Source organism: Adiantum capillus-veneris, chromosome 20 (genome assembly GCF_014529385.1).
Source record: "Adiantum capillus-veneris isolate H3 chromosome 20, ASM1452938v2, whole genome shotgun sequence".
Taxonomy (NCBI): domain Eukaryota; kingdom Viridiplantae; phylum Streptophyta; class Polypodiopsida; order Polypodiales; family Pteridaceae; genus Adiantum; species Adiantum capillus-veneris.
Window position 1 is genome coordinate 123,515,972 of NC_140950.1, and position 68,087 is coordinate 123,584,058.

Consider the following 68,087-nt stretch of genomic DNA (forward strand, 5'->3'; position numbering starts at 1 on the left):
CTCCGTGGGGATTAGTATAAACCTTTTTGAACAACTTGCAGCACCAAGTAAGAATGCCCTTATTGTCTATACAATCAAAGAATGAGTGAGCCACTTTTTCCACTTCTCTTTGACATCTTCAGCTACCTCTAGGCAACCTGTGGATGGAGAGAGAGAGAGAGAGAGAGAGAGAGAGAGAGAGAGAGAGAGAGAGAGAGAATATTTTCCTTGCAATGGGACCCTTAGAAAGCGTTTAGTTGTGTACACATCTTTCAAATAGCAATTATTCGATGCAAAAGCTGCAAGCATCCTTGCGTATTAAAGAACGCCCAGTGCAATATAGTTGTTCAACTATGCCAAAATCAACATAGTTGCAAACGCTTTCGCTCCGTTCTACTGTGCCGCCTTGTTTTTTTGCGTGTCACCATGGCACATGCTTAGTTATGTGTTAGAATATCCGATAACTATGCCTCTTGTGACCATTGCCTTACAATTGTGGAGCAATTGTGCCGCTTTGCAATTCAAACATGCTAGTTGAGAGTAAGAGGAAAATGAAAAATCTCACCTAGATTTTTGAGGAAAATAGAATTTTTTTTGTACTAAAAATTACCTCCAAATTTTCTCTTGGAAAATCCATAAAAAGGAATTGTGTCTGGTTGCAAAAATAATTTTTCCCCAACACTGGTGCTAAAAGCCTTGTTATGTACTGATCTCTCATTTTCTCAAAACTGGAAGCGTAGGTCGTACTTCACCAATTGTAACTGGCGTGGCATAAAAGGCTTGTTGAAAGTCGTTGAGACATGACTCATCCGTATCTGAAAAGTTCTATCCAGATTGCAGAGACATCGCACTGGCCATCACAGGTGACAGGACCCAGGCCCAGGTGGGGTGTTTGCCGCCCTTTTTGCCAGCGTGCTTGTGGGTCCTAGAAAATCAGAGCGTCGAATGGAAGTGGAGCTTCACATGCTACAGCAGCAATTGCTTGTTTGGACGTTGTGCCATGGACGGCGTCGCACGTGCAATCAGCATTGCCTTTTCGGTTCTTTGATATGAACGGCAACGACGAGTTTGTCGCCAAGGCGACGTGGAAAATGGAATGGCAGCAGCCACTTGCGCTGCAGAACTCACCCTCCCTAAGGCCTCGGCCCCCTCCTCACTATCTCACACGGGCATTGTAGGAGGCGATCAATGGCTCACGTTTATTAGGGGGATTGGGTGCAATCTAAGCCATCCGATCTACTTCTTGTAAATTTGGGAAAAGAGGTAAATTCGAGTGCACCAAAACTTGTAAGTTCGGGTGGCGCTTATAAATTCGGGTGGCACATCAAAACTAAACCTGGACACAAACGAAACTTCCTAAACCTTGGCAGAACATGTTGGGTTACAATAAAAGATCTTAAAAACAGGGATATATACATCATGTGCGTGCGAGGTGTTTAGCCCATGTGACCCAAAGCCTGGGGGGTGAGGTTGTGGATTCAAAACAGGGTGGTAGAGTCCCCTCGTTTCCTCGGTTTTTGCGTTGCCCAGGTTTCATACGCTTCAATTTTTGCACTGGCCAGGTTTAGTCCACCTCGAGATCCTGCCGTGTACTTCTGAGTCGTCGATCCCCTTACCCCTCCTCATTGAATGCATTGTGTTACTTAGTCTCTGGCGGGCTAGGTCAGGGCTCGAAAAAACTTGTCTCCAAAAGGAGTTAGGTTTTTGGCCGATTTGTTTTTTAATAGAACATGAAATTGAATTAAAAGAGAAAAAGGAAAATACAAGTTTGCCTCACAAGAAGGGCGAGAGGCATCCAAAAAAGAAAATAGTCAGAGGCTCAGCCATTCTATAGCCATACAAAGATGCTCTTTGTAGTAAAAAGAGAGCATGAAATCTCTCCATCCTTGCCATCTGAGACATTTTGAAGGCATGAAATCTCTCCATCCTTGCCATCTGAGACATTTTTGAAGGCATGAGAGAGGATAGGGGGCTACATCTTTCATTTGTTTAAGGAAGAGAGATGAGATCCTTTTAAGAAGAGAGATGAGATCCTTTTAAGAATGGAATAGAGTTATCTGTTTAAGGAAGAGAGATGAGATCCTTTTAAGAATGGAATAGAGTTATCTGTACATTTGGGTTGAAAAATGGCCTCATTTTTCTGTGTCCAGCAAGACCATAAGTAAGACATCCTCCACACATTCCACAGAGGGATGCCCAATCTTAGACATTCACCCATTAACAGCTCTATGACAGTAAACTGCTAGGATGTATTACTTTACAACATGCATCTAAATTTCTAGCTTTCTAAAATTGTTGGGACGTCCCATAAAAATATGTTTCAGGTCTTCCTTTTCACTACATCTTTTACAATTGGCTTCCCCAATCTTGGTCTGTAGGACTTTAGCACCAATCCAGCCACCTTTAACTCAATAGATCTATAGCTTGGAGCTCCTATTAACATACCATTTTTTGTTGAGGTTCTTCCTGAGATTGTCATAAAAAATAGGGATTTTGCAAAAGTTTGAGTAAGATTTCTTTGCCCAGTCATGAAGCTGCATTTGTTTGCTGTGTTCAACCCCTTGCTTCTGTTGAAAAGTCTTTAACTCCTCCAACCTACAGATTGGTTCAACAAGGCAACTAGAAGACAAGTTAAATTGTTCAGTTATTTGCCTTGGAGACATCCAGTCACAATTCAGGTGTAGGTCCCCCCAAGTTCTGAACCCAACTTTAAATCACTTTTGTGCTTTTATGGACAAAGCCCTTCTACTCTTTTTTGGGATGTAGCCTATCTAGATGGAGTCCTACATCAGAAAGTGAGAGGAAACATCATGATTAAGAGAAAAGTGAAGCCCATTTTTAATTCAAATCAAGTGCTCCATATAGCAACAATTAGTTGACTACCTACAAGTTTAATTTTAAACCTAGAGATGACAGTGTCCCACAATGTCATCTAAGTCCAAGCCTTGTATTCCTGCAAGCAAAAATTATTTATCTGTCTTTTGAATAGACAAGCTTAGAAAATATCACTGGAGATAGCTTTGACAATCCATTTTCCACCAAGCTCGACTACCATACATTCAATATCCAATATTCCTAGACCCCCTCTAGTCTTATGCATACAATAGTTTTTCCAAGCAACTTTGGGAATTTTTTGAGTACCTTCTAAGCCACCCCAAAGAATTCTCCTTGCTAGAGAAATAGGCTAGTTAAGCTAGGTTTTTGAAGGTTTCCAGCAAGAGATCATCAAATAAATTAAAGATGGAATTAGGTCATGGTTAAGAACAAAGGTTCTAGCTGATAAATTAGGTTGCAAGGAGTGCCACTGAAAGTTTTCTTTATGAACTTGTCCAAGACTCAATCCCATTTTTGTGACATGGAGACCTTGAAGCCCATGGGAGTTCCGAACAATCTAAAAAGTCGTCCATGTAGTATTTCTTGGCAGCCAATTGTAATAATTAAGAGGGGGATTTTACCATTAGAAGCTTTGAATCTTGTTTTGTGGTGATTATCATTAGCAAACATTTTCACGCATAGATCTACATCTAAACCAACTATTTTGATTCCTTTGACCTTTCCAAGTTGCATTTACTTTCTAACCAGCCATCCCATAGCATCTGACCCAATTGAAAAATGTAGGGGAGCAAGGGGGTAACCCTATCTTATAGACCTTCTAAGGTTAGTGTAGTATGTTAGTTTCCCATTTATGGATTTGAGCATATGCATTGCCAACCAATACATGCACAAATCTGATGAATCTTCTACCAAAACCCATGTAAATCCCATTCTATTCTATCATAAGCCTTGTAAACATTAACTTTGAAGAACAAGAATTCTTTGATCTATTTCAGCTACATAGTCCACACCTTCCCATAAAGGTATGATGGCATCAAGAATAAACATGCCTTTTATAAAACCTATTTTCTCTTTTGATATAATACTATCCATTAAGGGATTAAGTCTCCTAGCTAAGGAAAGAGAAAATATTTTATAAATGGGACATGTTATGGGTCTGCACAGTTTACTGAGCTCCTCTTTATTATCTCTTTTGTGGATTTGACTACCCCGAAGTTAACACATGCAAGTAGAGCTCCCCTTTTAATAGCTTCTTGCCGGAGGTATGGTGCTAGGAAATCCTTGTAAAGCATGTAAATTCATTAGGTATATCCAATCCAGGGGATTTACGAGCCTTGAGGTTACCGATAGATTCTCTCATATCCCCTTTTGAGATAGGTTGATCAAGGGTTTGTGCGACTTTGGGGTTTAAAATTTTTGCTTTGATTAGAGCTATTTGTGCCCTTGCTTCTTGAATTTTACTCTCTCCTTTGGGAGCCCCAAATAATATATTGATGAAGAAATCTCTAGCTATGGTAAAATTATCCTTTTGAGACTTAGCTAGGTTACCTGCTTTATCTTCAGACGAGGGATAAAGTCTTTGGCCTTGTTTTTTAATTTTAAAAGCTGAAACATAAAGTTTGTTGGTTTGTCTATTTTGCTAGACCAAAAGTCTCTAGTGAAAGCAAGGGCATTGTTTGCTTCAAGGAGCTCTTGTGATTGCCTAAGTGAAATCCTGAACTCAGTGAGCGTGGCAGGGGGGTGGTCAACACTAGTCAGAGTTTTTTCTAATAGAGAAATATTTTACCATATATTGTGGTAGTGATGGTGTGAATGCAGTTATCATTGCGGGGCATTTTTTCCTTTACTAGGAGGTTTTTTCCCTTCGTGCATTGTATATATGCCCATCACTCTAGGGCTAACTCATCTTTTCCATTGCACACTAAGTAATACTACTCTATTTTGTGTGCCTTGAGATTCTTCATCTTCTCCAAGATGTGTGTGTTTCCCTCCAATCCTAATTCCAACAATTGGTATCAGAGAAGGTTACATCCTCCCGAGCATAGTTGCCAAAATTGCCAACACAAGCATGCTCACTTTCTTCAATTTGGGTGAGCTTTGGTGAGCGTCCAATAGGTCAACAAATATTGCGCATACAATTTTTTCCTTTTGTGCAAAACTTCTTTGAGTGCCATTTTTTGTATAGTCTTCTTCGGGTTGTGCTATATAACATGTATTGGTCCTGCTTTGTTTCTCCTCTTTTCAGACAATTTTCACATCATGTGCAGGCACTCGCCATTGCTGACAACAACACAAATGTGTTCAAGATATTTGCTGTTGAGAATAAATTGTATGGGCCGGACAATTACCAATGTGGGCTTACATAATGCAACATGTTCTTGTGTCAAAAGGACGTTTTGATTGTTGTGCAGGGCATTGATATATGTCTTGGTCTATGGATATAGGCAACGTTGAAGGTTTTGGCAACAGGGTTGCTGCTGCTAGAGCTATTGTTCCTATGGATGAGCACGCTCATTGGGATGTGAGAGATGCACAAGCTCATGCATTGATTGCATTATTTGTGAAGCGCACTATTACTCCTCACATTTAGTCAGCTAAATTAGCTAAACATGTGGATCTTGTGATGTGGAGAGTGCAAGGGAAGGAGAGAAAGGGAAAGGGATGGACAATACACAGCTTGTGGGTTTCAAGGTGCTGCTTCCATCCCAAGCCTGACATAGAGCATCCCATAAATCTTTGGCATTGGTCTTATCCATTATGGTAAAGTAAATGGATTCACCAAGGTGTAGGTGAATGGTCAACATAGCACGCTCAATCAAGTCATCCCACTCATCATTAGTGTACACATTCTCTCTTCTTGCACGCAAGGGTGCTATTAAGCCTTTGTTGATCAAAACATTTTGCATATGCTGGTGCCAAATGACAAAGTTTGAGCCATCAAAATTTTTGATGTAGTACTTTTCTATTTTGGAAGCACTACTCGTAACCATGATTAAAAGAATGTGTGGGGGAGCAGGAGAGAGAGCCCACTTGCTATCCTATGCAATGAGAGTGAAGGAGAAGAGGAGAGTGGCGTAGAAGAAGCACACGCAGAGAAGAACGTGAGAGAGAGAGAGAACGCTCGTAGAAATCTGGGAAAGTCACGATTTTTTTTATTTGGGCTTGACCTTTGAGTATATGAGTAAGTGACTAGGGGGCCATTCACACTTGGGCCCCCTCACTTATAAGTCTTTTAACTTATAAGTTAATAAGTACAAGGCACTTAGGCCTTTATTCCCTAACAACCTCCCACCTAAAGGCAATGTACCTTGGGAGATCAAAGAATCAACTAACTATAATACATCAGCTGATCATGCACTTACTCCTCCAACACCCATCATCTGACGGCAATATGCAAACCGCTCTGCTGGAAGACTCTTGGTCAAAAGATCTGCAGGATTGTCATCTGTGTGCACCTTGACAAGTGTAATGCTCTTGTCATCAAGCACACTCCTGATAAAATGATACTTCACCTCTATGTGCTTTGTCTTGGCATGAAAAACAGGATTCCTTGCAAGCATAATAGCACTCTGACTATCACAGTGTAGCACAGGAACCGGTGACTTAATGCCAAGCTCTTCTACCAAACGCATGAGCCACAAAGCTTCTTTGCATGCCTCAGTGGCAGCCACATACTCAGCCTCAGTGGTAGACACAACAACACATTTTTGCAGTCTAGAAATCCAAGAAACTGCACCTCCTGTGAATGTAAACACATATCCAGAGGTAGACTTCCTGCAATCTGGATGTCCAGCAAAATCTGCATTTGTAAAGCCATGCACAGATGTCTCACTCTTCCCAAAACAAATGCACAAGTCTTTAGTGCCTTTCAAGTATCTCAAGATACACTTCACTGCTTCCCAATGCTTTTTGCCAGGATTGCTCATGTACCTGCTTACCACTCCCACCGCAAATGCAATGTCCGGACGTGTAGCAACCATAGCATACATCAAACTGCCAACGGCTGATGCATAAGGAATCTTGGCCATTTCAGCCAGCATATCATCTGTGTTTGGGCAGTCATGTGCAGTCAGTTTTACATATGGAGGCAGCGGAGTACCAAGTGCCTTTCCCCCATCCATATAAAAACGATGTAGCACCTTATTAACATAATCTCGTTGAGATAGATACAGCCTGTTAGGTCTATCTCGAGAGATTCGCATGCCCAAAATATGATTAGCATCACCAAGATCCTTCATGTCAAAGCGATTCTTTAAGCTTTGCTGTAATGCATCCAATTCCGTGACATTTTTACCCGCAATAAGCATGTCATCAACATACAAAATCAGCAATAGACGAGATCCATCACTTGCCGTTTTGATATACAAACAGTGATCAGAATTACTTCTTTTGTATCCTTGAGACCTCATAAATGTATCAAACTTGTGATACCATGCACGGGGAGACTGTTTCAAACCATACAAGCTCTTCAAGAGTCTACATACTTTCTTCTCTTGCCCCTTTGACACAAAACCTTCTGGCTGCATCATATAGATCATCTTAAGCAAATCGCCATGCAAAAACGCTGTTTTGACATCCATTTGCTTTAACTCCATATCTTCAGAAGCAACCAGGCCTAAAACAAGACGTAATGTGGCAAGCTTTACAACAGGAGAAAAAATCTCATCAAAATCAACACCATGCTTTTGCTTGTACCCTTTAGCAACCAAACGTGCCTTGTACTTAAAAGAAGCATCAGATGTGACCTTGGTCTTGTAAACCCATTTACATGGCAGAGCCTTATGCCCTTTAGGCAAATCAACCAAGTCCCATGTATGGTTTTTCTCCAAAGACTGCATTTCCGAAACCATTGCTTTGAACCATTTCTTACTGTCTGCCCGTTGCATAGCCTCTTTATAGCAAGACGGCTCACCACAATCAGTAAGCATGACATAGTCCAAAGACGGTTCATATCTATCGGGGGGCCTTGTCACCCGAGTAGACCTACGCACCCAATGATCCATAACAGGTGGATTTTCAGCCTGTAAACCATCAAAAATAGCAGGCTGTTCAGCCGGTTGCATCACAACAACGAGCGGTCTAGGAGCATCAACCTGTTCCCCTACCTGTGGTGCATCAATGGCAACTTGTTGGGGCTGATTTTCAGCAGCTAATGGCTGATTTTCAGCACCATTTTCAGCATGTAAAGGCTGCTGAACATTGGGCCTTCTTGGCTGTTCATATGTAACATCTTCACGAAAAACAACCCGGCGCACTTCCTTGACCTTTGTGGGCTGTTTGTGCATGCAATTCTCATTGAAGATGACATCATTGCTGCGTATGATTTTCCGTAATGCGGGATCCCATAATCTATACCCCATTTCACCATCTTCACCATATCCTAGGAAAATGCATTTATGAGACTTTGGTTCTAGTTTGGTGCGCAGTTCACTCCGGATGTGAACATAGGCCTCACAACCAAACACTCTTAAATGTGCATATGAGGGTGGCTTGCCAGACCACACCTCCTCAGGCACCTTTCCACCCAAAGCCTTGCTAGGTGAGCGATTAATCAAGTGAATAGCTGTTTGCACAGCTTCTGCCCAAAAACCATGAGGTAATGCAGCATGTGACAGCATACTCCGAACTTTCTCTTGGATAGTCCGGTTCAACCTCTCTGCAACTCCATTCTGAGAGGGATTAAAAGGAGCCGTGAGCTCTCTTTTAATACCTTTAGTAGCACAAAAGTCAATAAATGCTTTTGATACATACTCCCCCCCATTGTCTGAGCGCAAAGACCTAAGCTTCTTGTCAGTTTGATTCTCAACAAACGCAAGAAACTTCTTGAAAGTATCCAAAACATCGCTTTTAGCACGTATTGGATACACCCACACCTTACGTGTAGCATCATCGATAAACGAGACAAAATATTTCTTTCCCCCTAAGGACAACTGTGGCATTTCACATACATCGGAATGCACTAAGTCTAACCTGTCAGACTTCAAAGAAAGAGACCTTTTGTGCGGTGTTTGACTGTGCTTACCATAAATACAGTGCTCACAATGAGAAAAATCAGCATACCTCAAACACGGCAAATAACCACAACAAGACAGAGTTCCCATTCCTCTTTTACTCATGTGTCCCAACCGGCCATGCCACAAAGAAACACTTGGCTGCTCGGTTACGGCGACAACATGGTCACGCACACTAGATACATGCAAAGGATACAAAGTGTCCGATTTACAACCCTTGGCTACAATCCGGGCCCCTTTACAAATTTTCCACTTGCTATCACCAAAAGTGGTGTGATAGCCTGCATCATCTAGCTGCCTTGTACTAATCAAACTCTTCTTGAGTTGTGGCACATGGCGCACTTTGTGCAAAACAAAAGTCATACCATCAGCAAAGGAAAACTGGACACTGCCAATACCTGCAATGTCACATGCATAGTTATCTCCCAAATAAACAGTGCCCTGCACCTCACCTGAGTACTGTGTAAACCAATCCCTATGAGGTGTTACATGAAAGGAGGCACCTGAATCAAGAATCCAAGTATGCATGTCCACATCAGAACCCATAGCAAGGGTATGTGCATCCACAGAAGAGGCATTGAGTACATCAGTGCTGCTGTCACTGTCACAACTACTAGCAACATTGATTTCCTCAATCAACACAGTGCTCTTCTTGGCATTTCCCTTGTCCTTTGCATTAGTTTCAGCGCCCTTGTTCTTCTCTTTCTTCCACTCATAGCATTCCCGTTTATAATGCCCTTTCTTTCCACAATGATGACACACAACATCTTTCCTACGAGATTTGCTGCGTGCCCTGTCCTTACTGTCAGATTTCTCCCTCTGTTGAGACCTGCCTCTCAAGTGCAATGCATTAGAAGACCCACCTGTGGTGTTCTTCCTGTTCATCTCTTCCATCAAGAGAGAACTCTCTACATCTGCATACTTAAGTGACGCACTTGAGTTACTAAGAGCTTTCCGGAATACATCCCAACTCTCACGCAATGTGCATAGCAGAAAAGTAGCTTTGAACCCCTCATCAATCGTGAATTTCAGCTCTGTCAGTTGGCTGAAAATAGAATTGAATTCATTGAGGTGCACTGACATGTGCGTGCCCTCCTTCATGCGGAGATCCATAAGCTTCTTAAGCCAATACACTTTACTGGCAGCACTCTGCTGTGCATACAACTCGTCTAAACGCTTCCACATGCCCCATGCTGTCTGCTCATTCTCTACATTGAAGAGTAAATTGTCAGACACCGAAAGCATGATCATGGAGCGAGCCAACTCGTCCACTTCTTCCCATTCTTCAACCTCCATATCAATCGGTTTCACACCCGGTAACTTAATAGGTTTCGCTTGTTTCTTCTGCAACATCACATTATAACATTGCTTCTTCCATATAGCAAAGTTATGGGCACCTTCAAGCTTGCGAATGTGCAACAAATTGCCACTTTCACTGCTAGAAGCCATTCTGAGTGATTGCAAACACTGAAACCCTGTTTTGCCGACCTAAACACGCCCAAATGTGCGCAATCGGGCAAAAAACAGCTTGCTGTTACAGAAAAACAGCGAGCAAATTTCACGCGAAATCACCCAAAAATAGCGTACATTCACTGCCAAACCCTTACCAAAGGTTTCCACAAGGTGTATACATCATTTGCTTGCTGAAATTCCCTATTTTAGGGCAAAAATCAGACCTGTAAACACCTGTTTTGCTGAATTTTCAGAACCTCGTTGGTGGAAACACCTGTAAGATTGACCTGTGAGACTTGCCTAAATGAAATTGCATCAAATTGACCCCGAAATTGGTCAATTTCAGCAGAAATAGGCTGCTGTTTGCCAGTTTCTGAAACCCTAATTTTGGGAAAACTGTCACCGGAGGTCGATTCTACACGGTGAGAGGATCCCTTCACGACAGAGTTGATCGAAAACGGTTGAATATCCTTCCCGCAGCGAGCAAGAACAGAATTCTGATCTGTGTTGCGAAAATGGCTCTCTTGGAAACCCTAAAGCTCTGATACCATGTGTGGGGGAGCAGGAGAGAGAGCCCACTTGCTATCCTATGCAATGAGAGTGAAGGAGAAGAGGAGAGTGGCGCAGAAGATGCACACGCAGAGAAGAACGTGAGAGAGAGAGAGAGAACGCTCATAGAAATCTGGGAAAGTCACGATTTTTTTTATTTGGGCTTGACCTTTGAGTATATGAGTAAGTGACTAGGGGGCCATTCACACTTGGGCCCCCTCACTTATAAGTCTTTTAACTTATAAGTTAATAAGTACAAGGCACTTAGGCCTTTATTCCCTAACAGAATGTAGCTGAAAACTTTATGGCAAACTGCCTGGGATAATTTTGACAGAGTCTCTACTAAAATAGGAGCAAAAAACTCAAACCAGAATATAGTAATATAGTAAAATCAATATGTAAGAACAGCTAGAAGTGCCAAGAACGCATAAAACGGACTCACGAGAAAAATTCGGAAGAGTCTCCTTTGCATGAGGAGTCAAAACTCAACTCAAAAAATGCATAAACTGCTCAAAAGAACCATTGGGCATCAACTGCAAAACCATTGCTACGCCAGCTCGGCGTCAAAAGCACAAAAAACTGTCCAGATACATGTCCTACGCCGAGGGTACCATAAGAGGCGAACTCCAGCTACCTGCATTATTGAAAGTATCTCAACACTCGAGAATACCTGAGATCAAAGAAAACCTCACGCTGTTGACCCTCCAAAGGCTAATGCAAACACAAAAGGACTAGCCACAGTCTCAGAAAGGGCTCTTCTGGTACAAGTCTCAGAAGCGACTGAGAAAATTTCCAAAATAGCCAAAAAATATCTCCACATGTAGTACAATGGGTAGTGTCCGCATATCAACATATGTGAGTGACCATGCTCAATTAGGCACCAAGAACTGCTGCATGCAGTAAAAGTGATCCATGCGGGGATATCTGCTCTTAAAAGAGCTCAATAACACTATGGTGTGCTAAAGTAAACATGCATCTGTCTGTAAAGAAACTGCTATCAAAATGATTTCCAATGTCGCCTGAAAAGCGCTGTCTGTGAGTGTCCAATAACTTAGAGAATCTGTGTGTAAATGGGCTTAAAAGCCCCCTATAATCTGTGTACCGATGTAGGCCGATGTCCGCCACCGGGCAGAAATGCGATAGTTGAATAGCCGCCAAAGGTGCTCGGAGTCAAAACGGTGCCGTAGAGCGCAATCGGTGTGCTCAGTGCCGATGCCGGGTGTCACTCCTCTGTGGTAGAGGCACCTCAGCCAAGCATGTGGCAAGCACAACCTTCCACGGGAAGATGATCATCCGCAAAAACGCTAGCGTCGAGGTCAGAAGTTGGAAATCCGCCGCCCGCATAAAGAGTGTCACTGATGTCGATGTCAAAGAATCATCAAGAGTTGGTGTCGAGATGCAAACACGGTGTTGAAACCGATGCGATGTCAAGGACTAGCCGAGAGCTAGTCAATCCGCTCTCCCTGATGTCAATGTCGATGTAGAGCAGCCAATCATCGATCTTCGGTGTCGAGGCCGCCTCTCGCCGTCAGATGGGAGTCTCCAATGTCCGATGCGGTAAATCCTGCTCTCTCTCTCTCTTGTCCTTTCACTCACTCTCTTTCTCTCTCTCTCAGCTCTCTATCTCTCAAATCTCTCTCAAGGTCTCTCACACTCGGGTATGTGTGAGCGGGGGACCGAATGTTCAAGAGCGGTGTCGAGTTTTTGAGAGCTTGTGGAAACAATCCGTTGCACACATAAGTGTATAAGGCTCAATTTTTTTTAAAAATCGATTTTAACTTCTCACTGACAAAAACCTGCAGAAGAACTGACGAGCTTGACAAGCCAAGATTGGTGTGTGTGTGTGTGTGTGTGTGCGCACTCTCGGCTTGCTTCGACTCAGTGTTGTAGGTCTTGCTCTTGCTCTCTCTCTCTCTCTCTCTCTCTCTCTCTCTCTCTCTCTCTCTCTCTTCATTGCAAACCAATTTTCTAAGAGTGTGTGTGTGTGTGTGACCAATTCTGCTCACGGGTCTTGGAATTCACCAACTTGAGGCCTCTGTCAGCTTCAATTCGGCCATAGTGATGCTCATTGCGCTCATTTTGACGCTCTGTGATACCACTTGTGGATCTTGTGATGTGGAGAGTGCAAGGGAAGGAGACAAGGGGGAAGGGGATGGACAATACACAACTTGTGGGTGGAGCTCTAGAGAGTGAAAACTCTCTATCTCCTTATTGTCAGTATAAGAAAATAATATAATAAGTTGGCGGTGCTCGACCACAGGGCCTGAAACCCAACCAAACAGGCTTGAGATATTCTAGCTGGTCTTTATGCAAATCACAATGAGGCTAAAACATTCTGAAATCAAAGATTATGCATGAGGAAGATGGCATGGACACTTTCCTTGTTAGTACCAAGGATATTAATGAGCAACTCATTCTGTAGGGGAAGCCATTTTAGACAGTTCCCCTTGTGCAGACTATTCTTGATGGTTTGCCAGATTCCTATCAGACTTTTTCTAATACTTGGAGACTTATGACTCAAGGAAATCCAGAAGTTGTCAAGTTTGATGCATTATGCACATTGCTGTTGTAGGAGTCATTTTCAACAAGAAAAATAGGGCTAAACAACATGCAATTGAACATGCTTTTATTGTTGCTCAAAGAAAAGGTGATAACAACAATGTAGTCAATTCTCATGGTTCTTTTGTGAGTGGAAAATCACATGTTCCTAATGATTTTGCTGGCAACACTTCATCTGGGAATTTTGGTGAAAAGGGAAAAAAGAAGATGCGTTGCCATTATTGCAAGGCTCATGATCACTTGATTAAGTAGTGTCCTAAATTGAAGGCAAAGGAGGCCAAGAAGAAAGAGGCTGATTCCACTACAAGTGCAACTATCGTAGAGTCTTCTGTGAAAGGATATTGTGATGTTGATGTGGATGCAAAGTGGACATTTAATGTAGAGTGCACTTATGATCCTTTTGTCCATGATGCATGTATGTCAATTACTGTAGATTCTCATGTGCGGTATCTGACAGTGGTGCTACAAATCACATTACCTCTCATCGTGATTTATTTACCTCTCTCGAGGATATCCCTCATTAATACTGTCACTTGTGCCAACAGTGCCTTTTATCAGATCAAGGGAGTAGAAAAGATTGTGCTAGCTGCTGCAAATGGTAGTTCTTTCACACTTATTGATGCACTTTATGTACCTGGGACCAAAAATAATCTTTTGTCCATATCTGCACTTGCTAGACTTGGTCTTGTTGTGAAATTTATGGATGACAGATGTACAATTCATGATCTTAGTTTTGGTGATGAAATTGTTTCATTTGGCATTTTATACCGTGGCCTCTGTAAGCTCACTTTGTAGGACAAGTGTGGGAAGAATTGAAAATGCAGTTGTGGATTCAAAGGCTGTTTCAGATGCAAAACTTTGGCATGCATGTTTAAGGTATTTGAATTTTGCTACTTTCTGCGCTTGTAGCAATCTGTTATGGTTGCTTGTTCCGTTAGGGCCACATGCAGATTGCAACTTGTGCATAGTGATGTTTGTGGGGGGCCAATGCAAACTCCACCCTTAGGCAACTAACTTTACTTCGTAACTTCCATTGATGATTGTTCTAGGTATGCATGGGTGTATCTGCTTAAAACTAAGTCCAAATTGTTTATGTGCTTCAAGTAATTTTTGGATATGGCTGAAAATGTCTCAAAAATGTACTATGGCACCCTCTCTTTAGATCGAGGGACAAAGTATATGTCTCATGAGTCTAATTCATTTCGGGCTAGTCATGGGATAAAACACCAAGTTACAATGCCGTATACACCTCAACAAAATGGTGTTTTTAAGAGGAAAAATATGTCACCTAAGAAAATGGCATGATGTATGGTCAAAAGTCAAGCTTTGCCACATTTGTTGTGGCTTGAGGCTATCATGTATGCCACTTATGTAGTAAATTGGTGACCTACTAAAGATTTGCAATCTATGACTCCTTATGAAGCATGGCATGATTGATCACATCACTACAAGAGATCAAATCAATATCGATGCCAAATTATTGATGTCGTTGGTGGACGTCGATATATGCATTGCTAAATTTGGGGGGAGCCCAATCTATTTTTTTTTTCTAATTTTTAACTTTCGATGCCTATTTCGATGGTTATTCCCACATTGATAGTGACGGCTATACTGACGCCTACATCGATGGTTATAGCAATGCTGATACTAAAAACCATACCGATGCCACCTACAAAAATAGAACCCGTGGGTTGTCTTCTCCATTTTTGCCCCATTTTTTGACTTCTCTGTTGCTCTCCTCCTTCTCACTTTCTTCAAATTTGCTGCTAACTACGCCGAACTTGGGATATGCACTCACACTCTACCCTGCATCAACAAGGTAAGATTCTTTTTAAAATTTATGGTAGATTTCTTCATTTTTGTGTGTGTGATATAGTGTGCGTGTGTGTGTATGTGTGTTTTGCAGATTTGTGGCATTCCCTTAAGTGTTTTGTGCTCACATAGGTTGCATGTGAGTGCCCTATCCTTTTCTTCTCTTGCTGCACACGTGCGCGCACGCACGCACATACACACACACACACACACACACACACACACACAATAGTACTTTAATACCTCCAGCTTATTAAGTCACAAACTTTCTAAGCTTCACTCTGTTGAGTCTTCACCATGGGACTTAGCCTTTGCGAAATACATGGGATATGCCCTTTCATTGAAGGATGGTAGGGTTTTTTTGCCGTGGTTAATAGTCTCTCTCTCTCTCTCTCTCTCTCTCTCTCACACACACACACACACACACACACACACACACACACACACACACACACACACACACACACACACACACACACACACACACACACACACACACACACACACACACAGATTAATCCCTAGTTTACTTGGAACTTGGGATTCTACTACCTCCTATGGTCTCCACCTCGGGGCGTGGCCCTTCTAAAAAACATAATTATTACATCGTGGTACTGCTTGGGTTAACCTGGTCGTGAAAGCTTTTGGGGATTTTCTTCATTACACCTTGCAGGCGGCCGCACCATCTCTGTTGGGGATCTCTCCACTCATGGCTACCTGCGTGCTATGCAGTAATGGCGACGTCCCTCCCTCCTCTATTTAAAAGATGAGGGTGCAACTCTGCCCCTCACTTAGCTTTGGTTATGCTCCATTTTTTTTTGCATAAAATAGGATTGCGTGTATGTGTCTCTACTGCACCGAAGTATGGAGCTCACAACACAAGTAACTCAGGTCGGCTACTCTTACCTATGAGTTTTTTTTGCACCTCTATCTGGTAGTATTACTGAGCTGATGTAAAAAGCATGGCACCTAGAATTGATTTCGCACAAAATAGTAAGGTACATATTGTGGGTTTTTTCAACGCATAATCCCATTACTGTGATTCTGGTTGCTACGAGTTTGCATTATTTCCGTTCTGACGGTTGAGGTTTTAAGGTTTTTTTTGGTATGCTTACTACCTACTGCCGCTTATAACCAAGACCTTGGTTTGTACCTACTAGCTAATGTTCGGTTAACTAACCACTTGGGTTGGTTGCAGCTTTGCCCAATTAACGAGTACGAAGTGACATTGTTCTAGGGCTTACTAACATGATTGGAGGATTGGCCGGTTATTGTTGCTTTTTGCATGGGTAAACCTTGTGTTTTGATATGTGATAGGAGCTTGAAAGTGGGTGGTGTTGACCCACCCTCTACACAGTGGTATTGAATAAATTGATGGATCGTTGTGCCCGGTGGCACGCTATTTCTATACCTGTATATTTCTTTATGGTCAAGGGTAAAGGGTAATACACTGCAACATTTTTCTTGCTCACTGGAGGATGTTGTTCCCTTTAAATGCTTGGAAAATGTTTTGGTTTACTACCTACCACTACTTTGGTTGGATATGTAAGTAAGTATGGATTGAACCATTGCGCAATGATACTTGACATCATTTTTTGGTATGAGAAGCTGCCTTGACTGCATTCCATAATTCTACTGGTTTTTGTGGAATTGCCTCTTATTGATATTTACACGGGTTGTAGTGTTTTTATGGAGAAACAGTGCGTAGCCCTGCTACATACGGATGATAGGGTTTTTTCTGGCCCAACACTGCACATGCACATACAAATTATATGACGTTCGTACGACCGAGTTAACGACTTGAACGCCACATTCATGCAAAAACAGATGCTTCTAACAAACGACACTCTATTAGCCGCGTTATCGACCGAGTGCTGCCTGAATCTCAGGAAAAACAATGGTTTGGATACGAACATCACATAGCCGCATTACCAATCGATGCCCATATGTTTTTTGGGAAACGGGAAGGGAAGTTGACTTACCATCAGGATACTAGATTCGCCGCGTTATCGATGTAGTACCCAGATAGTAAGCCAATACTTACCACAAAGACACCATCTTCCCCGCGTCACCGACGTGATGCCCCCGTGATAAGCACTATTCCGTAGAACAACTTATATCCACACTCCCATTGTGTGGTAAGGTACCTTATTACTGCCGTGCAATACGACAAAAGACATACACACAACACATACCCGGATCGTGTGGTCATGTACTCTACTGTTGCCGTGCACTGTGACGTAGAGTATGCTCCCACACGACCCGCTCTCTCCTCTCTCCTCTCGACGTACCTGCAAAGGTGATCGACGAGCTCTCTCTCTCTCTCTCTCTCTCTCTCTCTCTCTCTCTCTCAGAATATGAAAGCAAGAAATAACACTTCTGCGAGCCTGCCGAGCTTTTCAGTATTCCCGACGAGCCTGTAGGGAAAATAAAAAATCCCGGCGGGCCCGTTGGGAAAACTGAAAAACCCGATGGGAATATAGTGGGTTTGCATGTCACTTTTAACTCGATTCTGTGTGATTATGTTTAGTGTAATCATGTAAATGTGTCAATAACACCTTGTGATCACACAAAATTTGTCGTAATTACGTAAATATTAAATCTTTAGAAGAGGGAGATAACGTTTGATCAATATGGGGGTGGAGGCTTAACAAGAGAGTGCAAGGGAGGAGGGAGTGCTACCGGGCTCAAAGAGGGATTGCAAGAGAGAGAAGCTTTGAGAGTGGGAGACCTAAAGGCTGGTCCCTCAAGACGAAGCCTTGCCAGCGTGTCAGAAAGGGATTGCATTTCCATCTGTGTGTGTGTGACTCCCCATGTAGGCGGGTGGAAAGGGTAGAGAGAGATTGAGAGAGGCTTTTTGTGGGAGCAAGGGATGCTAGGCGGTTGATGTCGAGCTGAGCCAAAGATCTGGGGAAGTAGAAGGCCATGTTGGATACGTAACGGGTCTGGAGCTCCAATCGAACATTGTGGAAGAGGGTAGCTCTAGGAGGCTCAGGGGAGAGCAGGCAGGAGGATCAAGAGGCTCAATATGATTTGAGAAAGCTCTTGGGAGAAGCTACAATGAAAGAGAGCGGGGTCGAGTGTGTGTCCCCCGCTATCGACGTATGCATGCAAGCTAGTGTGTCCGTGCTCAAGGATCCTAGGTGATTATGCTTGAGCTCTTGCAGGTCAATTAGGTGGGCTTGTTCATTGCTTGGGGTAGGTGTGACCTTTTTCTCGGTAGTCTTGTTGTCTATCTTGGTTGAGGATATCCTCGTGAGAGGTGCTCAAGGTGGTGTCAGGTGTGGACTGCAGAGTGTGTTTGTCTGGCCATCACCTGCTTCCATGCTGCCTGATGTGGAATCACTCGCCTGAAGCACTTGAGAAAACACTTCCTAAACCTTTCCAAGTCATCTCTTTCATCTTGCGGCGGGTTTTGAAACCAGTCTCGAGCATCGCCTAAAACAACAAAATTGACACAGGCAAGCTTCTGCACATTAGTCGGTGCTCCTTGACATAAGGATATCAACTCCCATTCGTATCGTATGATGTAAGCCAATCCTCTCCATCCTTGAACCTATGAAATTGATGGTTGGAATAGCGCCACCATCATGAACCTCTCTTTAATATCCAACATTTGAATACATACCTGCTCAAACTTCAATTTTTGAGTGCATAATAAAAAATTCTTTTCCTAACGAGATCGCCAAAGGATGATGGGGAGAAGTGGATGACGCTTGGAGAAGTTGGAGGATTCATTGCTGCATGTTGATGCCGTGTTAAGAGAGGAGTTTTATACGCCTTACACAAACAGCCAGCGCATCCATGTGTTTATGAGCTTACTGTTGCCCATTCTCAAGGCCAAGGTGGAAGAAGAGGAGCGGAAGTCCATGAGCGGAGTTTTGAAGCCGGCATTGCGAAAAGGGAGGAAGCTATGCATTGGAGCAAGTGTCCTCCATCCATACTAGGTCTTGAAAGAGTAGATGACCTCTAAATGCATAAGTATATGGGTTCAAATGTTCTTGTTAGCAAAGGCATTTCTGTCGAGACCTGTGCAGGGAGCCGTATGCTCAATGTTCATATGGTCAGGATGCTTGAAGCTGTCATGGAAAGGCAGAAGTGAATATGGGGCTGATTACGGAAGAGTTCTCTTTGGGAGAAGGTAGGATATGTATGGTGGATGTAGTGAGTGGCACCAATGGTGGCATACATGAGGATTTCCAAGCAGTATGTGATGAGGAAGAGAAAGGCCAAGGTGAAAAGGAATTGCTACTAGTCGCGAGTTGTTATTGCAGTGATGCTAAGCCGAGTGATTACAATGCAAGCATGTTTTTGGTAGACGAGTCTATTGAATGTATTTTTCTTAATGGGATATTTGCTGATGAGGAAACTTCTTGTGATGAGTCGGGGGTGTTTGACCTCTCTCCATTTATGAGAGATATCATTTCGTTGAAACCCAGATGGCTAGCTAAGTCTCCAAATGCCGTGAGAGAGAAGCAAAGTACTAGAGTTAGCTGATGGTAGTAGGGAGGTATGCATAGGAAAGGATGCAAAGAGTGAAGCATCCCCCTTGTTATGTGATGCACGTCAATGTACATGTTCCTTGTCTCTAGTTGATGTTCTTCATCATATGCCATGCAATGGTGGTCGTGACACCAATGCTGATGATTATGAAATTGAGCCTCTAGATGAGGTATTCTCATCTCATGATAAGGTATTTATTGCATCAAGTTTCTTTTGACATGGCCATTCATGCAAGCTTGTTGATATGGAAAGGGCCGATTGATTTAGGAGATTGTGCATGGATACATCTATTGCTGATGATGAGGAAGATTGGGGCTTTGAAGTACCCAATGTGGAAATGAATGCGATTATGGTCAATCGTGTTCAGAAGTCTCGCAATAGACTACAAGTTCTAAAACCTCAAAGAGACAATAATGGAAATTGTATTCATACTCATTTGAGTGAATCAAATGCGCAAGAACGTAAGGCCATTGAAACCTTAAATAATCTATGTGCTAAAGGTTGGTTTTCCCAAACTGGAGAGTGGTGGTAGTCATAATTTAGATTTAAATAGACCCTTGGACATGGAAGAGCTTGAGACTCTTGGTCGGGGAGAGGTCCTGCTTATAGGTATGATCAACAAGTATAGTATGCATAATTCAAATGACCAGATGTACCCCCTAAGCACGCTTCACTTTGGTGAGCTTTACCCGTTTGACCCCCGTGGATGCACGCATGTGAGTAGCATGGAGAGGAGGGATCATGGCTTTCCCTTTGATCGAGGCAAGGCTCTCATTTGAATACCTAGCAAGCAAGGCAATATATATTGGATCAAGGTGGGTGCAAGAGAGTGGCATTCATGGTGTGTGTGTGTGTACACACACACACACACACACACACACACACACACACACACACAAAGAGAGAGAGAGAGAGAGAGAGAGAGAGAGAGAGAGAGAGAGAGAGAGAGAGAGAGAGAGAAGACTCAATGAGAACTCAAAATGATAACTAGATTATGCTTGAACCTGAAACTTACAATGAGTGTGTAAAATGCCTCATATATAGGCATACAAAAGATGACTTCATGGGTGACTTCATCAAATAATACATCATCCACCGTGTCAGCAGTTGTAGGTGGAAAGTGGCCACATGCTACCACTTGGGATACACATGCCCAATACCATGTAGGCATCCTAGTCGGCTAGAGAAGATTCACACAAAGAAGCATAAGCGTAGGACAAAGCCCATAAATCCCAACAATCCTCCCCTTGGGGTTTGGGCTACGATAGATGGCACAATACAACTCGTAACACTCCAATCCAAGAGCACAATAATCTCACATCCCCAATCCAAGAGATATGATCCAATTGAGGAGCTAAAGAATCTCTCCAATCTATGAGACCACTGCAAGTCTCTAATCCAAGAGCCTACTACACGCCTCTAATCCAAGAGACAAAATAGAAAACACCTTCCCTTGAACCAATGTCTACAATTTTGAGACCAAGCTGAGCCGTCTGGTCCAAGCTATCTTCAACATGTATTAACTACAAGAGATGAAGGCAAAATGACCTGCCACTGTCATGGTCCTCGAGAAATTTTTGCTACTTTGACCTTTGCTCTTCCTTCTCTTCCTTCATCCGGTTTTGTTGCATGGTGCCGCTTTCCTCCCCTTGACGAGAATGATCTTTGTATTCTTATTGCATGCAAATGCAATCCCTAAAATGCCAAAAAATGAAAATATGCTTAAATTGCCTCCCCTTGATGATACCCTTTTCTTGATATAATGGCTTTGAAGTGCTTGAAATTTTACTCCTTGATAGCCTACAATGATTATGCTCGTGAGAAGGGCCCTTACAAGATCTTGATGCTTCTTCTCTTTGTTGACATGAGACTTCACCCCTTTTTATTCTCTCCTTTGTGTGCTCGAATGCTTGGCAGTGCAAGAATCTCCCCCTGGAAGGATGAGGACCAAGAAAGTTCCTTGGTGATACTACCCCATGGGACTAGGGCCCCTCTAAGGGCGGAGCTGAAAAAAAAACTTCAGAGTGGCATTTAAGTGAAAGGCCCAAGTACGGACAATGAGCATCATGTGTAAAGCCACTAGCGGTCGAATTGTTTTTGAATTGGAGCTCACCACTGACATTCATGTCCAAAACTACCGTTTGTGTGTGTGGGATTCAATACTTGCATCTTCAAAACCAAATTTAATCCGAGATTTGCATTTGATGGGGTTGCCCAATTTAGATATACCCAATTTAAGCTTATGACCTCACACGACTCCCAAAGTAAAGGCCAATGCACTACCCACCAAGCCACTTGGCTTGTGTGTCAAAGCTCCCATGAATAAAATAAAAAGGCCTATTTTGACAGAGCCACACAGACACAAAAGGTGTTCGCGCGCGCGCGCGCGCACACACACACACACACACAAAAGGTGTTCACACACACCTAATTACAGTGAATTTTGGGAGCTTAATTAGTGGGGTTAGGGGAGTCGGATTGGTGAGTTTGAGGGCTCTAATGAGATCTAGAGTGGAGGAGAATCACACTAAGAAAGATCAACTATGAAAACGAAACTTCTAATGCTAATGCTAATGCTAATATTCTTTCATTAGCTTAACAATGTGGGTAGTGGCACATCCTCAATGAGGGTACATATCCCATTGTTATTAAACCTCCAAAAGAGATTAGTGCAACTTAATATGCAATGCAAGGAATTTTAATTAACGATCACGATTAGCAAGAGAGGAAGTGCTAATGTGACATAGCATATCAAGATGATTAAGAGATGCTAATTACTACCAATAGCTCTGATACAACTTGTTGGATCAAGGTGGGTGCAAGAGAGTGGGATTCATGGCGCGTGTGTGTGTATAATTAAAGAGAGAGAGAGACTTAATGGGAGCTCAAAATGATAAATAGATTATGCTTGAACCTGAACCTTACAATGACTTTGTAAAATTCCTCTTATATAGGCATACAACAAATGACCTCACGTGTGACTTCATCAGGTAATACATCATCCATTGTGTCAGGATTCCTAGGTGGAAAGTGGCCACATGCTACCCCATAGGATACACATGCCCAATGCCATATATGCATCCAAGTAGACTAGAGAAGATTCACACGAAGAAGCATAAGCATAGGCCAAAGCCCTAAGTCCCAACCGTTATAGAAGAGGTTGCTTTTTGAAGTACTTTCATTTTGTGGCCTTATTTAAGGTCTGCAACAATTTTGTACATATTGTACATGCCTTCACCGTATGTGTGAATATCACTTCAATAGAACTTGCTTTTAGACATTAGTGAATGAAACACGAGCCCTTGATGAGATGCCTCTAGGGATAGAGTTTCTTGGTCCTCACTTATAGTTGGTTATGTCAAGCATGATCAGATATAGATGCCCTAAACTATTCCAAGAATTTGTAGCAAGAAGGGCACCCTCCAGATATAGTAACCTATATTAGCATCGAATTGATTTTGTTGATATTGATCCGAAGTATGAGTGCTAGAAAAATGAGGGCAGATGCATAAAGAGTTTTAGATTCTCAATGTTGTCTCTTGAAATGCATTGATGGCAGGTTTTCTCAAGCACGGCATAAGGGAGAAGGCACTAACTTGCTTCAAAGAGATGCTGTACCATGGCCTCACTCCACATGAGGTAACCTTCTCCACCATCGTGAAAGCCAATAGCAGTGTAGGAGATGGTGTCAAAAGAGTAAATTTACAATCACTTTTTTCAAGATGGGATTTTTGTGAGTGATGCTATGTTTGACCTTGATCTGTTGCACATGTATGCAAAATGTGGTGCACTTGCTGAAGCACAAAAATTGACGGAGGAGCTTCCTACTAGAATTTTTATCTCATGGTCTGCCATAAATGCTGAATTTTCCCAACAAGGGCATTGGGAAAGTGTCAATGTTTCCAGTACGTGAAAGTCAAGGGCCTTATTCTAGATAAAGTAACATATTCTTCCATGCTCAATTGCATACAATCACTTCGGTCTGATAGACGAGAGCCACCGATGCACTTTATGTGTGTATGTTTGACATATATGTTGCGGCTAGTAGCTGATAGGTTTTGGGTGTTCTTTGGATGCTATAGTTGAGCATGAATGCTCAACTAGCTCACTACTAGCACGCTTTGGCGCTAGGGATGCTTTGTTGCGTCGCTTAAGCGATTAAAATCACATCACAACCAACATCGCTATAGAACTGTCACTTAAGAAATACTTAGAGCGATGCCAAAGTGATGTATAAGCGGAAAAAAAAGTGTCGATTATGCGATGCCCGCCATTGCTTACACAATGTAAATAACAACCATTTAATTGCGTCCTGTAAGTGACGTACTGTAAAATATGTTTCTTAAGCGATGCTATTCCAAGTTTTATTTAGCACAAATCTATTGGGCTCTTGAGAGCCCGACCGACCATTAATGTGTTTAAGTCTCTCTCTCTCTCTCTCTCTCACACACACACACACACACACACACACACACGCGCGCGCACACACACACACACACACACACACACACACACACACACACACACACACACACACACACACACACACACACACACGCGCGCGCGCGCACACACACACACACAAGGATCTTGCCGGTGGATAGATCTTTAAGGTCTATTGGGATAGTTTCCTATGATGTTAAAATTCTATTCTTCTTCTTATTCTCTTCTCTCTCTCTCTCTCTCTCTCTCTCTCTCTCTCTCTCTCTCTCGCGCGCACGCACACACACACGGCAATGTTTAAGCATGTTGCTATTTCCTTGGTATTATTTGCTGGGGACTCCTAGCTTGGGGAACCTTGGGTGAATTACCGGTGATAGCCGTTTTTTCGGCTCTCATAAAATATTTTAAGAAGCCACTTCACCCCACAAAAACACCCTAGCACAATGACTACGCTCGCTTTTTCATTGTAAATAGCGTGTGTGCGATTAGGGTTTTTATCACATTTTTTAATTAAATCATTGAACTAGTCATTGGGTTAGGAGACATAATGAATCTATAATATTACGGTCCTCTTTACATGTAAATATTATCCATCAAATAAAGGACCTAAGTAGAAAGGGTTTTTTCCAAATTTTTTGTATTTATGTAAATATATATTCCTAGGTGTGCATTATCAGGCCTAAGTATGCTAGCTTCCATTGCGTGCCATTCCTTATACATGTTTTACTATCATTCTATCCCTTAAGCTCTACTCACACAAGCCTTGAAAAAACTTTGCGTGACTTCACCGTAAAAATTCACCAAATACCTTATCGGCTCCATCATATTTTTTCCATTCCTCCCAGATAAATATTCACAAGTACATAGGTTTCATCTTCAAATAAATTCCATAAATCATTCAAACTAGAGAATAATTGAGGGTCCCTTCCCTCATGATTTTCCTCCTTTTATTTTTTCACATATATATTTTTAGTTGCACCATGTATCCCATGTGTCCATTTCTTCATAAGATCCATGACTAGCTAACCTATCTTCTTGACCCACAAATATATATCATATTAATACTTATCCTATACCATACACGTTGTGACGTGTTTTTACGGAATGATGCAAGCCACCCCAAAGACTTTGGAAAGGGTTTTTTAATTCTTTTGGGTTCCTTATATGTAAATAAAGCATGCTTGTACAAAGTGTACAAAGGCGGTGTGTGCCAGCTATCTCTACGCATGCGGGCCAGTTGTGCGGGATGCATAGTTTTGCTGTTTTTGTACATAGACGTGTCGAGACTTGAAAGAGTCACTTAGTACTTGAAAAATATGAACAAAACTGAGTTTTATCAACTTGAGGTCGTGACTGAGTGGGGGATTTGACAGAGGAAGATCTAGCAGCAAGAAGCCCTGATTGCCGCGAGGGATACAGGCGTTTGGGAGTAGAGCAGCTTGTCTTGCTAGTCGAGGGCCCGATGTGGTGAGTTGAGAGTGTGCCTCTCCTCAATGGGCTGATGAAAGTGGGTGCTTAGCTCTGCATATTGACCTCTCTTCATCTTGTTTTGAGGTATGGTGGCTATGGTGTGTGCACTCCTTGTGGTGCAGGTAGTCGAGGGTAAACTATGTGCTGCAATGCCTTGCTTGTACATATATCAAAGGGCAAGATTTCCCCCAAGTTTTCCATCACCTTTTTTGATTTTGTTTGCTGAACTTTGTGGATTTTCAAATTAAGCTTGATTTGAGTGGGTTTTGGTCAAGCTATGTGTATATATGGGAGCGCTTATGGAAGCCCTACTAGCACATGGAAGGGCGTTTGAAAAGAAGTGAAGTTCTTTGAGTTATGGTCAAAAGTGCAGAGATTTCCATTGTTTTTTTCTCACTTTTTTCCTTGATTTTATTGCTTCCTTGGTGTCTTTGAGTGCAATGGAGTGTAGTGGAAGTTGTAGCGGTGTAGAGGGAAGCTAGTCGGAGCTAGTCGAGGCTAGTCGAGGTTGAGTGTGTGTGAAATTGAGAAAATTAGTGAGAGAAGATCAGCCCATATTATCTCGAGAGAGCTATACTCTTCATCCTCTTTTCTTGGTGTTGGTTTGAGGTGTTGTAGAGGCCAGTCCCCCAATCCTTCACATAAACTGGTGCCCCCACTGAGGAGAAGAGAATCCTTCTAACAGGGTTTTGATCTACAGATTGGCATCCATTTGAAGATCAACTCAAGGCCTATGGCGGGAGATGGGTATAAAGTCTTCAAGGGTGGGAAAAGAGAAGATGTGGACAAGTTCATCCGAAGGATCGAATTGATTGCATTGAAGAGCAATAGGGACGATGGTGCATTCAAGGTACGTTTGGTGAGTTTGCTACTTGAAGGTGAAGCACGTGAATGGTATGAAGATAGGCTTGAAGGTGGTGTAAAGGGAGATTGGAATCTTTTTTCTCATGCCTTGAAAGAGGAGTTTGAGAAGGAGGATGATCCTGAGTATTTGTGGAGAGAGCTAAGCAAGCTGCAACAAGGAGAACATGAAGACATCAATGTGCACATAAACATGTTTGAAGCTTGTTGGAGAAAGATCATAAAGGGACTTGAAGAGAATCAAATGCCCCCTGATTTCTTGAAGAAAGATAGGTTTGTGGTTGTCTTACATCAAAGCATTAGAGACAAGGTGGAGCTCAAGGACCCAGGGACCTACAATGAGGCAGTAAAGGTTGCTAGAGAGCAATGGAGAAAGAAGGTGAGAAGGCATGAAATGGCAAATAGGGAAAGAGAAGAAAATGTACATCAAAGGGATGGTTATGTATCAACAAATAATGTGGTCGAGCCTTTTCCTTTGGATATGCATGTTGAAAGGGAAATCCATGTAGAAGCTCCAAGAGTGGACAATAGAGGACAGGAATCCTTTCACCAAGACATTCAAAGATTGACAGAGCAAATAGGAAACCTCAACCTTGCTATGCAAGCTATCCAACAACAAGTAAGAAGACCTCAAGGAGAACAGCCTCAAAGGAATAGAGGTGATAATGTGATGTGTTACAATTGTGGGGAGAGAGGGCATATATCGCCCAATTGCAATCAACCAAGGAGAGAGCCAGGAGGTATATATCCTATCATACAAAGACAAATAGGTAATGAAGGCAATGTAAATGGAAATGTGCAACCTCTCCAAGGTCAAGGACTTGCACAACAACAGGGACAAAATCAAGCTCAAGCACCTCCGCAATTTAACGTAGGAATTTTGGAGGCAGTTGAGGAGGGAGATGAAGATGATGAGGTTGATGTCTTTGCAAATAAGAGAACAAGGGCACAAAAATCAGGGAGTGAAGGCCTTTTCAAAGAGGAAAGAGCAAGGACAAAGCCAAGGAGAGATGTAGATAAAGGCAAGGCACCTATGGAAGAGGCTGAAAGTAGTAAGCAGGCAAAGGTAAGGGCAAGAAGAAGGAAGATAGGCATGGATGATTTTCAGATTGGGAAGGGTTAATCAGCATACAATCTCTTAGAAGACTTGAAGAACAAGAGGGCCGACATATCATATGGGCAACTCTTGCATTTGAGCTCAAGTATGAGAAGGCACTGGCATAAACTAGCTAGTGTTAGAAGGGTGAAGGTAAAGACACGCAATGCACATGTAGTGCAACTTCATAAAGTTACTGATGTTTTGCCTGTGGTTGATGCTTGGATACATGGAAGGAGGGTGAATAAGGCGTACATGGATGGTGGAGCCCAAGTGTGCGTTATGACAGAGGAAACAATGCAGCAATTGGGATTGCAGCTCACAGGCAAATCCTTGTTCAGTGTGAAGATGGCAAATAGTAGTAGAGTGAAATGCTTGGGAGTTATTCATGAATTGGAGCTTAATGTTTTGGGTCAAAGGGCTATCATGGACATTCATGTGATGCCTGCATAGCTTGGGGCATATCCAGTTATATTGGGTAGACCTTGGTTGATTGCTATGAGGTCACGGCAGGACTGGTACAGGGGATGTATTGACCTCTTTGTGGACATGCCTAAAGAGAAGAGGATTAGATATGATATGAAAAAATGTAAGGTGCTGGAAATTGATGATGAACCAGCTATGCATCAAGATTTATCATCGACATGTGTGACAGTTCTTCTAGTGCATCCTCTACATGTTCTGACGATGAGGTTTATGATCAAAGTCTTCTTGATCTTGATGTAGATCTTTGTGGGATACATGTATATGATGAAAATTGTGATAAATGGGATGCTATGAGATCAGAAAATGACCATGGGGCTGATCATGAGCCGAATGTACCAAAAGCTGAATTAATGGATATGCTTGCAGGTGACCTGACTAGTCGTGAGAGAGAAGCATATGACGCATTGTTTGATAAGTATCCCAAGTTGTTTGCCAAATATTATGCTCAAATGAGGGGAAAAAAGAGTGTTGTTCATGAAATAAAGCTTAAAGAAGGTGCAAAGCCTGTTGCTCAAAAGCTAAGGAGATTGGGCACCATTCAACGAAAGGTGTTGGAGATAGAGGTGAGTAAGCTTTTGCAAGCTGGTTTTATCTACCTTGTGGATGATACAGAATGGGTTTCCCCTGTGGTTATAGTCCCAAAAAAGGGAAATAAATGGAGAATATGTGTGGACTATAAGCCATTGAATGCGGCAACAAAGCGGAATCACTATCCCCTTCCCTTTCAGGATGAGATTTTGGACACTGTTGCAGGTCATGAGAGATATTCGGCATGTGATGGGTTCAGTGGGTATTTTCAAATTGGGATTGCATATGAAGATCAAAAGAAGACCAGATTTTTGACCCCATGGGGAGTGTTTTGCTATAGGGTGATGCCCTTTGGCTTGATGAATTCTTATGCGAGCTTCCAAAGTTGGATGGACAAAGTATTGGGGCCTTACCTTGGAATCTTTGTAAAAGTCTTTATGGATGATTTTTGTGTTTACAGTGATAGAATGCTTCATGTGAAAAATCTTGATATGGTGTTTAAAAGGATTGATGATGATGGGGGTCAACTCAATCCTTTGAAATGTAAAATTGCAAGAGCTAGAGTGATACTTCTTGGCCATGAGGTAAGTGAGAATGGGATAGCTCCAGATCCTGCAAAAGTGGAATGTTTGCTGATGATGGAGAGTCCTAAAAGTACAAAGGAATTGATGAGTTTTGTACAAAAGCTAAGGTACTTGTCAAGGTCTTTTTGTATGCTTGCTGAATATGTACACCCTTTGCAAGAAGCAACACAAAAAGACCCTTTCCTTTGGACGGAGCATGAGAAAACAGCTTTTGAGGACGTCAAGGAAAAGCTATCTACATTACCTTTGATGATGCCTCCTTGTTGGGATGAAATGTTTTATTTGAGCTTGAGCGTGGGTGAGCATGCTATTGGTGCAGTATTGATGCAAAAAGGAAAAAAGCAATCTTATATGAGGCCGGTTTACTACATAAGCAAAGTGAAGAATGATGCACAAAAATCTTGGCATGAGATCGAGCAATTGGTTTGGGCATTGGTATATGCAACAAAAAGGCTGAAATCTTATCTTATTTGTAAGCCTTTTGTGGTGTTAACATCATGTAGTTTATTGCCTCATGCACTAAGTTATCTTGGGGATAGTCCTAAATTGCAAAAGTGGATACTTAGCTTGCAACAATTTGACATGAGCTTTACTAAGGAGGATAGTGTGAGAGCAAATATGGCGGATATGCTCACTTTTAAAGAGATTCATGCAAGGAGTGAGTTGAAGAAAGATTTGGAAAAGAAGATAGCACCAAGCCCAACTATGCATGCGGAGCTTCAGGATGTAGAGGGTACCTTATACTTTGACGGGGCTTTCAAAAGGAGCATCAATAAGGGCACTATTGGTTATATATTTGTGGATAAAAATGGCATTGAGTGCTGGTTTGGAAGCCAAGAAGTGGATGTAAAGAGTAATAATGAGGCTGAGTATGCAAGCCTCTATTTGGGCCTGGAAGAATGTGTCAAAAGACATGTAAGGAGGCTTTTAATCAAAGGTGATTCTATGTTGATTGTGCGGCAAGTTCAAGGTACCTGGAAGGTAAATCAAGAAGGCATGAAGGGCTGGTTTTTCAAAGTGAGGAAGTTGTTAAAGTCTTTTACTTCCTTTCAAATATGGCATGTACCACGAAATATGAATGTAAGGGCTCATGAGTTGGCGGAACATGTGTTCACAAAGGATGTGCATGAGGTGATAATTAGAGAGCCAAGGTATCTTGGAAGGGAATCCCTCCATGAGGAAGAACATGTGTTGCAAATGGGTTTTGCAAGAAAGGGATTGGCTTCTCAACAAAGGCATGCAATCACACGAAGAGCTATGAGGTATGTCTTGATTGGAGAGAAAATGTATCACAAGGGGACTGATGGTGTCATGAGAAGAGTTCTCTACCTTGATGAAGTTTTTGATTGCTTAAAAGCATGTCATGAGGAAGGATGTGGAGGCCATTTTGGAGTGGAAATTACAAGAAGGAAAGTATTGAATACTCAACTTATGTGGCCAAGTATGAATAGGGATGTTGTGGATTGGTGTAGAAGCTGCCACGAGTGCCAAATATATCAAAAGAGAAAGCTGATGCCTGAGCCTTTGAGACACATTGTAAGCTATGGACCTTTTGAGAAGTGGGGTGTGGATGTAATTGGTTCTCTTCCAGGCACTAGAAATGGGAAGCACTACATACTTAGTGCAGTGGATTATATGACAAGATGGCCAGAAGCAAAGGCTAGTAGAGGGGCTACAAGCAAAGATGTATGCAGCTTTATTTTTGATTCCATATGTTGTAGATTTGGAGTGCCATTGGAGCTTGTAAGTGATCAAGGGAAAGAGTTTAGGAATGATCTTATCACTGAATTAGTGGAGAAATTGGAGATCAAACATAGGTATGCTACTCCTTATCATCCACAATGCAACGGGTTGGTGGAGGCATTCAATGGAGTTTTACAGAAGATATTGTTCAAGCTTGTGGAAGAACATCCAAAAGATTGGGATATGTATTTGGAGAGGGCATTGTGGGTATGTAGAGTGACTCAAAAATCATCCATGGGCTTCACTCCATTTCATTTGGTATATGGAGAAGAGTGTGTTATGCCGATTAATGTGATGCTTCCTTCATTGTAGTTCATTTTGAAGCATAGTTTGGTTGAGGAGGAGCATGTAAAAGAGAGACTGGCATCTATGCATAGCCTCTTGTTGGATAGAGAAAGTGCCATTAGATACTATGAAGACTTGGGAAGAAGAAGGGCTGATGTATTCAATGAAAAGATAAAGGAAAAAGGGCTATGTGAAGGCATGTTGGTTATGAGGTATAATAGTGCTTTGGACAATACCTTTCAAACAGAGTTCAAGGCAAAGTGGGAAGGTCCTTTTGTGGTGCATAGGTGTATGATAATGGAAGCTATCAGCTCAAGGACTTGGATGGAAAGATGCATGAGGCAAGAGTCAATGGGATGTGAATCAGGCCTTATGTGACCAGAATCATGTGATGAAGCAAGAAATGTACATGAAACACTTGAAAGTGTTCCATGCTTGTTGGGGGGGAAATATGTGACGTGTTTTTACGGAATGATGCAAGCCACCCCAAAGACTTTGGAAAGGGTTTTTTAATGCTTTTGGGTCCCTTATATGTAAATAAAGCATGCTTGTACAAAGTGTACAAAGGCGGCGTGTGCCAGCTATCTCTACGCATGCAGGCCAGTTGTGCGGGGTGCATAGTTTTGCTATTTTTGTACATAGACGTGTTGAGACTTGAAAGAGTCACTTAGTACTTGAAAAATATGAAAAAAACTGAGTTTTATCAGCTTGAGTTCGTGAGTGAGTGGGGGATTTGACAGAGGAAGATCTAGTAGCAAGAAGCCTTGATTGCCGCGAGGGATAGAGGCGTTTGGGAGTAGAGCAGCCTGTCTCGCTAGTCGAGGGCCCGATGTGGTGAGTTGAGAGTGTTTCTCTCCTCAATGGGCTGATGAAAGTGGGTGCTTAGCTCTGCATATTGACCTCTCTTCATCTTGTTTTGAGGTATGGTGGCTATGGTGTGTGCACTCCTTGTGGTGCAGCAAGTCGAGGGTAAACTATGTGCTGCAATGCCTTGCTTGTACATATATCAAAGGGCAAGGTTTTCCCCAAGTTTTCCATCACCTTTTTTGATTTTTTTTGCTGAAATTTGTGGATTTTCAAATTAAGCTTGATTTGAGTGGGTTTTGGTCAAGCTATGTGTATATATGGGAGCACTTATGGAAGCCCTACTAGCACATGGAAGGGCGTTTGAAAAGAAGTGAAGCTCTTTGAGCTATGGTCAAAAGTGCAGAGATTTCCATGGTTTTTTTCTCACTTTTTTCCTTGATTTTATTGCTTCCTTGGTGTCTTTGAGAGCAATGGAGTGTAGTGGAAGTTGTAGCGGTGTAGAGGGAAGCTAGTCGGAGCTAGTCGAGGCTAGTCGAGGTTGAGTGTGTGTGAAATTGAGAAAATTAGTGAGAGAAGATCAGCCCATATTATCTCGAGAGAGCTATACTCTTCATCCTCTTTTCTTGGTGTTGGTTTGAGGTGTTGTAGAGGCCAGCCCCCCAATCCTTCACAACGTGTGCAAGCTCCTTGGAAAATTATGTCATGGTTGATGTATGGGGGCTCACTTGGAAGCTACAAAGGAAAAAGAATCAAATAGTGGCCCACTTCAAGCCTTATGAGGTGCTGCAGGGATAGCTTTTTTCTCGAATTTTGGCGCCCTCTTCTGCTCCGAATCTGAGGATATGTTCAATAGAGAAAATGTAGCGCGTAAGCTGAACTATTTTTCATAATTGTTTTAGAATGTTTGGAGACGAGCGATTTTACATAAATTTTATGGCCGACTTCAAAACTGCCACCTCATACACCCAAAAGTCTTCCTATTTTTTGTCACCCTCCCACACACCTACTCACTCATACACACTCCTCCCTCTCCTTCCCACACCCAAACCTGCACATTCCATGACTCTTATAACCTTCTTCACCATCATCATTCCCTCTCTTCACCATAGCTTCCATGTTACACACACATACTCTCATATATCTCTATACCTACTCCCATATTCACATTCCCTCTTCACCATTATGAAAATTAAAAAACACAACAAATTTGATATGATTTATCTCTGCATATGAAGGATTTTCAAAGAAAGGACCTTGAAGTCTTCAAATCGACGCAATGTCACCAGCGATCGCGACTCTCTCACATTGACGCTTCATCCACCGGTGTCACTAGGTGAACTTCCTCTCCGATTCCATCTATCCCCCTAATTTTCAATACCTTCTTAAGGTATTTTACCATTGTCATGCACCTTGTGTGCACCTCATTGTAATCATAATCACTAGCCTACTAACATTAACCGTAATGACAAAATCACCTCACCTCAAGGAAGTAAGGATAAGTAGTGGTAGAACTCTCTTTCTCCCTTTTTTTTCCTCTCCATTTTCATTCACCATCATTAATAATTCTCTCTCTCTTGAGCCCGCACGCATGTGACTCAAGGAGATAAGAAAGACGCACTCCATTTTGAAAATGCAAAAAATACTAAGCTCAATTTGTTAGCGTGTAATTCAAATTAGCCATAATCCAAATAAGTGATCTCCAACCTTTAAATAGACCCCTTCCCTTCATTGTAAACACACATAGATAGAATTCTAGCACTATAGGCGTGAGGAGAGACTTGTTTCTAGACATTATAGTGTGAGATTCACACTTTAGTGCACTATAGCATTGATGCTACATTTTTTAAGTAAGAGAGTGTGAGAGTTTCACATCTGAAGCCACCATTGGACCTATCCTTAAAGTTATCAATAAATTTGAGGTCTTGGTGCTCCAAAGGCGTGATTTTGTCTCCAACTCATATTCCATCCTGCTGTGCAATGCCAGTCAAAGATTTAAGGTGATGTGTATGCCGCAATTTCTCAGTTGAGCTTGTGAGATTAAGTGTTTTGGGTGCGCTTTTTACTGCCTAATAATAGCTCATTGTAAGAGTTTTGAGTGGTGAGAGGTCTCCCGCAACCTAAGACGATGTGCGTGTTGGAAAAATGTTGAGCATGTGTTGGTGTAGTCACCATGCTCTTTCAACTCTGAAATTGCAAGACTATTGTTTGAGCAACCTCACTCTCCATCTCTCTCCGTTCTCTCAATGGCTCGTTCTCTCCTCCTTCTTTAGAAAATTGTTGCTTGAATGTGTGTGTTTTGCGTGTCTCCCTTAAGTCTGAGGACACTCTCTTGCATCCTAGTTCACATCCATAACTAGGTGGTGCCCTTTTTAAGTTGGGTTTGGGTAGGGATTTTGATTGGTTGTGTTTGTATTGTGCCCTAGCTTCATTGAGCACCATGGGAGCCATGAAGGGTGTCTAGAGGCCGCTCTTCTTGTTGACCACCCTGGACCGCCTCAATTTGGTGTCCCCATGGAGGACGAGTGATTGTGCTATCATATACAGGGTAAGTCTCCAAAACCTAGTTGTTTTTACATGAACAATCCACCACCTCCTAATCCTTCTCATGCATTTAATTTCATCAGTTTCATTGGGTGCAAGGGATTAGGATAAATGTTTTCATTGATAGGTAAATCTTTTTTCAACATTGTATTGTATTCCTCTTTGGTTCTGAGGCATTAGGAGATATTCTACAATCCCCAAATCCTATTATACTCGCAATGGTAGACTATTATGTCTCTTTTGATGTGCATGTTTTTATCTTGTTTTAGCTAGGTTAATGAATCAAGAGGACTTGTATCGTACATTCATTCCTTTGGCTAGACAAGACATGCATGTAATAGTTGACACAAAGCTACAATTTCAACGTGTTTTTGTCGTATGTTTGAACCTAGGCAAGTAGCATCTATCAATGCCTCATGCAATCCATTCATTTTGCCATTGATTCACTACGATCTAAGATTTGATGTTTACATTTTTATTCTAATTTGAAATTTGATATTGCAAAAGAAAATAAAGAAAAGAAAAAGAAATTTTTGAGTAAAACAAGCAACATGGATATAACTAGGCAATGAGTGGCTACCCCTTGTTCTTTAGAGAGCCTGGGGAGGATGCAGAATTATTCTTAGCAAATTTCAAATTATCTTGCCATATCAAGAGGATAGTAACTGATCAAGGTGGTCGGTTCGTAGGATAAATGGAGTCCCCAATAGGTAGTGCTTCCATGTGTCTAGGGCATGTAGAATAGCTAAAAGCTCTTTCTCATAAATGCCCAAGACTCGTTTATCAATATTGAGCCTTCCGCTCTCATATGCTATGGCATGCCCTTCTTGAAGCAAAACTACTCCAAGGCAATCACCACAAGCATCACACTGGACCTCAAATGGTTTTGAGAGATCCGGAAGTACGAGGACTGGTTGGGAAGTAAGCTTCTCTTTGAGCTTATCAAAAGCATTTTTCTCCTTAGCAGTCCATACGTACTGAACGTTCTTCTTAGTTAAGTCGTGTAGTGGTCCTGCTACTTGAGAGAATTTTGCTATGAAGCGTCTATGGTATGCGCACATAGATTCTTAGCTCATGTAGATTTCTTGGGTTAGGCCATGCTTTTATTACCCCTAACTTTTATGGATCCATACGGATACCATCTTTATAGATAATATGACCTAGGTATTGAATCTCTTGAAGGAAGAATTTGATTTTCTTTTGGTTGAGAAAAAGCTTCTCCCTCAATGCTTGAAAAATCACTTGGAGATGTTGCTTATCTTCCTCCAAAGACTTGGAGTAGATGATGATATCATCAAAGAACACTCCAGTGAATTTGCGATAAGGTCTATTTTTTTTTCCATCAGACGATTGAACATAGCTGGTGCATTAGTCAAGCCAAAAGGCATGACTAGATATTCATAAAGACCAAATGTTGTGCGAAACGTGATCTTTAGGATATCTTCATCCACTATCCTTATTTGATGATAGCCACTTTTAAGGTCAATCCTACTGAAGTAGGTACAGCCTTGTAGCTTATCAAACAGACCTTCTACCCGAGGCACGGGAAATGTGTTTTTGATAGTGATATGGTTTAGTGCTTGATAGTGCACACACATACGGCATGTACCATCTTTCTTTTGCACTAAAAGGACTGGAGAACAAAAGGGAGATGAACTAGGCCTCACCATCCCTTTGTCTACCAGCTCTTGTACTTGCCTCATGATGTCCTCTTGTTGAGCTTGTGAGACTCGATAAGGAGGCTTGTTAGGTGGTGAGCTTCCAGGAAGGAGCTCAATGCGATGGTCATCATCCTCTCGTTTTGGAGGTAAGTCCATATGGATATCATCGATGAACACATCTTGGAATCCTTTTAGAAAATTAGACAAGTCTAACTCTTCTTGATTCCTACCATTTAAAATTGATGAAACATTAGTATCTTTTAAAGACTCTTTGACAAAAATCATGTACGCAGAAACTGAGCTCTTCATTGACTTATCAAAAGCAAGAGGATTTAAAAGTGGAATGGTGCGACCACGCTCACTAGCATCTATAAACATGTTCTTTCCCATGTAGGTGAAGTAGATTCTCCTTTCAGGGAACTTCATGTTGGCAGCCATGCGATCAAACCATGGCGCCCCTAGGATAGCATCCTCATGTTGGAGAGGAGAGATGAAGAAGTCTTCTTTGTCGACATAGCTTTGGACATGAAGCCTCAAATTCCCAATCAAGGGAGTACCAGAGGCTTGTTGTCCTTTGAAAGATGCATCAGCCATTACTATATCTCCCATCTCAAAAGCTTGAATGACCAACTTGGTGGCCAACTCCGTTGATATGAAGTTGAGAGTAGAGCCAGGGTCAAACAAGATGAAGACATCATGCTCTCTTACCTTTCCCAAAGCATAGGAAAGTGATGATCCTTTGCAATGAGCATTCTCTTTTGGAGCTTCGATGGTGGAAGCCCTAGCAGTCTCATTGCGAGGATTCTTCTTGGGGCAAGAACGATAGCCATGTCCTTGCTCCCCACACTTGAAACACTTATGGTCCTTGCGAAAAGCTTCAAGCTCTTCAGGAGAGAGTTTGTTTTTACCTTTGTAAACTCCCTTCTCCTTGGACTGATGATTGTTGTTGTTGGAAGTGACTTGGGAATAATTTTGAACATTGGTTTTTCCCTTTGCATTATTTTTGTCTTTGTTTTCCATGGGCTTGACATTACTTCTAGCCCCTTGATGGAAATTAATGCGTGAAGAAACCATGGTGTGAAGGATTACTTTGCTAATAGTATCAGGACGTTGAGAGTTGATGTATTCGGCCATCTCTTCAGGTAACCCCGCACATAATTGCTGCCTTTGCTCGACAAAGTCTATCTTTTGAAAGACAGTAGCCTTGAGATGTAAATCTCAAGAGTTGTCTACATATTTGTGGATAGACTCATGGGAGAGAAGCTTCAAGCTGCTCCATTCGGTAAGCACTTTGTCCTTTGCATTGCTTGCGAGGAATTTGCTTCATGATGGAAACTCGTAGAGTTTTCCATGTCTTTGGGGCTTCACCATTTCCATGAAGGCTAGCCCACCATTGAAGAGCTGATTTTTGGAAGTGCATAGCTACATGGTGTAGCTTGGAGGACTCTGTGAAGCCCTCATCTCCAAAGGCGCATCAAATTGCTGGATGAAGGCCAACACTTTTTCAGTATCACCAAAGGTGCCATCATAGGTGAGAAAAGAGATACTCTTTCCTCCCTCCTTGAACGTCTTTAGTTTTTGTGACCTTCGCCATGCAAGAAATGATTTGCGATGTCCTCCCCTCTTGTATTCTCTAGGAGAATAGCCATAACTTTCGTCGAAACAGGAGGAAGGTGAAGAAGAAGGAGAAGAGGGTGACCTCTTCCTAGCCCTTTTCTTCCTTTGTTTCCTCTCTTGCCTTTTAGAGTGATGAGGAGAAGGACTATGTGTTGATTTTTTCCTCTTGGGATGAGTGGGCGATTGTCTAGACCACCATCTTCGTGGAGCCACATCTTCAGAGGAACTTAAAATTTCATTTCTTTCTTGCTCTTTGGATTCCTCCTCTCGAATGGGAGAGAGTATTCTTTTGGGGGTCTCTTCAAGAGGCCTCCTAAGCTCTCTCTCCTCTTGGAGAGGAAGGGAAATTCCATAAGCACAAAGTTGTTGAATAACTTCGGCTTGCAAAGCAGGGTCGAATCAAAGCTATCAATGTTCAATCTACTCTCTTGATTATTTTCAGCCATGTTAACAAAATTTATGCATGTACTTAGTGTATTCTTTGGCAATTCAAAACCTTAGTTGCTAGTCCTCTTAGCCTTTGAGAATCGGCTCTTAAGTATATACGCCCACGGCTCGAAGTGGTTAATTATAGAGAGTAGAGGAGTAGGTCTAACATAGCACAGTTGCCGAGGGCTAGCTCCTTTTGGACTTCTTATGGCTCAATAATGGTAAAGCCATAGGCAAGTCTAAAAAGACTCCATTATTAAGTCCGAAGCTACCGAGGTGTGCACCATCCCCCAGATAGTGGGCTCAAGAAAACCGATAATAGATCCCAGTTCCACATACCCTAATATAATTAACAACATCAACCATTTATAGGCTACTTAAGGACCTCTCTTATTAAGCAAGAAAAGAGAAACCAAGTGGTCTGATACAATGTAATGGAATTGGCCTATTTAACTTGAGAGTAGCAGAAATTAATGAGAGTACTTTTGAGAAATGACTTTGTGAGCATAGCGGGTGAACATAATTGAAGATAGAAACATAATCATAGCAATAAGTTAACCCGGCATGAACAATACTTTTGCAAGAAAGAGAATTTAGAGAACATGACAATAGTTGAGGACCGGATTTATGTGGAGCCGGTCCCCCCTCCAATAGGCATTTGTATTATGATTTCTCCCATTAAGAGAGACTTGTTACAATGCAATCTTTGTGTTTCTTGTAACCTAGGTGATGTAATGAAGATGAAAAGCTTCATGCATCACAAGCATAACATAAACTTGAAGAAAGATTTAACTATCCCAAGCCTCAGTCCCAAGACCTCTAACACCTTCAAAGGTGGAGAGAGCTAGCAGGGAATGAGGGTAGGGAAGAGGAAGAAGAAACATTTCATAGGAGAAATAATTAGTTCCTCACTTATCATAACTCTTCTTGCTAGAATACATAGTAGCATAGTAATGAAGAAGAAGGAGATGTCAAGCTTAAGCATTGAAGCACGGGTATTGGTTGGATTTGCACTCCATAGCCAAGAGTGTTGGTGTAGGCTCTCAACCTCTACTTGCTTGGAGAAGGAGAGGGAGATCTTGCACTTTGCATAGCACACAATGAGAGTGTTTGTGAGTGTGTGTGGGTGAGTATACCCTCTAAGAAACCCCCTAGCTTACTTTGGTCGACCCCCCCTTGTAGCTCATGCTTGAAACTCATTGGAACCCTCTAGGCCTAGCCAATCACAAGCAGGAGGCATTACAAGCAACAAGGGTAGCCTTGGGACAAGTGTCCCCCTTTTCCCTTTGAGAGATAAAGAAGTCTTCTTTGTCAACATAGCTTTGGACATGAAGCCTTAAATTCCCAATCAAGGGAGTAACGGAGGTTTGTTGTCCCTTGAATGCGGCAAAAGCAGTTATAGAATCTCCCATTTCAAAATCTTGAATGCCCAACTTGGTGACCAACTCCATTGATATGAAGTTGTGAGTAGAACCAGGGTCAAACAAGATGAAGGCATCATGCTCCCTTATTCTCTTTTGGAGCTTCGATAGTGGAAGCTCTAAGAGTCTCATTGCGAGCATTTCTTTTGGGGAAAGAACAATAACCATGTCCTTGCTCCTCACACTTAAAACATTTGTGATCCTTGCAAAAAGTTTCAATGTCTTCAGGAGAGAGTTTATTTTTACCTTTGTAAACTCCTTTCTCCTTGGACCGATTGTTGTTGTTGTTGTTGTTGCTGTTGGAATGGCCTTGGGAAGAATTTTGGGCATTAATTTTTCCCTTTACATCACTTTTGTCTTTTATTTTCCATGGGCTTGACATTCGTTCTAACACCTTGTTGGAAATTGATGCGTGAAGCAACCATGGTATGGTGGATTACTTCGCTGATAGAACCATGCCATTGAGAGTTGACATACTCGTCCATCTCTTCAGGTAATCCCACATAGAATTGTTGCTTTTGCTCATCAAAGTCTATCTTTTGAAAGACAGCAGCCTTGAGATGTAAATCCCAAAACTTGTCCACATATTTGTGGATAGACTCATGAGAGAGAAGCCTCAAACTCCGCCATTCGGTGAGCACTTTGTCATTTGCATCGCTTGCAAGGAATTGCTTCATGCTGGAAACTCGTAGAGTTTTCCATGTCTTTGGGGCTTTGCCGTTGCCATGAAGGCTAGCCCACCATAGACGAGCCGATTTTTGGAAGTGCATAGCTGCATGGTGTAGCTTGGAGGACTCCGTGAAGACCTTGTCTCCAAAATCCACATCAAACTGTTGGATGAAGGCCAATACTTTGTCGGTAGCACCAAAGGTGCCATCATAGGTGATAAAAGAGATACTCTTACCCCCCTCTTTGAACTTCTTGAGATTTTGTGACCTTCACCATGCAGGGTAAGAGAGGGCTTGATAAATGCAAAATCAATTAATTAAATCTCCTAAATTATCATTGGACCCCTTGGGTGGCCAACCAATAGGCTTCAGGCACACCATGAGGGCAACATGAGGAGGAACTTGACAAGTGTCCCTTTTGCTTTCTTTGTACCATTCATGCCTTGTGTGAGTGTGTGGGTGTTCTCTCTCATCCCCCCTCATGTAGGGATCTCCCCCTCCTTCTAGGGATTGAATATTTGACTTTTTGACACCTGAATCCCCTCATGCATAGGCCCAGTTACCACCACAAGCTTGGCCCTTAAGCACTTTAAGCTTGGGCTGGGTTCTCACCTCAAGTGCAACCCTAGCATCTGAAGCATGTCAAGCACCTCAAGCATCTCAATCATCAAGCACCTCAAGCATCTCAAGCATCTCAATCATGAAGCACCTAAGCATCTCAAGCACCTCAATCATCAAGCACCTTAGTCATCAAGCACCTTAGTCATCAAGCATGACAAGCACCTCGAGCTGGGTATGATTCCCGCGCCTCAAGCTTAGCCCTAGCTTACCTAAGGTCAAAGGACATAACACACACATTATTGGAGGTCTTCAATGAATCTAACCCTAAGGTCTTATGCTCCATTGGTTAGCCTTTCACTTTGATAGACCATCTCTCATTTGGGCCCCTTTACCATTGGCCCCATGTTGAGATAGATCTGTAAGAACATGTCTGTATCTTAACCCCTGTTCCCGTTTATTCTCCCACATTAAGTGATCAGTTTAATATGAGAAAATCATTTGGGTTGGTTAGATATTAGATATTAGATTATATGACAGTCTTTGACATGAAGGAGCAACCTCAAGAGGAGCTCCATGAGGAATCTTCTCAAAGTGAAAGCGGGGATGATTGGACTGATGACACCTTGGAAGGTTAAAGCAGTGGTAGCACTACGGAGGAGGAGTCATCCATTGAAGTCATGGGTGTAAGTTCTAGGCCAAATAACAAAGAGACATCTTGCCAAGGTTTAGAAGAGGTAGGCCCCCAGGAGAACCAAAGTGTGCATCATGAAGAAATGCTAGATGGTATGTTGTCAAAGACTCTTACTTGGGAGGAAAGAGAGGAGTTCAAAGTGTGCTAAGAAAGTTTCCTAGGCTTTTTTGCTAAAGATTACATAGATGTACGTGGAGTGGATGCCATTCAACACAAGATCGAGCTAAAGCCAAAGGCCAAACCTAAGCACAAAAGCTATGAAGGTTAGGAGTCATCAAAGAGCAAGCACTACTCAAAGAGGTGATGAAGCTTCTAGCAGCAGGGTGCATTTACCTCGTAGAGAATTCTAAGTGGGTCTCTCCAGTTGTGGTCACTCCAAAAAAGAATGGCAAGTGGAGGGTATGTGTCGATTATTGTCCACTCAACGAGGCAACAAAAAGGGATCACTTTCCCTCCCATTTCAAGATGAGATTCTTAATGAGGTAGTAGGTAAATAAAAGTACACAGCATGTGATGGCTACTTTGGTTACTTTCAAATAGAAATTGCATTGAAGGATCAATTAAAACCAACCTTCATCACCCCTTGGGGTTGTTATGCTTTTAGAGTCATTCCGTTTGGTTTGAAAAATGCTCCAAGAACGTTTCAACGGTTCATGAACATGGTGTTTCAAGCATTCTTTGGGAAGTCTATTGGAGTATTCATGGATTATTTTTGCATCTATAGCTCTAAATCATTGCATCTACAGAAGGTAGAAAAAGGCTTGAAGAAGCTATATGATATGGGAGGTCAACTCAATCCCGACAAGTGCCACATAGGTGAGGATGAAGTGATATTGCTTGGTCATAAGGTTTCTTCCAAAGGCATTGAGGTGGATCTAGCAAAGGCAAAAGCTCTCATTGAGCTACCATCACCAAAGAGTCTTAAAGGAGGTAATTTCATTTATTCAAAAGGTTAAATACATGACATGTTTCATTCACTTGGCATTGGAGTTACTTCACCCCCTCCAAAAGTTGACACAACATGTAGAGTTTGCATGGTCTGATGAGCTTGAAGAGTACTTTTCTTGTATTAAAATGGTTTTGGTGGAACTATCGACGCTCATGCCTCCACGTTGGGAGTTTTACATTCTTTGTTAGCAGTATTGTTAAGGAGACATTGGGTGCAGTATTGTTGCATCAAGATCCTCATAGCACTAGGATGAGGCCTGTCTACTTTGCTAGCCGGGTCATGAATGCACTTGAAAAGGATTACACAGAAGAAGAATCTATGATGCTTTCTATTGTCTTTGTAGTGAGGAAGTTTAGATCCTACCTCCTGCCAAAACCCTTTAGCATAATCTCTGCTGAAAACTTGTTTCCTTGGGTGTCATCTCAAATGACACTAAGTCCTAGGATTTCAAAATGGATCATGCAATTGCAAGAGTTCCAATACTCTTTCAGAGTAGAAGATAGTGAAAACCCTACCCTTACCACCACCGAGGCATTTACCAAATGCATTGACCTTGTTCTTTGATGGAGCATTTAAGAAGGCTGTAGGAAAAGTAGGGGGAGGTCTTATGTTGCTTGATTCCAATCATGAGGTTGTTATGAAAGAGCATGTGAATTTGCCGGGTTCCGTGAGCAAAAATCCAGCAGAATACAACATACTAATCCATGGTTTGCAAATGTGTGTTACTCAAAAGATACGTTGTCTCATGGTAAAAGGGGATGCACTTCTCATTGTGAAGCAAATTCTAGGTATTTGGGCTTGTAAGAATGAAAGGCTAAGGCAAAAGGTTCATGCCATCCGTAGACTCTTCAATAAATTTGAAGAAATACAATTGTATCATATTCCTAGGAAACAAAATGAAGATGCTAATTTGCTTGCCCAAAAAGCAGTTGCATGTGTTGAGAGTGAAGTGCAGGTCATCATGGTAGCAACAGTGATAAAGAAACCAAGGTACCAGGGGATGGAGTCATTGGCTCCCATTGTGAGCTACATTTTAGAAGGCAAGTTTCTAGAGGGCTTCACAAAGGCTGAAAAGAGGAGGCTCATTAAAAAGGCGAGTTCGTATTTGTTTTTGGAAGGTGCCCTCTACCAAAGAGGAAAAGATCAAGTTTGTAGGAGAATACCGACAACCAAGGAGATTCCAGCCATTGTTGAAGGTTTGCATGAGGAAATGTGTGGTGGTCATTTTGCATAGGAACTCACTGCAAAAAATATTTTGCTGCCGGGTATGTTTGGCCAAGCTTGCACATTTGATGTTCAACGTTGGTGTAAAAGCTGCCACAATTGTTAGATTAATGGAAACAAGGGCCTGTTGCATGGTCCACATCAATTAGTCCTTGTAAACGGTCCGTTTGAAAAATGGGGCATTGATGCTATGGGTCCATTGCCTAGGACTAAAAATGGAAAATTGTATATCTTGGTGGCCATAGACTACATGACTAGGTGGGTGGAAGCTCAAAGTGTGGCAAGAGTCAATGCTAGGACAGTTAACAAGTTTGTATACACTCACATTTGTTGCAGATTTGGCACACCTTTGGAGATTATCTCCGATAATGGTCCAGGATTTAGGTAGGGCTTGCTCACAGAATTTTGTGATGAGCCTCACATTCTTCATCGGCATAGCACACCCTACTATCCTCAGTCAAATGGTGTTGGATGGGAGCGACTCACACACCCATGAAGTGCATGCAAACACTACCTAGATCAACATAATGTCAATCGAGGACACAGATGACACGATAGGCACACATAGGAAATCTCTTTAGCTTGTCAGGCTGAGACCATCCTACACATACAACACTCTGGAATGCCAACTAAACCACAATCAAGATTAACCTCACTGCTCTTAACTACACCACCTAGCCACATACACACATACGGAAGGTAACTCACCTAATCATTCTAGATTCGTACGAAACTTAAGGAACACCATCCCCTCACTAGGATACACCTCTCCCTAAGCTTCTACACTCAAAACCCTCACTCTAAACCCATCTGCGGAAAACGCGAAGGATGACAGAGCAAAATTTTGAAAGTTCCCGAAACTGAAATTTATGAGTACCTATGCGTAGCTTATGTCGCCACGATTCTATAGACTACTAGCACGCAGAAAACAGACATTGTTTGATACACTTACGGCCACAAATAGCTCGTAGATGCGTCGGCGTGTGCACTTCGTCTCGTGTGGAATGATTGGCGTTGTCGCGTAGCTCTCCTCGAGCCTACAACAATGGTGCAGTCGGATCTCCAATGTGTTGAGCGAGCCGGGCGTAGCGAGAGGATAAAGCTCACGCTCACTCTCTTTCTCTCTCACACACAGTAGACGGTAGCGCTAAAGTTTTGATTATGATTAAAAGTCTTCTCTACAAAATGACCTAGGTACCTTATATACTAAGGCTACCTTAGGTTTAACCAAAAATGGGGTTGAAAGGGTCAAATGGCTTTGTATTTACAATCTGGAAGTGCCATTGCACCCCGAATTCTGAAACTAGAATAACTACTCATTACAAATGACGTTTATAGCCATAATCCGCAGCATTTCATAACTCGCAAAAGATAAGACTTTGGTACGAAACTTGAGTTATGTTGTGTTGTTGACCCAGCGGTCAACATTCCCCCTTTCCGCGTTCATGTCGTCCCCGACATGACCTGATTGTCGATGGCGATGTGGTCTTTGCTATCGTTTTGTTGTTGTAAAGAAAGTATAGACTATAGCCTTTGCTGTAGCTAATTGTCTTGTTCGTCCAATCCGATGTACATAGTCTTCACATGATTCAGGAAAATCATAATTGATGACAAACTTGATGTCTTTCTCATCCACGCTCCGAGCTACAACATCTGTGTCTGTCATAATAGGTCTACTGCCATATCTAAATTCAAAAAGAACCCAATGTCGTTTAACTTGACTCTTATCATCATGGATAGAGAAAGCTCCATCCATCACTTGATCCAACAAATCTGTCAATTCGGAGTATTTGTGATTCTCAGAAACAACTTCTACAATCTGTAGAATTGAGTGATTGGCTTTCTAATCTTGTGAGCCAATGAAAACTTTGTAAGGATTTTGTAGAAATTGTATGGCTAAACCCTTAACTTCTTTAGGCCAAGTTGCACTCCAATGCAAAGTTTGTCTGTCAGGCCGAATCCAAGACTTAATTATTCTAATTTGAGGTTCAAAATCCTGTCGAGAATTCGATGCGTATTATCAAGGACAAGCTTTTGAGATCCTCTGATTACCCTTATGTCTGCTCTTTGTCATTGAGGACTTCTTTGTTCTTGAGTTATGTTGTTTTGTTGACCCAGCGGTCAACACTTTGCTATTGTTTTGGCTTCATCTGTTGCACTGCTTGTATCTTTGTCGAACCACAACAAGAACTATGATCCGTTAGAGCTGACATCTATCACCATAACCATTCATATTTTGAGATCCTCTGATTACTTTTATGTTTGATCTTCTTCATTGGGGACTTCTTTGTTCCTGTGCAATCATGTTGTTAGTGTTGTCTGTAGCTTTGTCATTGTAGGCCATTCTTCGACTCGCCATTGAGGAGAAGTATGCTATGATCAGAAATTGGTGCTCCAATTCATTTTTCAATTGATTTGAGTAGCATTTCATTAATTTTGATGTAGAAGGAATATGTACAAGAGGATGGTTATAGGTGTCTTTAGATTAGGGTCTAAAACCTGGATGACCAAAGGGGAAAAACCCGGTGGGAAAAAAATGCCTTTGGTATACACTCTTATTGGAGTTGAGTAGTTGAACGTGAAGTACATGTTCATGAAAGGTGAGTGCTTGGGTGAAACACGGAAAGAGTGCCTGATGCAAGTGCCAATTATGGGACACTCTATATGCATATGAGAAATTTGTCAACAAAAGCATGCAATGTGAAAGAAGGAGATGATAGGTGTTTCGAGGAATAAATGTAGCACATATGACATCAAAGATGTTTCAATAGCTTCCACCTTTACAAGAAGGGTTTTCGATGTAGAAGTTTCTCCACTCATATCTCATTGTGCTCAGTATGTGAGTGTCGTTTGGACCTTTTCCTTCACTTCACCAGACTTAAGTACTTAGACTTCGACTCTTTTGCTCACCTATACCAGCATGAGCGACACAACGTAAATATGCTCAACTCTTCCAGCTTGAGTAGTACCTAGAATAGCTAAGACGTTTACACCACAGAGAATATTACTTGAAGCTTTGGGACTAACAACTCACTCATTTTGTGGCTTAGCTACTCAATTTTGACTTTTATGACTTGTCGGTTGCATGTTGACACTGCTTTGTGACAAGTTCTTCGACTGTTGTAGTGGCCGCTGAGACATACTTCGTGAAGTTTCATCGTTTCCCTGTACCTTCTTCTCTTTGTAGTGCTCAGGCCTCTCGTCAGTCTTTTCTTCATGTGGATTATGGAATTTTTTATTTTTTTCTTAATAATAAACAAAGAAAATCTCAAAACAACTCAATCAAAAGAAAAATCATTCAAATAGAAATCTAAATGCTATGTACACTATACACATGTCCCTAGGGCCTCATATATGGATTTTCTCCCCACACTCCTCTGTAACACTATTATGAGGGCATATACTCTAAAGTTTGTCAAAAAATTATCACAATAAAACGCAAAAGTTCAATGCATCTCACAAAACATTGCCCTCTAATAGTCATAATGTTAGGTCCGCATTCAGAATGCCTCCCCCCTTCCTATTTAGAGTCATCCTTTACGACAGGGTATCGCAAAGGGTATGTGTTGTGCTTGGGCAATTAAAAGTTGTGCCTATGCAGGCCTATTATGGATACACAGTCAATGCATGGAAAAGATTTATGTTGTGCAAGATGTGGGTATAAGAAATTTGCTTATTGGCATTTGTTGACGAGGCTTCCTATTCTAAGCAATGTAATGGTCTTTGAAGCTCCTGTATCATTGCTTGATTGAAGAGACTTGCTCTCTTCTAACTATACTGTAATCGTAGGAAGAATTGTAAGAATTCAAGCGGCGATGCACTCACAGCAGTTTTGTTGTTCTTCTTTGGGACCCATTTCTTTGCGATTATTGGCTGTTTTGTTGCTGACACTCGTTTGGGAACCCATACTTGCCCGTGCTTCGTTTGTGTTTGAAGAGACTTCTTTGGGATCCACCTTTTTGTTGTGTGAGTCGACAGTGTTCTTTGCTTCAGCCCTTGTACGCTTGGTTGGGGACGGGATTAAGCTTTGAAAGTTGATAATGTGGTTATTTTGGAATCCAAATGAATTCCTGACTTTTTTGTGCGTGAATCAACTTATTACGAGCCCAAACCTGAGTTGTGAAAGCTTGCGACTTTGTGACATTCTTACCCATTCGTGCACGTTTTACTTGTTTTTGTTTTGGTGTTGGATCTTGTGATTTGTCATTAGAGATCTTTGTCTTCTTGATCCATATCTGTTTTTGGCCGATTTGGCTTTTTGGTATCCAGATTTGTCGACCTTTTTGGCTTTGACTTGTTGTCCTGTTCTTTTGACCTGTCATGGTTGTTGCTGAAGGGGTTGGTGATACTGATGGCCCGAGTTGATGATAGGGGATGTCGTAAGATTCATCACTATCGCTACTATCCTTAGCAAGGTTGACTTCTTGTACTTTCCCTTGATTTTTTGGCTGGTAGTGGAAAGTTACTGTCTGTTTGCTCGTGGGTGGTAGTTTCTTGGAGGACTTTTCTAGCCCATTGATTAGAGCATTGTTAGCTCGTTGCTTTGGTCGTATTCCTCCTAGTTGAGTCTTTGCATCCTTATTAGGAACCATGTATGAGGATGCTTGTGGTGGCTGTGTCTTCACCGAGGACTTTGGAATCCACTTTTGATGCACTTTATTCGTGTAGCGATGACATTGATTCCCGGTTCGTTGATCTTCTTGAAGCTCGAAGTGTTCTACAGAGTCATAGAACTCATCGTCTTCTTCATCTTTTGATTCTCCACATTTCTTTGTTTGCTCCTTATTTCGAGAGCTTGTTGATGCCTGGATCTCTTCGTTTTCCTGGATTACACTCACTGCAAAATAAGGAACGACATCATAGCCATTTTCATCACAAAACTTTGTTGTGGGAGCATCCTCCACGGCGTACTCGTCGAGAGTAGCCAAGATGTGTTCCCATCCAAAAGGCTCTACTCTTCTTCAAGAAATGGTTCTGGGATATAGTCCCTATCCTCTATAACCCGCTCTAGGATACATTCCTCATGTTTCAAGCTACCACATTGTGAAGCTCCACACATCCACAGTTCTTTAGGCTTACCTAACGAAACTGGAAGTTGTGATCCTGCTACTGTGGTGGAATCAAACTCCTCTACCGGTGTTCTCGTCACATCCCTATAGCTATGGTCCCTCAAGTTTATCTTTGTTATGGTTTCCATATGTCTCAGGTATATATGGTCATAACCCCAGTCTTGAACCATTTTGAATTGTCGCATGAATGATGTCATAGTTGTTCTTCTTGCCAAAGTCAACAACAACAAAAGTGTGTTCATATTCAATGCCACAAGAAGTAACAAGTACTTTTTCTAGCAGTCCTAGGGGCTTTTCTTTGTGTCCGTCTGCAAGCTGCAGGGTCATTCGTGTGGATATCAAGACAGGTTTTCCCCATTTTTTCCAAACTTCTTTGGTTGCAATGGCCATGCCAGCTCCATTGTCAAGGATTGCCATGGTTTTTACACCATTGAATTCCATAGGGAGGGTGGTATTTCCCTCTTCTCCCTCGTAATACTCGCCTACCTTGTTTAATGGCACTAGCCTAGTATTTAGTTGAGGCATTTCAAGCTCTTTGATGCCTTCCTCGATTTGAGTCATTGGGGTTTTTACACCAAATTTCTCTAGACATTTACCCACATTAGCCCACATGTTTGGTCTTATTCTGAGAAACTCGGCTAACATTATTGTACAGGTGACTGGGGTAGATAGAATATCTACTAGCCCCTTTGAATCGATGGCCTTGTTGGGAGACAGTCTCTGTGATGGGACTGCAACCACATCTGACTTGGTCTCGTACTCTCTCATGTAGGACGGTAGTGTTCTTAGCGAATGGGGTTGACTATCCATAGATTGTACAGATCCTTTGTCACCCCAATACGATTGCACGTCTAGATTTATTTGAGATCCAGTCTCAAATTCCTCTATTGGTGGTAGAAACACTCCTCGTTCATCACCAGTCTTGTCTACTCGTCTTCTTAGGTCATCGGCTTCATTGGCCTCTCTGACTTGTTTCCACAATTCGTCAAGACCATCTATCTCTTTACAATCCTCAGGTATAGCTTGGGGAAATCCCTAGGAAGAGTTATCCGTGGTATTCATTACTATCCTTGGTTCTAATGCTGAGTCTTTGAGGTTTGGTCTGTGCTCATGACTAGAATCTGGATCTTTTAGTTCCTGGTTTGGTGGGATTACTTGTGTAGGCATGACACGGATCACATCCTCAGTTTTTGCAACTGGTGGTTCTAGTAAAGCTTGGGCTGTTTGAATCATTTTCTGGCACATTTCAAACCTTTGCTTTTCTAGTTTCGCATAGGGATATGTCATCCACCTGTGTTCTTGGGTTTGGTTGTTTTTGAGCCTCACATCATAGGCTTTCAAGAGGGCATCTAATGTCTCATTAACCTTCTTTGCCAACACAGATCCTCCTGAACTAGCACTTCTCGGTTTCTCATCCGTGGATGGTTCTTCTAGAGGTTTAACCATCTGTGTAAGAGAAGGTGCCTCCTTTTCCTCATGTTGTTTTATTTTCTCCTCAGCTTCGGTAAGCTTCTCAGCTAGGTATTTTCGCTCTCGTTCCCTGCGTGCTTTCATCCTAGTCTTTCTAGCTTTCCAACTATTTCGTTTGCTCTTGGTTTTCTGACTAGGTGCGTCTGTCTTTGGACTCATGTCACTTTCCGTGTTCTTTGTCTCTGGATTCTCATCAGCTTTCTTTTGCGCTTGTGCTCTCGTAACCACTTGAACTGGTATGACATTTTCATTTTCTGAGCTACTAGGTAGCTGAACAATCCCTAATACATTTGTCGTGATTTTCCTAATTTGGTTTGGGTTTCTCGGGCAATCGGGGATCAAGTGAGTGATGCCACACTCAAGACAATAGGCATTTAATTGAATGATCTCCGTATGAGGACATTGTTTGACCAAGTGGTTGTCACGACTTTTGTGACAATATGACTCTGGTTGAGGAGATTCTTTTAACATTTCCTCTTGGCTATAAGAAAGCTTTGACCTAGATAAGACGTTATTTACAATGAATCGCAATGTCCTTTCGTCCATTTCAAACCTTCTTTCTCTCGATTGAAACCCAGGAGGTGGAGGTTGTACCGGCCTCACCACTCCATGTGTTTCTCTCACATTTTGTTGCTCCGAAGGATAGTACTCACTTTGGTTGCTATACCACATTGTAGCTGGTACTGGCGTTGGTTTATTTGATGCTTCCATAATTGGCATGTATCTCATGTCTACCGGCATTCTAGCACCTGGCAGCGAAGGTTGTTGTCCTAAGACAAGTTGTGGCCTTAAAACTCCTATTGGTCCTGGCGCATTCCCCGTAATGTATCTAGGTGGAGTAGGTGCTTCTGGAACAGGTTATACATACCTCTCCCTAGAATTTTCCATGCTATAATAGCACTCTTCTCCCGTATGGTTCGCCCATTTTCTCTCAATTTCACACCACTTCGGCTCTCCCGAATCAGACCTTACAAGAGGAATCAACCTCTTGACCAAGTCGTTGATAAGCTTTTCTTGATCAATAGGTGCCGTTGGCTTGGCAATGGACTCACTTATATGTGAAACACTGTGCTGAGAGGATGTGTCATCTCCTTGACTCTTTAAGTCCTTTTCTTTGTATGCCTCACAGTTATCCACTAGATAAAGAGCTTCTTTGATCAACTCGTTTAGCATCATCCTCCTTATCATATGCAGATCCTTCTGAAGGCCCGCATGTCTCATTCCCTGGATAAAGATCAGCATCAGTCGTGCTTGAGTAGGTAATTCCGCTCTCGGACAGAGCTTAACATATCTCTTGAGCCGTAATGATGCTTTGCGTACTGATTCATCCTCTTTCTGTTTGAATCTATGGATTTGCGAGACCGTGTTGTGAGCAATGCCTTTTGGCGAGAATTCTTCAATAAACTCCTCAAATAGCTCATCTAGGGTCTCAAAATCCCAATTTTGCACCGAGTCAAACCATGTAGCTACATCATCTTCTAGAGTCAATCCAAATCCCGCAAACTGTGTCGCAAAATCTGAAACTTCCTCTGCTTTAATCACTCTTCTAAAACCGTTACATGATCTCTCAGATCTTTATCTCCGGAGTATTTTATGTTTACCCATTTCTGGACTTGGGATGGTCTAACTCGTTGATTGTCTACAAGTCTAACCAGAGACTCTCCCAATCCTTCTCTCGTTATCGCTCTTGAAGGGAATCCTGGTGGCTCTCTTCTTGGAATTCCTATAGGAATTCTCGCGTTTGGTGGAGGCATTTGTGGTCCTTCATTGACCAAATATCCACCTCTTTCTAGTGCAGTCTGTGGATTTGTGCTTTCTACAACTCTGTATTCTCGTCCATACTTGTCGACAACTATAGATCTCCATTGACAGTCGACTCCGTATGTGTAGACATATAAGAGCTTGTAATCCGTTATCTCTTCTAGGTATAGATCTGAGCACCTATAAAGATTGACCTCATTGTCGTCAATGTATCTATATAGTCCTTCACTCTCATGACCAATCATCCAAACTCTCTCAACAAGATGGATCTTTATCAATTGCAAGTTTGGAAGATCCATTGAGGGAGGATATTCCTCTATCGTCGGGATCTCCAAGCTTGTGTAAGCTGCGTTTGAATCTAGGGTAGACATGATTTTTGGGCTTAAGAGCTTTTGCTTGGTTCAAGTAGACTTAGTCCACTGTGTTCAATTGCTTTGGTTAGGAAAAATTCAAAACTATGTCCAAAACCGCAACCGTTTCGTCACAATTCTCGCAAATTGTCGCTTTCAAACACCCCTAACTTGCGGATGAATTTTGAGGCCTTAAACATTGTTTTTTTCAAAGTTGAACTAAATGGTTGCCGTTGGCATACATTAAGTTCAGGTTTTTCTCTAAGATCTGTAGAGCCGCTCTCAGGCTACATTTTGATATAAAAACTTTTCCGATCCGATACCGTTTGTGAAAGTTATGACCAAAACAGTGAAATGCAGTTTATAATGGTCAAAATGAGTCCAAATTCAATTTTAAAAGAAGATTTGGGATCTCTGTGACACTGTGAACACTTCTGTATGGTCAAAATTACTGTTGGACCCTAAAACTGACCTAGAGACATCCTACGCGTAGGATGTCTATATGCTCAGAATTTAACAAAATTTTGTCCAGAGACTCCCCTTAAGTCCAACAACACAATGGTATGCTCGGAATTTCATTTGGACCTAAAAATGGCCTTGAGACATCCTTCGCGTAGGATGTCTTTTTGCTCAGAATGACTTGAAATTTTCACCCCAACTTCTCCTTGATGTGCTGATCACAGTGGTGTGCTCATAGGTTGGTTTGGAGTCCTAAATCAAGCTGGAGACATCCTACGCGTAGGATGTCTAACTGCTCAGATTTTGTCCAAACTTGATCCCAAGATTCTCATAGTGCTCAACAACACAATGGTATGCTTAAAATTGAATTTGGATGCCAATAGGTCAAGATTTGGGCTGCATAAGCTTCTAGTGCACTCCAAGAGTAGGATGTCTGACAATTCTTGTCTTTGCTTGGTAAATAGGGCAAACAAGGTCCAAATTCACTTTTGAAAAAAGTTCTGGAATCCTTGAGACACTTAGAACCTCCCTATATGGCCAAAGTAGAATTTTGACCACTTTATGACCCTGGAGACATCCTACACGTAGGATGTCTTTTTGCTGTGTTTCAGCTCAAACTTGCACTGTAGCTTCCCCTTGATGTGCTAAACTCACAACTATTTTTACCTTTTGATTCTGACACCTATAGGTTGGTCAAATGATCAAGAATCTGTTCCAAAAGCCTGATGTCTGTTCTGATGAATTCCCAAGTCAAATCAACTCCAAATTGGACCAAATTTGCTTAGGAGGCTTATCACAAGCTATATGATAGCATGGTATGGTCACAGGAGAATTTTGGTCTCAGAATCATGCAGTAGACATCCTACTTTTTGCCCAGAATGAACCCAAACTTGGACCAAAGATTCCCCTAGTCTTCAGCAACCCACTGGTATGCTTAGATTTGAGTTTGGATGTCAAAAGACCCCAAAACTAAATATTCTTGCCTTTTTCAGTAAAAAATGCTAAAGTCTGTTCAATCTTCCTTTTACTGACCCAAATGAGATGAAATTTATCACATGCACTCAATACAACATTTAGAACATGCCTATGGGGTCATCCTATGGTTTGGTCTCAAAAATTATGCCTTGGGCACAATTTGGGAAGGATGTCTGGCAATTCTCGTCTTTTGGCTTTGATTTGTCAAAATTTGGTCAAATTTCCACTTTCCAGGTGAAAATAGGGCAAAACCTACCTTCTAAACACATTGGTAACCTCAGATTTTCAAAATTTCCACCAGATCACCCTGTAGACATCCTACGCGTAGGATGTCTACTGCTGATTTTTTGAGACTGAAGTGTCCCTGATGCTTCCTTATGCTCTCAGCAAGGTGCAAGTATGCTTCACAATTGCAAAAACATGCAAAAATCACTCAATTTAAGCATTTTCTAAAATTTTACGTTTTCTAACTCCGCCTTTTGGCTTTTGGTCAACAAAAATAAGGAAAAACACCCAAGTCAATATGTTACTAGGGTAAAACCTACCCTCTGACCACACTGGTGCAGTCAGAATTTTCAAATTTGGTCTCCAGAACCCCCTTGAGACATCCTACGCGTAGGATGTCTATGTTTACAGAATTGCAGGTTTTCTTCATAGAACCCTTGCAAATGCTCTTTTATATGCACAGCATCAGTCAGTCATACAAAAATATCCACAAAAGATTGTTTAATGCATTTTTACCCTCAAAAGCACACCTTTCCGTGATTTCAAATGTAAACAAGCACTTTAGCAAATAATTCAGTGCTGAATAGCTCTAGATCAGAATCGGATCACTTACCTAAAGCTACTCCTACAAATCATATGGGGTTTTGCATCTATGAGTAGAAAAACGCTTCACTGCCACACACGGACTAGTAAACGCTTTTATCACCTCACAAATCACTCGACCACCAACAACTACTCTAATCCACAGATCCTAACTAAACCTATCTAGTCGCAGACCCTCGGCAAGACACACGCTTCCTGGCTATCCACTTGATCGCGGAATATCCTCTTCCGGATCCACTTAAGAAAGACGCTTTCTTTAGCCGAAACTAAATCAAGCAACCATCACACGAGTGTTAGTAGGAAACCTACTTAGGTCCTTGTGTCCCCAGCAGCGGCGCCAATGTTGGACGGGAGCGGCTCACACACCCATGAAGTGCATGCAAACACTACCCAGATCAACATAATGTCAATCGAGGACACAGATGACACAATAGGCACACGGAGGAAATCTCTTTAGCTTGTCAGGCTAAGACCATCCTACACATACAACACTCTGGAAGGCCAACTAAACCACAATCAAGAACCTCACTGCTCTCAACTACACCACCTAGCCACATACACACATACGGAAGGTAACTCACCTAATCATGCTAGATTCATACGAAACTTAAGGAACACCATCCCCTCACTAGGATACACCTCTCCCTAAGCTTCTACACTCAAAACCCTCACTCTAAACCCATCTGCGGAAAACACGTAGGATGACAGAGCAGAATTTTGAAAGTTCCAGAAACTGAAATTTATGAGTACCTTTGTGTAGCTTATGTCGCCACGATTCTATAGACTACTAGCATGCAGAAAACAGACATCGTTTGATACACTTACGGTCACAAATAGCTCGTAGATGCGTCGGCGTGCGCACTTCGTCTCGCGTGGAATGCTTGGCGTTGTCGCGTAGCTCTCCTCGAGCCTACGACAATGGTGCAGTCGGATCTCCAATGTGTTGAGCAAGCCAGGCGTAGCGAGAGGATAAAGCTCACGCTCACTCTCTTTCTCTCTCACACACAGTAGACGGCAACGCGCTAAAGTTTTGATTATGATTAAAAGTCTTCTTTACAAAATGACCTAGGTACCTTATATACTAAGGCTACCTTGGTTTAACCAAAAATGGGGTTGAAAGGGTCAAATGACTTTGTATTTACAATCTGGAAGTGCCATTGCACCCCGGCTTCTGAAACTAGAATAACTACTCATTACAAATGACGTTTATAGCCATAATCCGCAGCATTTCATAACTCGCAAAAGATAAGACTTTGGTACGAAACTTGAGTTATGTTGTGTTGTTGACCCAGGTCAACAAATGGTTTGGTAGATAAGGCTAATGGTATCATTGCAGGAATCATCGAGAAGATGGTAAAGAACAAGACAAAGCTATGGGATGACTTCTTGGATGGAGCATTGTGGACCTATCGGACTCTATACAAGGAAGCGACAGAGTTCACACCCTTCCACCTAGTCTATGGTCAAGAAGCTTTGCAATCCATCAAGCTCAACGTTCCAATGATGCAACTTCGTGGAAAGGTGGCACAAGGAGAAGAAGCAGCATGGGAAGATCGTCTTCTCACCCTAGCAGAACTAGAATGGAAACGGGAGGCTGCTTATGAGTGCTATAAAAGAAAGGCTATGCAAATAAAGGACAAGCTTGACAAAAAGGTGAAAGACAATGGGATCAAGGAAGGATATTTGGTGCTAAGGTATGATAATCACCTTGACATTCGCTTTGATGTAAAGTTCAATACTAGATGGTAGGGTCTCTACATTGTAAAGAAGGCCTACTACTCATGCTACTATCAGCTCATGGATTTGGATGGCAAGGAGCACCCCAAGAAGGTGAATGGGTATCAACTAAAGCCCTACTTGAGTCGCGTTCTACCAGAGGATCTAGAAGAGCATCAAACAGCTACAATACCATGTAAGTCTTTGAGCTTGGCACTACAAGATGAAGATTTGATTGAGGCACCAAATATCACAAAGGATGGAAAAACACTCTCATTGGAAGATATGTCTTTTGATGATACATGAATGTACCATCATCTAGGGGGGGCTAAATGGTAGCCGTTTTTTGGGCTCTCACCAAAATATTTTAAGAAGCCACTTCACCCCACAAAAACACCCTAGCACAATGACTAGGCTCACTCTTTCATTGTAAATAGCGTGTGTGTGTGATTAGGATTTTTATCACATTTTTTAATTAAATAATTGAGCGAGTCATTGGGCTAGAAGACAAAAAATGACTTTATAATATTATGGTCCTCTTTACATGTAAATATTATCCATCAAATAAAGGACCTAAGTATAAAGGTTTTTTTTCATTTTTTTTGTATTTATGTAAATATATATTCCTAGGTGTGTGTTATCAGGCCTAAGTATGCTAGCTTCCATTGCGTGTCATTACTTATACATGTTTTACTATCATTCTATCCCTTAAGTTCTACTCACACAAGCCTTGAAAAAACTTTGTGTGACTTCACCGTAAAAATTCACCAATCACCTTATTGGCTCTGTCATATTTTTCCATTCCTCCCAGATAAATATTCACAAGTACATAGGTTTCATCTTCAAATAAATTTCATAAATCACTCAAACTATAGAATAATTGAGGTTCCCTTCCCTCATGAGTTTCCTCCTTTAATTTTTTCACATATATACTTTTAGTTGCCACCATGCATCCCATGTGTCCATTTCTTCATAACATTCATGACTAGCTTACCTATCTTCTTGACCCACATATATCATATATGATACTTATCCTATGACATACATGTGTGCAAGATCCTTGAAAACATAGGTCATGATTGATGTATGGGGGGCTCACTTGGAAGCTACAAAAGAAAAGAATCAAATAGTGGCCCACTTCAAGCTTTATGTGTTGGAATTAGGGTTGCAGAGAAACACACACAGCTTGAAGAAGACAAAGGAAGATCAAGGCACACAATAGAGAGTGTATTACTTAGTGTGCAATGGAAAGATGGATAGCCCTAGAGTGATGGGCGTATATACAATGTACGGGGGAAAAAACCTCCTAAAGAGGGAAAAAATGCCCCGGCGGTCCTAGTGTGTTCACACACATCACTACCACATGTATATGGTAACAAATCCCCCCTGGAGTGATGCGGTGAACGAGAGCTGGCACATGAGTAGAGGGAAGTGCCATGCCCTGAGGACAGGATCAGTCCACAAAGGGGAGTAAGCCCAAAGCTTTGCGGAAAGCTTCAAGCTTCTCAAGAGACAATGCCTTTGTGAAAAGATCTGCAAGGTTGTCCTGTGTTGGCACATAAGCCAAGCTGATCTCTCCTACTGAGAGCCTCTCTCTAACATAGTGGTAATGCACCTCAATGTGCTTTGTGTGAGCATGAAAAACTGGGTTCCTCGCAACTGCCAATGTGCTCTGACTGTCAGTGTAGATAGTGTTGGCAGTGTCCTGTCGAACACCCAAATCAGCCATAAGGCGTCTGAGCCATACACACTCAACTGTAGCTGTGAAGATTGCCCTGTACTCAGCCTCACAACTCAAACTGTCCACAGTAGGTTGCTTCTTGCTCAACCATGATATACATGAACTGCCAAGCATGAAACAAAAACAACTTGTGGACACTCGCGTGTCAAAACAACCAGCCCAATCTGAGTCCGAAAAAGCATGTAGTCTGGCGGCAATGATCCCCCCTTGGGATAAAACAAGCCAAGATGTAAAGTGCCACTAAGGTAGTGGAAAATCCTCTTGACAGCCTGTCAATGCTTAGACCTTGGGCTATGCATAAATCTGTTGACCCGTGAGACTGCAAACTGAATATCCGACCTCGTGTTGCATACATAAATGAGGCAGCCAACACCAGTTTGGTAAAGAGTGACATCATCAGGATCACCATCATCATGTAGACTCAACTTCAAAACTGTTTCCATGGGAGTGGCAATAGGTTTGCAATCCTCAAGTCCAAACTTACATAGCAATGTCTCTATGTAACTTTTCTGACACAAGGCAATACCACCATCACACTGCTTAAACTGTATTCCCAAATAATGATGCAACAACCCCAAATCTTTCATCTTGAAAGTAGCATTCAAATCAGCCTTAAATTCAGTAATATGTCTCTCATTTGGTCCAGTGATCAGCAAATCATCAACATAAAGAACCACAATGAGAAGTACATCACCCTCACGCTTTACATACAATGTGCTTTGTGTTGGACTGTTACGAAAGCCTTGTTTGACCAAATGAGTGTCAGCTTTCTCATACCAAGCACGAGGAGATTGCTTCAACCCATACAAAGCCTTGTTACATTTGCACACTTTGTCCTCTTGTCCTTTTATGACAAAACCGCGAGGCTGCGTTACATAAACTTCCTCAAATATGTCACCATTCAAGAAAGCAGTAACAATGTCTGATTGATGTACATTCCAACCAAAATGAGCTGCCAATGCACATAGAAAATGCACAGTAGTCATACGACAAGTGGGAGAAAAAGTCTCTTCATAATCTATGCCTTTTTGCTGTGCATAACCTTTTGCAACAGGTCGAGCCTTATGGCGATCGATATTCGCACCATCCGGTTTGCGTTTCAGCTTGTAAACCCACTTCGTACCAATGGCCTTTTTGCCAGGAGGCAAATCACATAAAGTCCATGTGTCATTTTCTATAAGTGCATCATATTCTGATTGCATGGTAGCCATCCAATTTTCTGAATTCTATGCTTCATCAAAAGACAGGTTCCTCAACATCATGTAAACTAGACACAGCCAAAGCATAAAAATCTGATGCATAAGATGCATGGCGAGAGCCTGAACGAGTACAACTGGACAAAGGTGCATCCAATTTATTGTCATGCAAAGTGTGCACCAGCCATTTTGGCATACCTCTAGCCTACTCATTTTCAGCCCTTTCCTCATCAAGTACATCATGTACATCTGCATCATTTTGGCATACCTCTAGCTTGCTCATTTTCAGCCCTTTCCTCATCAAGTACATCATGTACATCTGCATCAGTAATAGGCTGATCTAAAACATTTTCAGAAACCCCCATAGGCTGTACATTTGCCTCATTGGAACTTACATTCGTATTTCCACCACTGAAAAGAGGCAACAAAGTGTCATAAATGTCCTGTGAGCTTACATTACTGTCTCTAGTACATGACAGCAAGGGCTGAACAGAATCTTCCACAAACACTACATCCTGAGAAACCAAAATACGTTTTGTTTGCAGATGATACAACGTGTAACCTTTGCTTTCAGCACTATAACCAACAAAAATACATTTGATAGCCTTATCATCCAATTTTTTGCGCTGCACTTGTGGCCCACAAACATCACTATGCACAAGCTGCAACCTGCATGTGGCCCGAACTTAACCATCCTTTGGAAACTTAGAACGCTGCATCTTACCCAAAATACAGCCTTCACAAACATGTTTGACAGGTGCTTCAAGAGGCGGCAAAGAAGCAACCATATCAGATTTCTGCAAACGCAGCAAACTGGCAAAATTTAGATGACCAAAACGTGCATGCCAAAGTTTTGCATCTGAATTAGCCCTTGAATCTGCAACAGCATTTGCAAAATTTTATCCACACTTGTCATACAAAGTGAGCTTATACAGCCCACGGCACAAAAGGCCAGATGCAACAATTTCATCACCAAAACTGAGATCATGAATTGTACATCTGTCATCCACAAATTTGACTACTAGTCCAAGTCTAGCAAGTGCAGATACAGACAAGAGATTCTTCTTGATCCCAGGTACATAAAGTGCATCAACAAGTGTGAAGGAACTGCCATTATCAGCAGTGAGCACAATCTTTCCAACTCCTTGAACTGGATAAGAGGTGTTGTTGGCACAAGTGACTGAATTCCCATGAGGGACAGACTCGAGAGAGGTAAACAATTCACGATGTGAGGTAATGTTCTTTGTAGCACCACTGTCGAAATACCACACATGTGAATCTGTAGCAACTGACAAGCATGCATCATGGACAACAGGATTGTAAGTGCACTCTACGCTAAAAGCCCATTCGGCATCAACATCAGCAACACAGTCTCCTTTCACAGAAGACTCAACAATGGCTGCATTTGTAGTGGAACCAGCATTTGCAGTGGAACCACCCTCTTTCTTCTTAGCCTCTTGGCCTTCAACTTAGGACACGACTTGATCAAGTGATCATTGGCTTTACAATAATGGAAACACATCTTCTTTTTGCCCTTATCACCAGAATTGCCAGACGAAGTACTGCCAGCAGAAGCATTAGGAATAGAATTTTTGACACTCGCAGTAGAACCATAAGAAGTGGCTGCATTGCTGTTACCACCCTTTGTTTGAGAAGCAATAAAAGCCTGTTCAACTGCAATGCTGCCTAGTCCTGTTTTTTCTAGAAAGCGACTCTTGCAACAGCAATGTGCATAATGCATCAAACTTGACAACTTCAAGATTTCCTTGGGTCATCAGTCTCCAAGTACTAGCAAAAGTCTGGTAGGAATCTGGTAAGGCATCAAGAACAGTCTGCACAAGGGAACTGTTTGAAATGACTTCACCTGGAGAAATAAGCTGCTCATCGATATCCTTGACACTAGCAAGGAAAGTGTCCATATCATCTTCCTCATGCATAATGTTCGACTCCAGCTCTTTACGCAGCAAAGAAATTTTAGCCTCATTGCGGCTTGCATAAAGACCTGCTAGAATATCCCAAGCCTGTTTTGCAGATTTTGCTGAACGGATGTGAGGAACAATGGTGCGCTTCACAGACAACGCAATCAATGCATGAGCCTGCGCATCCTTAACATCCCAACGAGCTTGTTCTACCGTAGGCAAAACAACTCTAACAGCTGCAATCCTTGCAGCAAGACCTGCAACATCCTCAACATTGCCTACATCCTGAGAACCAGGACGTACATCAATGCCCTGCACAATGTTCCAGACACCCTTTGACACAAGAACATATTGCATCATATAAGCCCACATAGGGTAGTTGTCCCCATCCAACCTGTCCTCAGCAGCAAACATCTTGAACACATCTGTGTTGTTGTTGTCAGCCATGGTAAATGCTGCACCTGATGTGAAAACTGCCCGAAAATAGGAGAAATGGAGCGGAAACAACCTGTGCTATATAGCACAAACCGTAGAAGACTATAAGGCACCTGTTATGCAAAAAATGGCACTGACAGAAATTCTGCACAAAATGACGGAATAGCCTGTGCAGTACTGCCTGTAGTGGAAATGGAGGCCGAAATGAGCCCAAATCAAAATTCTGAGTAGACCAAGTTCTTTGAGTTCTCCCAAAATTTTTGTCGACCTATGAACGCTTGTCAAAGCTCACTGAAATCGGAGAAAGTGAGCAGGTGTGTGCTGGAGCAGCTGGCGACTAAGCCCGGGAGGACGTGACCTACTCTGATACCAATTGTTGGAATTAGGGTTGCAGAGAAACACACACAGCTTGGAGAAGACAAAGGAAGCTCAAGGCACACAATAGAGAGTGTATTACTTAGTGTGCAATGGAAAGATGGATAGCCCTAGAGTGATGGGCGTATATACAATGCACGGGGGAAAAAACCTCCTAAAGAGGGAAAAAATGCCCTGGTGGTCCTAGTGTGTTCACACACATCACTATCACATGTATATGGTAACATTATGATGTGCTATAGGGATAATTTTTTGCTTGAATTTTGGCGCCCTCTTCTGCTTTGTATCTGAGGATATGTCCAAAAGAGAAAATGTAGCTCGTAAGCTGAAGTTTTTTTTCATATCTGTTTCAGAATGTTTGGAGACAAGGGAAATTTTACATAAATTTTATGGCCGACTTCAAAACTGCCACCTCATACACCCAAAAGTCTTCCTATTTTCTGTCACCCTCCCACACACCTACTCACTCATACACACTCCTCCCTCTCCTTCCCACACCCAAACCTGCACATTCCATGACTCTTATGACCTTCTTCACCATCCTCATTCCCTCTCTTCACCATAGCTACCATGATACACACACATACTCTCATATATCTCTATACCTACTCCCACATTCACATTCCCTCTTCACCATTATGAAAATTAAAAAACACAGCAAATTGGATATGATTTATCTCTGCAAATAAAGGATTTTCAAAAAAAGGACCTTGAAGTCTTCAAATCGACGCAACGTCACCAGCGATCGCGACTCTCTCACATTCAGGCTTCATCCACCGGTGTCACTAGGTGAACTTCCTCTCCAATTCCATCTATCCCCCTAATTTTCAATACCTTCTTAAGGCATTTTACCATTGTCATGCACCTTGTGTGCACCTCATTGTAATCATAATCACTAACCTACTAACACTAACCCTAATGACAAAAGCACCTCACCTCAAGGAAGTAAGGATAAGTAGTGGTAGAACTCTCTTTCTCCCTCTTTGCTTTTCTCTCCTTTTTCATTCACCATTATTAATAATGTTCTCTCTCTTGAGCCGACATGCATGTGACTCAAAGAGATAAGAAAGGCCTACTCCATTTTGAAAATGCAAAAAATGCTAAGCTCAATTTGTTAGCGTGTAATTCAAATTAGCCATAATCCAAATAAGTGATCTCAAACCTATAAATAGACCCCTTCCCTTCATTGTAAACACACATAGATAGAATTCTAGCACTATAGGCGTGAGGAGAGACTTGGTTGTAGTCATTATAGTGTGAGATTCACACTTTAGTGCACTATAGCATTGATGCTACATTTTTTAAGTAAGAGAGTGTGAGAGTTTCACATCTCAAGCCACCATTGTAACTATCCTTCTAGTCATCAATAAATTTGAGGTCTTGGTGCTCCAAAGGCATGATTTTGTCTCCAACTCATATTTCATCCCGCTGTGCAATGCCAGTCAAAGATTTGAGGTGATGTGTTTGCCCCAATTTCTCAATTGAGCTTGTGAGATTAAGTGTTTGGGTGCTTTTTATTGCCTAATACTAGTTCATTGTAAGAGGTTTGAGTGGTGAGAGGTCTCCCGCAACCTAAGATGATGTGTGTGTTGCCAAAGTGTTGAGCACGTGTTGGTGTAGTCTCCATGTAGGCTCTTTGACAGTGTAGCAAGTTGTTCTTTCACCTCTCGAATTGCAAGACAATTGTTTGAGCAACCTCACTCTCCATCTCTCTCCGTTCAATCAATGTCTCCTTCTCTTCTTCTTCTATAGAAAATTGTTGCTTGTTTGTGTGTGTTTTGCATGTCTCCCTTAAGTCTGAGGACACTCTCTTGCATCCTAGTTCGCATCCATAACTAGGTAGTGCCCTCTTTAAGTTGGGTTTGGATAGGGATTTTGCTTGGTTGTGTTTATGTTGTGCCCTAGCTTCATTGAGTAGCATGGGAGCCATGAAGGGTGTCTAGAGGCTGCTCTTCTTGTTGACCGCTCGGGACCACCTCACCCGCTTGAATTCACTTGTAGGTGGTACCTTAATGGTACCTAACCCTTAGTAGTTAAATGTGTTATGGAGTTGCATGGGTTGCCTTTTGCTCTGTTTATTCTGGCCTCTTTTATGTAATATCATGGTGCTCTCCCGCTGGAAGATCTGTGCCATGGTGCTCTCTAAGTGCTCTCTCTTTATCTCTGTGTGTGTGTGTGTGTGTGTGTGTGTGTGTGTGTGTACAAAGTGGTGCTGCTATATCTTCTCCCTATTGAAGCTGGGCCCGCCATACTGCTTTGAAGAAATGTGGCCAGTGCACAAGGCGTCACTGCTGTATTTTCTCCCTCTTGAAGATGGGCCACTCCATGTGCTGTGAAGGAATATGGCCATTGGCTCGAGACCCTATAAAGGTGAGCTTCCGTGCTCACTTAGCATTGGTACTATGTGCTTCTGAGGTGTGTGTTTGTGTGTACTTGTGTACATTGGGATTGTGAGGATTTTACCCACAAAGGGTGAAGCATTAAGTAGTCGGCTATATGGAAAAAGGAAGGGATAAGAAGGTTATTGTGGAGTTGGCTGCTCCTACTCAATCTCAGGTGACTTATGGCATTGTTATGTCGAAACTTTTTGGATGTGTTGTGATTCACTTGTTGTTATGGTAATTCTCCCCATGCATATACCGAAATGTGTACATGAATGCCAACTTCTACTGAGCCTTTTGTATCTATGGCACTATTTTTTCCGCCATCGAGTTTAGGAAATACTTTCAATTTGTTGACTTATCATGAATACCCTTTTTGGTGTCTATAACTTTGGTTTTGTGATTCCCTTTTGAGTTAATGGATATCTCACTACAAGAGGTACTTCACATTAGCGATGCTCGCAGTGTGATGCTCAAAAGTGACAATCCATGGCGTCACTAGCATCACTATAGATGTCGCTATTTTCTTTGTTGCATAGCGATGCCTACAGCGGTGCCCATAGCGACGCTCATAGCACCGCCGACAGGGGTAAAAAATAAACCGAGAGCATCAGAAACTCAAATCTCAGGTTTGTGTTTTCAACGCTCAAGCAAAAGAGGTAACCCGCGCTCTCTCTCTCCCCCCCCCCCCCCCCCCACCACCACACACACACACACACACACACACACACACACACACACACACACACACACACACACGAGGAGAGGAAGGAGAGCCAGGTATACTCCCTCCCTCTCCTCTCTCTCATGTCGCCATCCCCTCTTTCTCTGTCTCTCTCTCTCCCCCTCTCTCTCTCTCTCACACACACACATTGTGTCTTTGAAAGAGAGAGAGAGAGAGAGAGAGAGAGAGAGAGAGAGAGAGAGAGAGAGAGTACACACATGAATAAACAAAAAACACATACACACACATGCATAAACAAAGAATGCATACACACACATGTTGAGAGAGAGAGAGAGAGAGAGAGAGAGAGAGAGAGAGAGAGAGAGAGAGAGAGAGAGAGAGAGAGAGAGAGAGAGAATGATAGATAAAGTAAAGAGAGAGAAAGAGAGAGAGAGAGAGAGAGAGAGAGAGAGAGAGAGAGAGAGAGAGATAAAGTAGAGAAAATATGAAATGAAATTTTATATTAAGATTTAGGGTTAGGCTAGATTTAAAATTATATTTAATTAAAGTTAGGTTAGATTAAGATATAAGATTAGGTTAGATTAGATTTAACTTATATTTAAAATTTATGCTAAATTTAAAATTAGGTTAGACTTAAGAGTAGGTTAAGATTTAAATTAGACTTAAAATTAGGCTAGATTACATTTAAATTAATGTTTATGTTGAGTTTAAGATTAGGTTAAATTTAGATTTACCTTAGGTTAAGATTAGGTTAGATTTAGATTTACGTTAGATTTAAAATTAGGGCAAGATTTAAGATTAGCTAAATTAGATTTAAGTTAGATTACATTTAGGTTTAGGATTTAAGATTGGATTAGATTTAGGTTTATGTTGAGTTTAAGATTAGATTAGATTTAGATTTAAGATTAAGACAAGATTTAAAATTAGCTAGATTAGATTTAGATTTAAGTTAGATTACATTTAGGTTTAGGTTAAATTTAAGATTAGATTAGATTTAGGTTTATTTTGAGTTTAAGATTAGATTAGATCTAGATTTATGTTTGATTTAAGATCATATTAGATTAGATTAGATTTAGGTTAGATTTTAAGGCATGTCAATGAAGTCTTTGCCCAAAGAGCAAACACTAGTTACACAACAATATGTATATTCCCATCAGAATCTGACACCTATTAACTCACACACTAACCGTATTCAATTATTTGTGAATCACCATATGTTCAATTAGGTTAGATTTAACATTAGATTTTGGATTTAGTTTTTATATTAAAGTCTACCTTCGGGATTACAGAAAAAATCAGAGTTAGGCAAACGGGGATCCCTCTCTTCCTCTCTACGGATGCAACCTTAAGTTGGAAATCTTTCAATGACATGATACTAAGATTCGAGGCCAACATGTAATGTGCTAAGTAATCCCTCAAACAAAGATCTGCTATGAAGAGATGTTAAGATGCTGTGAATTGCTACAACTAGAGAAGAGGCAAGGAGGTTTTGTCCACTACATGCACTATCATGTAGATGTGGGTGTGTAGATTTCTCGTACCCACAAATATAGGAATTGACCAATAAAGATGAAATTATAACCCGGTGGTTCTGATCTCTGTGCACCTGGAGTGAAGTGCAAGTGAATTAAAAGACAGAGTCATCAGCATGGTGCATGAGGAGTTACCCAAGTCAAGTCGGGATGAGCGCTTCAATGAAGACCTGATGAAGGTTCGAATGCATCAATACTGCAAGCACAAGCGTTTTGAAGTACAAAAAGCAATAAAGCATGGGTGGAACATACCAGATTGGCTGGCAAAAAAAGATTGGAAGAATGCAAAGCGAGCAGCACGCGAGAATCCTGACAAGTGGAAGCAACAAAAGGAGGTAGCCAAAGCACGAGTAGAGGCAGGGAGCTCGCACCACTTAGGGAGCAGCGGGTGGGCATCATTTGAGGCCGATTTTGTAAGTGTTTTTTCATTTTTCTTTAGGTTTGATAGTTACATCTATTTGTAATTTTAAATTCTAACATAATGGATTCTTTGTATGTTTTGAACAGTGGTCGATGACATGACGTGACCCCACACTGTACGAGTGCGAGTACGTAGGCAGAAAGGGCTTAAACACCCTGATGGACATTCTGAATTCTCGCAGCGTCATGGTTAGTATTAGGGTTCACTCTTTACCATTTGTTGTATTGTGTTGTAAATTATACGTTTATACTTACAGAAAGTCTTACTGTTTTTTTTTCCAGAACCCGACAGATACGCCACTTGGACGCGATGAGACGTCTAATTAGACGATGGGAGTCTAGCCGTAGCTAGATAGCATCAATTTCCTTTTGTCATAGCATGTACAATGAGATGATGTGTATACGTCTTTTTGTAACTATTGGAAAACCATGTATATATATTTTCTCAATAATGACAATAGTGTTGTAACGAGTACATTTGCAAAGCTTAGCAATCAAGTGATTTTGCCTATGATGTGTACAATTATCATTGATTTACTTTCATCAATTTAGTTTTGTCAATTTTGTATCTTTATTCTGCAAAGAATACTATGGATGATGGAGTTAATAGTTATATTGTCTTGTGGGTGACTACTTTGGGTCTATACCTTGCACTTTCTTTCAAAGGTGAATTTGGGCTTATCTTGGATTCATTTAGGTTTACTCTATTATTGAAACATTCAATATGGTTGATGGGTGGCAGGGCATTCAACACCCTCCCACCCAATTTTTTTAACTCTCGGGCGTCGTTATACAAGGCTTTGCAATGTCGCTATGAGCGTCACTATAGGAAGCCTACAACCATTGCTATCTACATCACTATATAGTGATGCATGTAGCGACGTGTGTATAGCGACGTCCCCGTAGCGATGCTATAAGCGACGGTCTTAGCGATGCCGGGGAGTATAAAAATTTTCATCGCTAAAAACGTCACAAGTCCACACAACCTCTTGTAGTGTTTATTAATACAT

At 41.8% G+C, this 68,087-nt stretch overlaps 1 protein-coding gene across 1 annotated transcript; it reads left to right on the plus strand.

Moving 5' to 3' along the window:
* Window positions 1-29,750: 29,750 nt before the first annotated feature.
* Window positions 29,751-56,699, plus strand: LOC147433202 (uncharacterized). The gene is made up of 2 exons (XM_086492046.1): window positions 29,751-30,248; window positions 56,427-56,699. The coding sequence occupies exons 1-2, from the start codon at window positions 29,751-29,753 to the stop codon at window positions 56,697-56,699; spliced, it is 771 nt and encodes a 256-aa protein (XP_086348172.1).
* Window positions 56,700-68,087: the final 11,388 nt, after the last annotated feature.

Bases quoted from the DNA above. Each gene is read 5' to 3' on its own strand.
- LOC147433202 (XM_086492046.1), top strand. From the start codon at position 29,751: ATGAGCTTTACTAAGGAGGATAGTGTGAGAGCAAATATGGCGGATATG. The intron at 30,249-56,426 runs GTAAGGGCTCAT...ACTAGATGGTAG, and splicing joins ATGTACCACGAAATATGAAT to GGTCTCTACATTGTAAAGAA.